Raw genomic sequence first — 72,089 nt, forward strand, 5'->3', positions numbered from 1 at the left:
GTGCTGCAAAGGACCTGATGAAATGAAAATGTGAACAACTTTGGCACAGGGCAAAAAAATAAATTAAAAAATAGATTAGACTCAATCACTAAGGAAAAAGCCACTGCTTTCTATAGTGTCAAAATTATTTTTAACAGCATTTTAAAGCTACACTAGCCTTTCGTAATTGCCACAAATATTTTCTTAAGAAAATACCTAAGTAGTGAATGCACTTTTAAGTCTTAAACCCGCAGTGGCTGGTGACATCACATCATAGTGGTGCTTCACATGCAGATGATATAATTGTCTCCCAGCTGGCTGAGTGTGTGTTTGTATGGAGGCACCACCATGGCTTCCAGTACCTTAGTCTAGTGCCTGGGAGTAGCTTGCTCATCTCATGGGTGGCAGTAGGAGGCGGCATCTTAACCTCATTGACTTTCCTTCCAATACACCCTGCAGATGCAGTGAGGGAGCATATTCACATATACTTTGGCTGCAGCTGCTGGCAAGCAGCTTGCTCCAAGGTGCACTGAAGTCAACAGGGTTAAGCTTCAGGAGCAAAAGGAGAAAGTAAGAGTATGGTCAGCGTGAGTCACAGCAGCAGAGGCTCTCCTTTTGCAGGTCAGAAACGCTCAATCACCGACTCTGAAGCAGAATTCAACTCCATCTAAACACCACAACTTTCCTCCCTCCCTCAACACTTTCTGCTGCCGTGGTGCTCTGCTGCTGCCTGTGCATTTCTGCCTGCCATCATGATTCCACTTACTTCCACTGATAGGATCACCTTTGCAACTCATGCAACATACGCTTGGTGAATAAAATGCACCAATAAGCCAGCAGCTGTCAGAAACCATGACTTATAGCATTAAACAGCATCAGTTTGGTTTGGCTGTCACTCTGCAATATCTACATAGCACAGCATCACTTGATACTAAGAATGAGCTGGCCCCAGCTCCTATCCCAGCAAACCTTTACAGGAAAGTAGAAATCCTCGCCAACTGACTTGTGCAATGAAGTGATAGTGCAGAACACCCAGGGTACAGGGAAGGGGGCTGGCAGCAGGTACATTGGTGTGTTTAGGGCTCTATCTGTCTAGAGATCAGTGCCCTTCTGAGCCTGCTTTCACTCAAAGAGCTAGGCAAAACACAGCGTGAAGAAAGGAGCCAGCAACAACTCTTAAGTCTGGATGACAACAAGAGAAACATCACTGAATATCTCACAACAAAGTTGTGCCAGATTTGCCTCACCTGTAGCCACTTGTACCACTGTATCACATCTGGATTTCCAGAAGTGGTAAGCGAGACTTTGAGTTGGTATCTTAATGCTCCCTTCCTTACAAAATTCTGTTTAAGAACAAGCATCGTATCACTTGCTTGTCCAATCTCCAAGTGTATTTTATGTCTTTCATAGTAAACTAGCAGAATAGGGTAGAAGGTGATAAGCTGATTACTAAACTCAAAGCAACTAACAGTGGGAGTTCTTCAAGCAAAATGATAACAAAATCCATCATATATTCAAACTATTGCCCCCCAAAAGATGATGGAGTAAACTTTTCATCTTTTCTAAATATCTGATTACTATAAATGCAATCAGATATGCTATTTAGCAGATGAAAGATCTCTCATCCTCCCATGCTCTTTTTCAATGCTAATTTATCTTCCTTTCCCTGACTATGCTTTGTGGAAGAGGGATCGGTTGCTGCTTTGGGATCCTTGGGCACAAGAGAAAGAGCCTATGACTTAGCAATCCTCTAGCACTATCAGGAAGGGTCAGCCCTACAGTCACCAGAAATATAAGGCCTGTGGCCCCCTGGCACACAAGCTGAGTGTGGTTTGAAATGGGCCGTGGGGGGTAGAGACATCAAGGGTGCCAGCTCTGCTACCCCTCTGGGTCAGAACAGAACCAAATGGGCTTGGAAATGTGTTGTCCTGCACACAGGCACTCAGTGCTTTCAGTCGATTGGAGCTGGGCTCTCTCGGAACCTCTGGAGGTCCTTCCTGTAAGGGTTTTCTCTGTATGTGAATTCCTCTAGCAGAAACTTTTGCCCAAGCTGAAGATTTTAAATAAAATTGGAAAAACACCTGTGAAAAGTGTTTCTGAAACCTCTGTTGGTGGACAGCCACCCTGGAAAGCTTGTTCCTCAAACGAGGAAAGAAAAACAGCCCCCATGACAGTATGAAATCAAAGCACTTTGAGCAACAGCAGCAAATGCTGACAAGAAACTGCTCTCAACCAAACTCCAGGCTGAATATTACAAGCAGAAATTAGGCAGCTAACACTTTGGCATGACCAATCGATTTAAGAAAATCAACACTCTGCTGACATGTAAGTCATGAAACAGGAGCAAAATAATCAAATCAATGACTTCTTTCGCTGTATGATATTCAGCGCAACTAAAACCCACCCATCACTTGCTTAGGCCACCAATACAGTAAAATTTCCATGTTCTGTCACTGGCCTGCCTGTGGAAGCAAGCTCCTAATTTAATTATTGCATACCCTCTGCTCTTATTGCAGAGCTATTTCCTTTTACATTTGCTCTGATCTAAGACACGCCATTTCCTGGACTGAAGATAAAAGAAACAACATTGAAATACCCCCAGTAGTAACCCTCTAAAAATAAAAGTCTGGGAATTAACAGCAGATGCATAGGTATCTCTGGAGATCACAGGAGCAACCCGGAATTTCCCACTGTACAATTGTATGAATATTTGCCTTCTCGTATCTTTCCAGTTGAGAATGAGGCAGCCAAGTAACGGGATTTGAATGCATATTGGCTTGCTGCCTCTGCTGTTTTGATTTGCAGAGTGGCCAAGCAGAACACAATTAGTGGTTATTGACACCTTTACAGGAAGCACTCATAAGGGAAATGGGAAATTGAAAATGTCCTTTAAAAGATGGAAGCAAAATACTGTATCAAAGCTTGCTGGTAAATAAGACGAGCCCAGAAAAGTGCTCAGTCAGAATATTTGTATTTCTGTATCATTTAGGAAAATCCTATTATGGCTTTAGCCACAGAGACATCCCTGGTGTGCAAGATAGAGGCAGTTCATAAAATACATAGCATTTTCAGCTTGAAAATAGGGCAACCTATTGCTTTCTGTAGATGGCTATGTTACACCCCAGTTCCCATCAATAGAACATAATCTCATTGCAGCAGGCAATACTCAATATCAATGAAACACTGGTATTGTAGGTATTTGCAGACTGCCAGTACCTAAAGGACAGAAAGACTTTGTGTTTTTACAAGGGCCAATATCTCTGCAACACATTTATGAAACAAGGCAGCACACCAAGGAGGCAAACGAGTTACATGCATGTGTCCACAGAGCTGTCTGCAGGCGTTTCCTTGTTCTTTCTCCCCTCTCTCTCTTTTCTGATACTTTGCACCGTCCCTACCTTACACTCTCTAAGTTTCACTAGCAATGTCAGTTATGCAATTAGTCCCCTGCCAATTAATGCCAAATTAGATGCCTGCTGTCAGTGCTCCCTAGCACTGACGGAGTGTATGGTAATAATCTGTAACCAGGATAATGCTCTAAGGAGTCTGCATTGTTCTCTGGAAAGGAAAAAAAAAAAAAAAAGGGGGGAGAAGAAAGAAAAAGAGAAAGAAAAAGTATGTTGCACGTTCACTTAAGCCATCAGCAGTCAGTGCAAAAATAAAATAAGTTTTGTTGTGCAGTTATCCCAATGATTAAAATATAATAGGCTAATGAGATTACAAAGCTGATTGTGAACAAGACCAATTGTGTTAATTGGAGACTCCTGAATGGCAATTTGAGCTGCTGCCGCTGCTGAGTTTTGAAATATAATCAGTTTTACTAATTTTATCTGATTTCTTAATGAAGCTTGCCTTGAGCAATTGTTCTATGTGTTCTTTAGCAAACAGCGTGTGTCATAACTGCTGACATTAATCTTGATTACTTTAGTTAAAATAAATAGTTATACTTGGGCGGCTTTCAGAAAATACATCAGAGCAAATGTAATGTTGGGAAGAGATGGGGGTTTACTTATATTTGTTGTTTTTTCTATATTGTATTTGCAAAGTCCCAACTGTGAAACATCTTTCTTGTGTGACCGGATCCCTTTCAGGCTCCCCTGTCTTTTGCCCACCCTTCAGAAGGCATTTTTGCCTTCCACAGAAGGAGGGATAAAGACAGTATCATTATTACAGAAAAATCTTTATGAAGAGGAAAAAAAACCACACCACCAACAAAACCCATCTCAGAAAAAAAATACTACAAAGTGCTTTTTCATGCATGAATCTCAAAGTTGGCACACACATTCTCACCACCTCATGCTCCAGCTGCCAGTACTAACACTCAAGCCTTATAGAAATGCTCTCTCTCATATAGCTTATTTATTTTTATGGAGGATTAATATACTTAGGATGGCTCTTTGGAGCTTTCATAGTGCATTTGATGGGATGCTGTACCATATTGCTGCTTACAAAGGGACACATAAACATTAACAAAAATAAACAGTAGAAAAGGGGAAATGGGAATCTAAGTGCAGTCTGAATTAATGGTAAACATAGCTAGAGATTGTTCATATTTCAGAACTCCTATTCTATTATGGCCTTGCCTTTACAAGGATAATCCCTTCATAATTAAGATAATGGCTAACTAGCCTGATAGGTATTATACATCTTTTTGAGCCAATACGCCTACATGACAACATAATTTGCATGTACTTATTGCTGGACTATAAAATCTGTGGATTTTATATGTAGTTGCATTGATTAGGTACTTGGATGATAAATAGAAACCATTTTGGGAAAGATGATATAAGACATATTAAACATTTATTTCACCCTCTCTTTATAGCCAGCACTGGTTTGGTAAATTAAAAGTGTTTAGTCTGGCCTGGATAGTAATCTATGTCCAATTAGGACCTAAATATGTGCAATAGACTAGCTTTTAATCCATATGCATGTAGCAATTTCTTTAGTTATGGGTTTTTAGAAAGAGTGGCCAAGTTTTTTATCTAAGACACAGTATTCTGGAACAGAGGAAGGTCACGAGCAGCAGTGCAAGCACAGAGAGAAGCCTCAACACAGCACTCCTGAGGGCTGCGCTGAGTATCAAATAGTGGCATTTTCTACTCACAGATACAATGGGGAAAGAAGGAAAGTCTGGATTTCCTACTCAGAATCTGCCTTCTCAGTGCTTGAATGCACTACTGCTTGAAACACTGCAGTGAGATGTCAGCTTTTTATGGGCAGCTCTGACTTTTATGGAGGAGCTGACGCCTGACATATGGTGTTTTCACTCCCTGTCCCTGAAAAGTATTGCCTTTTATTTAAAATTCCTTTCTGTCCTGCTTAAAAATCGAGCTCGAAATTTTGGGGAGAAAACACCCCAAACATAAGATGTTTCCACAACAACCCTTCTTTGAAATAATCATAATTCACAACCATGATTCATAACTGTTATTCAGACCCTCACCTCGAACGGCAGTGTCCCCATTAGCCTGGGTCCCTCAGATGTCAAACAACCTTTTTCAGACACGTTTTAAGTCTCCAGTGAGTAGGCTTGTGGCTTCTTCAGAAGATCTGCTTCACTCAGTGAGTAAAAAACATGTGAAATTGAATTTTTGTGTTTTCACTTCTTCTTAATAAATATAAAAATTTATACTTAATGAGAATCTACTTTTACCCCTCTCTGCCTTCCTTAATGAGAGCTAATTGAATAGAACAATCTTCATTTGGCAGGACACATCACGAGGGCTTGTCTATACTTAGAAATTTACTGAGATAACTAATCTAAAATGGTTGAGAAATATCCCTACAGCTTTCTGCCCAAATAGCTGTTCCAGAGCAATTATTTCAAATGAGCTATTTTTGTAAATTTTCAAGTGTATACAAGTCTCAAATCTAATATCTAGCTGGCATTACATACCCAGCTAGTTTTTATGGATCAACTTACTTGATCTGGTGAGTAAGTCACACTGTAGTAGCAAAAAATATACTAACGCTGGCTCTGATTTGCCTTTATGCTAATGCATGACACTTTAAAAAAAGAGCATTAATGCCAATGATAATTTGGCTATATATGACCTGGATATCAATTCCACACTACCAGCTGCAAATTCCTAGCCCCAAATACTTTTAAAGGTACCATACAGGCTACTTTGTAATAAAATTTTTCACCTTTTCACTTCCCATTAGGACTGAATAATTTATTTCTCAAGTGCTTTCCCTGTAATTTGCAGACAGCTAGGCTGCTGTAACTTTCAAAGGTACATTAGTGTGTGATAAGCCCTATTCTGGGTCCTTGCTGTGCTCAGTGCAAGAATGGCCACCAAGTTTCAAAGCTGACAAGTATTTCTTTGGGGTCTGGCAGCACACCAAAACGGCTGCCTCCGCTAAAACAGCCTGGTTTCAGCAGACATGGGTTGATCCTTTCTTTTTATGCGCGAGAACCATTTCCCTCAGCATGACCACTGCTTTAATCTTGTATTTTAAACATAAACAGAATGACAGATTTTACAGTATAATCTGGTAGGCACAGCAGCCTTTTAGAAGGATGAATCATTAACCTAGAAGCTATGTTTAAGTAAAAAGGACAGACAACAAGAAAGGCGGGAGAGATTGGTTTTGTTCATGATTTAACACACAACTGTGATCCATCCGCCTCTAAAATGCATTGCTGGAAAAGAAATAAACCTCACTATAAGCAGGGCAGGAAAAAGTGGCAATACAAAAGAGCTTGAGGAGCACAGGGAGAGAGAGGAAGGAAAAATGAATTTTAAATTTTTCTTTCCTGCTGCATTTTTTAAACGTAACACATACTTTTATGGTGGTAATGTTCTTGTTGCCGTACTGGTGTAAAGAGACAGCAGAGAAGGCAGGCATGTTGAGAAAGGCAATGCCTCTCATTAGACCAACTGATACAAGTGGAATAAAACAGAGGAGAGGAAATACAGATGTATTGTTTTGCCTTGTATTCAAGTCAAGCAGTTTAAAAGAAACTTCCATTCTATTGCAACACTAGGTCACTTTTGTTTAGAGGATAACTAGATTGCAATAAACGTTGATATATTAATCAATTTGCAGAGGGAGAGCTGCTGGGACAGTTTCTCATTTATACTACTGTCCCTTTTGTATCAGGCATGGCAGATTAAATGTAATTTACACCCTTGTTTAAGTTTATTTTACATTGCTATGTTATTAGTGTAAATAAGAATCAGACCCTCTGCTCTTAAACTACTCCCAAAGGTGGCTTAAATAATAGAGACCCAAATGTGAAACCGATACTACTAATTCATTATCTTCTTTGTCTTAACAGAATAAATTTTGCTCTCATTTATATAAATGTATGTGTAAATGTACTGACATCACAGGTACATAGGCGGAGCAGGAGAGTCTGTGCTAGCATTGCTATAATTACAGCATTTATTCTTGTTCATCATGTGTACACATGTAGCTTTCCTTCTTGATTATAAGGAGGATGTTAGATTGAGCCATTATTAACTTTAATGTTTTGTTTGTGGGTTGCATTTTCAAATTTGACCCCTTAGGAAGACATCATGGAAAAAAATAAGCCTTTAAACTTGTGGTTAGTGTTGGTACGGTCTTGAGAAATATATTTTCCGATGTATGACTTAAATCCTTTGTGTAACTTGAACTTGTGCTGCCCAATTGTTCACTGCAGTTGGTGTTCCCAAATGCATATGCAACCCATGTGATCAGCAGGTTTTTTTCAGCCATTTCCTGGGAATTGTTTTATACACCTGAGTCACCAGAAATGACTGAACTAAATCAAAGTAGGGCGAAAGTGAGGTCATCCAGTTGGATGGGTGGCTGTTATCATGTGTCCTAATATACTTTGGTGATGCAGTGATAGGCCGTGTTACTGTGACAAGATGCATCAAAAGGAAATGAGGCATGTCTGAAGGCAGTTCATGCCACCAGGAAAGCTTAGGTATGGCCAAGTGCATGCTTGTACATGGAGCTATCTGAGGAGACATCCATGGCCATCTATAAATGGCATCCTGCTGACCTGCCTGTGATGGAGGACATCATCAGCTGGGTTTCTCGTTTGCTTGAGGGAATGAGCAGTAACTCTTTTTTCTATTCTTCATTCAAACTAAGGCATTTGTAAACAAGAAGCAAACTCATACCAGATGGGATCTTACTTTTTATAATGCAAAGACAAAACTGTTATTTAATCCTTCCAAACAGATTTACTATGTCAGGCATCTCTTCTGTTGCTAATAGTAGGAACTCAAGAATTTGGGGGTTTCCTCCCCTCATCCCAGAATGCAGAGTGACTTATCTCCCAGTTCTTATAACTCCTTTTACACCCACAAAGCTGAAGCTACAGATGAATCAATCATGTGCTGGGCATTAGAAGCCTCTCACAGAAGACATGCATGCCTCTACCTTCCTCTCCTCCTTCAAGCCACCTCTACACATAAGAAAAAAGGTCGCACTACGATCCCTTCCTTTAATTCTTCACAGGTATTTTTTTTTAATGCTGTCACACCTGCACTTCTGAGATGCTTTACTAACCTTTTTCTTTTTACCCTTAATTTCTCAAGCATATCTGCTGAAAACAGACAGTTGTTAATTTTCCAGGCAATATTTACTTATGTCATATAGACTACATTCAGATTTCTCTTTCAAGAAGAAAACATTGCCTCAAACCGCGCATACATGTAGGTAAGGCACCTTTGCTATATTTAGATTATTTTTTTTATAGCTGGGATTTACATCTTCCTGTATTGTTTTTATACTGCTGTTTCTTTTTATTAGGGTTTTTTAACATATTTTTCTTGCATGGCTATGGCTTTCTCTGTAAGCCTTGAAAATATAAGTGAAGCTTTTCATACAACAAATAAGAATTATCTGATTTCAGAAAACGAAAGGACAAAAAAAAAAAACCCAAAAGATTAAGGTGGGGTTAAAGGCTACAATTTGCCTATAAATGCAGTCTAGCACTTACACAGGCACGTAGTTTTAACTATATGAATATTCCCGCTGAAATCTAGGACAGGGAACTGTATTTAGAACAGGTTTTAAACACTCTTCTGACCAACTGGGGTTGTAACAAGTTTTGCGTTCAAGCATAACACTATTAACAACCACGAGGAAGGAAAAAAAAAAAAAAAAAAAAAAAAAAAAAAGAAAAGTAGGCTAAAGTGTTATCCCGGGTTGCCTGTCGAGTGATTTTATTCCTGATGCCTTCCCTTAGCTGGACAAATAGTAGTGCCACAGGAGCTCACTGGGCATCCCGAGGTTGTGGGACAGCCACTTCTGAACATGAGAGCAAAGGCTGCTCTGCCTTAGCTCACTGCGTGGACAGGACCTGAAGCGCTAGAAAACAGACGGAGATGTTAGACCTCGGTAATTCAGGTTTGTGGGAGAGTGCAGTCACTCTCAGTCGGGCTGCTTTTTTACCTTCCTTCTCCAGAATTGAATCAAAACTGACAGAGTAAGGAGAAGATTAACACATTTGGAGTTTGGGAGCAGAAAGACTGACTCATTCTTGTTTATAATTCTTGCCTGGTTTGTGATTTGGAACAGAAGAAAAGTATCCAGCTACATTTTTCAAGCACATGCCAAGCATGAAGCGTTGCCGGGCTTCAACCTTCCTCGTGACATCATCTGAAAGGCTACATAACTCCCTGCAGAAAAATATTGACAGAGATCATAGCAGCTTGCTTCAGCAGCAGAAATCTTTTTGCTGTCCTCTACACACTTGCATTTGGGGGAGGGTTTATGATTATTATCTAACTGGGGGTATGGAAAAGTTCAAAGGCAGTTTGTAAATGAACAGGGAGGATAGCTGGGTAGAGACATTAAAACAAAGGTGTGATCTAGTGGCAAAATAAAAAGCAAGAGCTTTCTCTAGGCTCCAGGTCCCAAAGTCCTTAATCTTTCTACCAGAAGAATTTGCGATCTTGTGGAAAACTAACAAAAAATAAAGAGATCTCTTTCCTTCTCCCAATAACCAGTGATCATAAACGATCTGTCAAAAATAGCATCTCAGCGCTGCACAGATCTACTTGATCCCTGTGTGTTGAAAAATATTTATATATTTCACCACTGCTAACCTAGTTCAGATAGTTTGTGGACCTAGCTTGATTATTTTCACCTTGTGGAACAACAAAGTTGTTAATTTAATTCTAATTCAAACTTTTGCCTTACTGCTAATGCACATATTGGGAGAACACCTTTTAGCTTTCAGATTTCAAACCAAATGTAATAATTGTCATGTCTTCCTGAGAGGGAAAAGCTGAATCCACATATTTCCTACGTTATTTCTTCTGTGTAATTTCTTTTGATTTAAAGAAAGATTGCAGTAAGAGAAACTAATGCAAATTCTGTTGTCTTTTGACAAATAGAGTAATCTTGTATTTTCAGACTACAACTTCCAGACCTGAAGACTTCAAGCATTAGAAAAAAACTTGTATTTTTATTACTGTGCCTTGTCTTGTCTCTATCCTTTTAGTTCTTCAACGCCACATGGTTTTAAACAGTGCTAGTCTCAATCTGAGGTTTTTAAAACAAGTCAAAACATCAATCTTGTGGCATCACTAGTAAAGAAATATAAACTCAAGTCTGCATTTTTTACATCAGTTTGCAACTTCTGGCTGCAGAAATTTTCTTTTCAGGAAGCTGCTGGTTTTGGCTGGGATAGAGTTAATTTTATTCATAGTAGCTAGTGTGGGGTTATGGCTTGGATTTGTGCTGAAAAGTGTGTTGATAACACAGGGATGTTTTAGTTATTGCAGAGCAGCTTGCACAGCATCACAGCCTTTTCTGCTTCTCACTTCACTCCACCAGCGAGCAGGCTGGGGGAGCACAAGAAGTTCAGAGGGGACACAGCTGGGACACCTGAGAGCTGACCCCAACTGACCAAAGGAAATTTCACAATCACAGAACAGTCAGGGTTGGAAGGGACCTCTGGAGAGCATCTACCCAACCCCTGCTAAAGGGGGTCTGCTCAGGGTCTCCCAGGGCAGGCTGCACAGAGCTGCGTCCAGGCGGGTGTGGGATGTCTCCATAGCAGGAAACCCCACAGCCTCTCTGGGCAGCCTGTCCCACGGCTCTGGTACCCTCTAGGTAGAGAACTTTTCCCACATATTCAGATGGAACTTCTCGTGTTGCAGTTTGTGCCCGTTGCCCCTGTCCTGTCGCTGGGTACCACTGAAAGAAGCCCAGTCCCATCCTCTTGGTACTCGGTCTTAAAATATTTGTAGAGGTATTTGTAGACATATTTGTAGATAAGATCCCCTCTCAGTCTTCTCTTCTCCAGGCTGAACAGGCCCAGCTCTCCCAGCCTTTCCTCATCAGGGAGATGCTCCAGCCCCCTCACCATCTTCATAGCCCTATTCCATACCATATGATGTCATGGCCAGCATATAAAGCTGGGGGAGAAGAAGGAATGGGGGGACACAGATTCAGAGTGATGGGGTTTGTCTTCCCAAGTAGCCGTTAGGCGTGATGGAGCCCGGCTTCCCTGGGGATGGCTGAACACCCACCTGCCCATGGGCAGTGGTGGATTAATACCTTGTCCTGCTTTGCTTGTGTGCAGCTTTTGCTTTATGATTTAAACAGTCTTTATCTCAACCCACGAGTTTGCTCACTTCTACCCTTCCAATTCTGTGCCCCATCCCACCGGGGGGGAGCAAGTGGCTGCGTGGGGCTTAGCTGTCAGCTGAGGTTAAACCACGACAGGGAATTACAATTTTTTTTCTTTAATTTCAAAGTATTCAGTTAGTTCTTTCTAATGGATACTGCAATCAACATTAGAAACCAACTGGAAGTAAAATAAAGAGCTTGGGTTTGTCTTTCAATGATTATGCATATAGTAGATAAAAAAGGTTGAGCTCTACCACTTTGAAAGCCTTGATGGAGATTATGAACAGAAACAGTTGGTTTAACTATATCATTATACTGTTTCTTTTATTTAATATGCTTGATTGAAATGAAAAAAATCTGGTTTAAGTACATAAATTTCTCCTCCTGTACATCTATTAATTTTAAGATAGATTTACATACCTAGTAAGAACTATTATAAATTGTTTTTCCCTGCAGTTGTAGAGATGTTGTGAGTTCCACAAAAACAGTTTTTATCACAAACATCAAAGAAAAACTAGTATGCACCTAATGAAAAAGAGGTACAGCACTCACTGTATTCTAATATTATGTGAAGTTAAAAAATGAGAAATTTATACTGTATTAAACTAAAAAGCTGGCTAATTGAATGGGCAAAGATACAAAATATCCTTCTGATCAGCAACAAATACATGAAGCAGGCAGCTTACTTCCTAGGATGTGTTTAGCCACGTATTTTACAGCTTACCAACCAAAAGCTTCCCGAGAAAGGGAAAGCTTTCTAAACTGTACCAGAAAAGGACAAATGCTAACAAAAGTCACAGATAACTTAAACCAAGTTAACCTCATTGGTTAAAACAAAGAATTTAAATGCTCGAGAATTAAATCAAATCAATGAAAGCTTTGGGTTTCTACACACATTTCACACGTATCACAGTGAGACCCTGGCACATGCCTGCCACACCAACAGTGGTCATCCATGCCTGTTGTTGCTTTGGAGCTCTCTTCTGGTAATCTGCTTCGACAGGTTCCCCTGCCAACAGGATGGTTTAGCTCTGGGCCACAGCTGGATTTTACCCATAATGTTTAAGGGATGCGCAATCCCAGAGGTTTGAAAAATGTGTCGTACCTAAATGCTTGCCAAGTTGCTACTAGTAGTTCGTGAGCCACTCTGGGATGGTATGTGGCACAGGCCTGGGAGCAGCACTGCTACCATGGCTGCTGGTACCCAGAGGATGCCAGCTCCGCATGACAGTGACCTGCCTCCTGCCCTCAGAGCAGAGCAAGGTGGCAACTTCATTTTCTCCCAGGGTCTGCAGTGACCAGTCTTATAAAGATGACCGTGAACTTCAGGTTCAGAGCTGTCAGCTGGACCTCTCATGCTCCTTGCAACAAGGAGGTCCCTGCCCATTCCTGCCCAGGATCTCCTCATAACTGGATGGGGATGGCAGTCAGTATTACAAACAACCACCAACAGGCTTTTGCTTTGACAATAACTCTCAGCAATATTTACCCTTTCTCCAATACTTCTTTCTCACAGGGAGTGGCCTGCAATGGCTACATCAAGGTTTGTTTGGAGATAAGAGTGTCCCCTGATCTCCTGCCCCTCTTCTGTTTCAAGCCAGCCACTGTGCTGCAAGTTGAATTTCTCTAGCAAAGAGTATGACCCACCAGTAATAAAGTTTACCATGTGGTAGTTCTGGGGGAGATAAAGAGACAATTTCTTTGATCTCTAAATGTGTAACCTGCAATGTGGTGATGGTGAGTCATTTGGCATTTCCTTTTTACTAGAAACCCACCAGTTCCAACTTTTAACTCATTGTCTGTCTTGCTAGGATTGAAACCTGAGCAAGTGAAACACAGTTCAGAGCTCACAAAAGCCTCCAGTCAAGGGGCAGGCTTGATAGCTGGTCGCACAAGAGAAGAAATCTATCTGGTTTTATTTCTGGTAAAAGAAGTCATTTTTTGAGAAATTGGATCTATAAAACTGCAGGGCATGATACAACGGTAATAAATGCATAGAAGCTTTCATATTTATTAATTGCACATATTATAAGATAGAAACCAGCCAGAGTAGTTTTCTAAATCGGGATCAGAATTTTTTAAAGCAGCAGCTCTTTTAGCTGCAGCTACTCATACAAAACCCACCAGTGAGGTTTCTGAGTATCGGGAGACTGAGTACTGAATTAGTATTCGAGAAAAGGCAAACAAGACTATCATGTGAAGTGCACAGCTCCTTAAAATTACCTTGTTCATATGTCCCAAGATGGACATTAAAAACAAAAACAAAGCAAGAAGTGACACTTTCTAAAGTCTTGCCCCAAACCAGTCAATAAAAAGCAACTTCTAGAGATCACTTTCTCAGAAATTATTTGCAAGCTTCCATTTAGTGTTCTGAAACATGAATGGTAAGTGGCAAGAAACTGCTGTTATTTCCAGCTTAGAAAGCAGAAATTCAGGCACAGAAATTTTATGTAATTTCTTCAGAACTCACAGAGGACTTGGGAATACAACCCCTGTCTTTAGCCTCAAGATCCTTCATCCATTCTCCAGAAATGGGAGACGTTACTGTAATGACTGTATCGTTTTCCTTTCAGTGGGGGGTGAGTTTCCTACCACCCTATTTTCTTGATATTGAATCTTTGATCTTTCTTGTCAAACTGCCTCTTGGGGCTGTCAACAGGGCATTTAAAAAACAAAATGTGTAAAGGAAAAGCTATGCCACATAGCAGGTATGAAACAATTCTAAGGATTGGTGCAAATATTAAAACATGCCTCCTACATTTAACCTGGCATTTTTCTGCTACACTGGCCAGTGGCATTTCATTGTTTCCTACAAAACTACAAAGGGATACTTACATTTTTCCTTTTGCTTTTATTCCAATAATTAGTCACGACTGACATTTAAAAGCATGCAGGGTGAGACACCCCCATGCATTTTCTTTTGACATTCCTCGAATTAGGCTCAGTGCTAAATGAAAACATTTTCCTGCTCTCTTCCTCTACATTTTTAAATGAATGTCATCCAAATGGTATTGCCATTCAAATGCTACAGTGAAATTCCTTGCATGCTGATAGTGCAGCGTGGGAATCTCTAAAATTGTCCCCCGTAGGTTCGAATTCAGCCCCTGAAGGTTCACTTGAGCTTAATTTCACTAATCACACGGGGACAGTTATTTTTTGCTCTCGCTCAGCTTCTCTTTCACATGCGAGCACACACACCATACACACACACACACTCACGCTGCATCCCTCCCGTTCTGTTGCACTTAAGTCCAGATTAGCTCTGACCATCCCTGCACGCACGCGGAGAGCGACACAACACCGCGGTGCCTAAGACCATAGGTGGGTCGTTTGCTTCAAGCCAATTTATTCACATTTGCAATGGTAAGATTGATTTTTATCCTGCATTTCTGAGTTTATTTAACTGATTTCAGAAACTGCCACAGAGGTGGGGGCAGAGATCGTCTTCAAGGTTGCTGTCATCTGGAATTTTATGTCCTTCATTTTCTTTCACTCTGTATGCCTGTCACATCGGCTTAACTGTGAGTAGCGTACTAGCCAGTACCTCTGGCATACTGTATATTAATAGAATATTGATATAGCCCAAATACTGTTGTGGGATTCATCATTTGGTAAATCCTCTGCCGTCTGCAGTTTTACAGAGCCGTTTAATTAGCAATTTTACAACCTCCTATTCTCTCATTAAATTAATTAATAATTAAGTTCAAATATAGGCATCTTTAATGTCATAATTATATTTCAGTTTTATGGTCACCAGAGTTTAGCTCATTAGGCAAGGTAGTCATAAACCATAGCTCTATTTAGGGGCTGAGGCACTGATGCACAGGTAGTCTGCTTCTGCTTGGTATTTTTATCCTTCTCGTTTTCTCCTCTTCTCCCACCCCCCCACCCCCCACTTCTCCAGCTCCCCTCCCTCTCATTGCTCTCTCTGCTAGCACTAGCTTTTTTTTCCTGTAGCAGCTCTTTCTCATTCATAGGTAAGGTTTAAAAAATCCCTGACACACACCCCCACAGCCCCCCCCCCCCCCCCCAATTACTCTCTCTGGAGCAGCACAGTGACTCTGGAGCAGCACAGTGATGCTGGCCTGTCATGGGTCCTGCTTCCTTGCAAGCCTCAGGGACCACCACCTTCAGCCCTGGGCACCCAGCAGTGGCAAATTTTCTGTAGCGTCGTATTGGTGTCGTTGTACTCCTGTTTGACTGTGTGATTTACCAAGGCATGGGACTTAGTAATGGCATTTCACACAATATGATATGTTGTGCGTTGTTTTATACGTAGTGGATTTATTTCAGTCATTATCACTGATTAAACCAGCTTAGTTGAAAAGACAAAGCAAAACTTGGCTTTGAAATTGTTCTTATTTAATTTTGTTTGTGCTCACATAACCCAGGACAGCACTAATTATCTCTTTAGTGTAGCTCATATTTCTAATGTAATTCATATGTAAATTGTAATTTAATTCATATGGGAATGTTTGTGTTCCTTGCATATTCTCAGTAAAGAGCACAAACAGTGAATTAAAACTGTTTGGAAATGAAAACTTCATGTTGCCTTTTTTGAACTGTCTTTGATTTGTTTTGGCTTGTTGTTTCTCTAATGAATTGTGATTCAATTGGATGTCTAAGGCCAATGTATTCAGTCTCCTCTCTCTGTATTTAGGCAGCTTGCTCACTGGCCTGCTTTTCCTCCTGGGTTTGGAAGGTGGGGGGGAGCTTTCTGCATGCTTGGTACCTTCGGAAAAAAAATCATCATGTGATGACTGTTATTAAGAACAAATAATTACGGGGCACATTTGTATGACTACAGAGCCTACAAGCACTGCCTGGCACTATTTGTGCCACTTTGCTCCTCAAACAGAACCACGAGAGCACAGCACGGCTTTATTTCTGGCTCAGCATATCTGATAACATTAAATTAAAATTTTAAGCCCAACCCAGATTTTCCATCCAATAACTTTCACATTTTTATTGCCTTTTAAAACCATCAAACCGCTTAATGCAATGTTACTGCCATCTCTAAAAACTGCTGTTGCCCACAGTGGAGTGGTCTTTTGACAGGGCAAGTCAAAACTTCTGAGTTGTATGAGTAAAGTTTGTATGAGTAGGCCAGCAAAAGTTGTTCCCAGGCTGCTGAATTTTCAGGACAGGTTTGCTGGCTGTACGTGGGAATAACGCAGAGGTACGCCCTAACACCAAAAGCAGAACTAAAAGTCACAGCAAATGCAACAACCTGGGTGTCACCAGGAGGGTGAGCTTGGAAGCACGCGAAGTTACGGGCAGCAGGTGTGAAGTGCTATCAGCTAGTGCAGCAGACAAGGTGAAGCGAAAGACCTGAAGGAAACAGGAAGGGTAAAAAGTTCAAATGGAGGAATAATTAAACCTGAAGAGCTGGCAAGTTACTGAACGATGACATCAGCTACAGCTTTCTCTGCTGGAATGGCTTTTCACATTTTCAAACTGCACGCACAATATTGGGGAGATAATGAATGTCTATTTCTCATCCTGACGAAGAAGATCTTTGCTCATCCCACGCCAAATGAAGCCACCTGTGCTGTAACGGCCGAGGCCAGGCCCAGAGCCACTGCTTTACCCCAGTGAACCACCACCTGACCTGCCAGTGGCCACAGATTTGGTGCCACCCCCACGTGCAGACATGGTGCAGAGGACTCATGACGTGATGGTCCGGGAAGCCCCTTCCCATAGATAATTGCGTCTCAGGCTGGTATGCAAAGCCCTCAGGGGAAAAATCCTGAACCCCCAGACATCCTCTCTGTTGCTCCTGGGTGTTGCTGTGGCCAGAAGAGAGGTAGGGCTTTGAGGACTGATATTTGTGTGTTAGTCCCTGCTGCTGTAATGCCGAGCTCTGGGACAGGTGGCCCTGCTCTCGGGTAGGAAAAGTGGCAATTTCCAAGAAAAGAGGCAGAGGCATCACACCCCTCCGCCGACCTCCCCATCATGAAAAGCCCTCTCTATTTTATGGCAATTTTGTCTTTCTTGGGCTTTGGGGACCCCCTGCAAATAAGCTCAGCTCAGGAAGGCGCAGCATTAGGGCACTCTTTAGTGGAGCTGAGCAGAGGGAGGACAACATGGGCAAGAGGGAGCACTGGTCAGTTTGTCTGTGATCACACAGCCCCCCCGCAGCCAGGTACCCTCCAGGGAGGGATGCTGCCACATCTAGGGCACGCGTTTGAAACACACGTGTACACACACACACACACACGCACACATGCATGCACACTCCCTGTGACGACACAAGAGCTGTCCGAAACTATTTTCAATAATTGATTTGCTGTTTAATTGAACATCATGACTGACTAACATAGCTCATTACTTTACTCATTAGTTAATTATCGGAGAAAGTAGGACAAGTCAATAAAATGGAAGGCTGTAAATTCCAATACTAATTAGCACCATTTCCTCAGAGACATATTTAAGGGCAGATTGGCTACCCGAATGTCCCCGGACCTTGTAGATGAAGGGAAAGGGTAGACTTACCATAAATCTAGATTACCGGCAAGCAAGGCTCGTCAGCAGTAAGTAGTCAAGTACACAGGTGCTGAGCTACTGCCAGGCACCCTGTTTGAACTGGAATATTGGAACGCAAGCAGCACAGAAATTCCTATTTTTAAAAGAAAAGAGGGGGGGCAGGGGGAGTGCTCACACACCAGAGAGTATCCATATTTAAAATAAATTATGCAAACTGAACTACTTCTGCAGAGCACATTTGCTTTCCTAAGATCTCTTTCACAGTCTCTCTCACACGCATTCACTTCATCCTCTCTCTTTTTGGCAGTCCAAATCCTAGTCAAAACATCACTGCATCCCTTCTGGAGTGGACACATTTGTAATGTGACGGTTCTAAATTATGTCTCTTATTTCATGTTTTTGAAAAATAAACTATTCCAGTAACTGAAATTATATTCTCCTTTTATTGCTATTATTTTTTGTATTATCTTTAATTTAAAATAAGTCTGAAACACCGTCAGAGGCAGAATTCAATGTGTCCAGCAGAGCTTTAATTGAGCCAAAAAGTGATTTACACAAATAAAGACAGTCTCAAAGACTGGGAGAAAATGAGGCAAAGAGTGTATATATGTATATGCATGTTTGTATTCATGGTATATATTTTATATATACATGAGCTTATATTATTTAAGTATATATACACACATGTATAGAAGTATATGTATGTGTGTATGTACATAAAAAACATGCAAGCACATACATAAAGCACACACATACACAGCTACTGAAATATGCCTATATAGGGTTCTTGTTGCTCTTTAGGAGGAAATCAGCAAATTCCTTGAGTTCTGCAGTTTAAAAGCCCCCAGGTCTTACTGGCTGCTTTTTAAAAACCAACACAAGAGGACACACACTATGAAAAGGTTCTGTTGACATACTGGTACATTGTTCAACAGTTTGTCTAAATTAATTATAAAAAACTTCCCATCAGTGGTCTTCCTCTCAACAAACTCCCACTTTTGAAGAACTAGTCTCCAGGTAGGTGAATGAAAACGAAGACCACAAGCATTACCTGGGCTCAGCTAAAGCGAAGAAATCACCCTAAGAATAGCCCTGTCTGGAGCTTTAAATATTTAGCAATTCTAAAAATATATTAACAGATTAATGTAAAAAAAAAAATGCTAACAAATGTCTATTACTTGACTTACTATATTTTCTGCCTGCGGTTCTGATTCTTAAGCCACAAATTGTGATTTATTTTCAAATGTTTTAAAAACGTACCTTGCCAAATTGTTCTAAAGATTGCATGGATTTTTTTAATCAGCAGTTTTGAGAATCTGGCCTCTGGTGCTAATAAAGCAAGACTGAAATTTAGGGCAGAAGGGGAAATGTGGTTGTTTTGCTTAATAAAAAGCTCCTGGTAGAAATAATGCAAGGAAAATTCTCTAATGATTTTAGTAAAAGGTAAAAAAATAAAAAGTGGTATATTATGTACATTTGGGAGGGGATATTTGTTTGGGATGTTCTCTTCACATTAGCAAAGGAACAAAAAAAAATACTCATCATGTAAAATTGGTCTTCTATAGAACAGAGAGGAAAAGGTTTCCCCAGTTAGATGTTCACTCAGTGTAAGCTAGGGCACAAGGTATATACGAACGCTCAAGCACCACATACTTGCTAGCAAGTTGGAAGTTATAAAAGAGAACATTCTGAAAAGCAGGAGGTGTGCTCTCTGCCTTGTTTCCAGAGAGTGCCAAGCACTTTTTGACACAGAGATATTTTTTTTATGATTCTGGTGGGTCACACAGGATCCCTAGCTACGCTTGAACACCTTGGCTACAGAGCATAGGGAAAAAACCCCAAACTGCACAGCCAGCATGCTCAGCCTGCAGAAGGGCTCGGTGTACATGCTAGGGATGGAAGCGAGAAGTTTGGGAGAGGACCCAGCCTCAAGCTTTGAGTCCTGCTTTAGAGCCACAAATGGCTCTAAAGCGTACACTGAGGTTTAACATACGCAACGCTTACATCTTACACTGCTGTTTCATACCTACACAATGTAAGGTAATTCTCACTTGCATTTTTAACTCCTTGTCTGTACCTACTATCAAATACTCCAAAACTGGAGGCAGAAGTTGATTACCAAGTGCAATACCTAAAGTACTCCGTGCCAGCTGATGGTAAATGCGCAGACTGGAAGTGCTGTGGTGAATTTGCAGTGGTCCTCTTTTTGAGATGGGGCCCCCAGGCCCCTGCAGCCTTTAATCAGCTGTAACTGGAGTGAAGCTGTCAGCTCCTGCTTGTATTCTGTCAGCTTCCGTACCACTTAGAGCATCCCTGACAAATGCACAATGCATATTGAACAGTCAATCTGTGAGCAAGCTTTTGATTTCGGAAGAAACTTTCTAAGATTCTACAGGGGAAAACTTGTAAATTATTAAGGAAGAAAATTGTGAAAAACATCTTTTAGTCACACTCCTTTGTTTATGGAGAAACCCAGATGTTGCTTTTTCTTTAGTAGGACGATGAATTGGCTCAGTCCAAGGTAAAATCTCAGGCAGTGTAAGACAGAGCAAGGGCTACTGTATGACAAGGACACCTCTGCCAGCCAAACTGTGCTCACTGTATCATATGTCAGCCTGGTGTCATTAGTAGTATTGTCATATAAATTATTCATACTGAAATATTTGTTCAGTTCTGGTGTGTTCATAAGTTTCCCATTAGGAATTCCAGTTTAAAGAACTTTTCCAGCTGCATAAACTTCCCTACATACCTTTCCCCCCACTCACCTACCTCTGGTGTTGCTTCAACAACATCAGGTGTAAGCGTGACTGCCTGGGATGAGTGACTTTGAGCAAAGCTGTTCCTATATTTCTAAAATACTAAATACCTTTCAAAACAATGCAACCCCCTCATCCACACCCAAGAATTCCTTCCTATGTGTAAATCGTTTGAAGATTTTTTTCCTTATCCATTTCCTTCCCAGCACATGGTGATTTTTTTTTCTTTTTTTTTTCTTTATGGACAGTTTATAGGCTAAACCTATTATTCGCTAATTAAAGGTCCTTCCTCCTCCCCTTGGGAGCTTAAAAATTCTAATATTATTTCTTCACAGAGCTCAGTCCTACAATATCCCTGCTGTAAATGCAGCTAAATCTTAGCTAACGGTGACAAAAATAAGGCCGTGGCACGTCTGAGCAGACTGGAAGAAGGGACGGACACAGCCTCTTTGCAAGTCAAAGCATTCCATAGCATTCCGTTTCCCCACAGTCCCCCGGGTAATGTCATTGCAAGAGGGAAATTATTGTAACATTACAACACTGAGCTCCAATAACCACACTGATCCCTGGGGACTCTGCCATTTGCCGTCCCACAACACAGAAAATTCCCTGAATAGGCTCCTTCCCTAACCCCATTAAAAACAGAGATTTCCCAAGGAGAGGACAGAAACCTCCTTGAGGTTGCTCTAAGAGATAGAGTCCTCATAAGACAGTATTTGGAGGCCTTCTACGCCATTTCTGTAAAATGGGAACGAAAACACTCTGGACTCCTAAAAGTGCCACATGAAGATCATGGCAACCTCATCCAGACAGAAATTAGGAAATGAATTCTAAATTAATTAGAAATTAAATTAAGCATTAGAGTAATTAATATTTATGTGGCACCAATATGTAACTATTTATTACTAGTAGTATTACTGTTGTTGGTGTCACTTTTACTATTTTAATTATTTTTTCATTACTGTAGCACTTCGAAGCCCCTGCCACAGTTGAGACCGATGTTGCATCAGCCAACAGACCAAATTGTTGTCCCTTCCCTAAAGGACTGAGGAGCAATGGAAGCAGTTCTGGTCCTACCAATGCAGAAAGTTGCCTAGTGAAATATGGAAGATTATTTAAAGGAAAAACGTATTAATTCATATTGCTTTCAGTGGGAGTTAGGTGCCTAACAAATATTAAAATCCAGTCCCGGATTAGGCAACCACAGCTAGAAAGAGTATTTACGGGCAGACTCAGCAAACTGAAGCACAAGGCACAGCTTTAAGAAAAAAAAGCAGCGACAAACTTTTGCAGACTTTAAAGTGGGAATGTTTCCAGTCGTATTTAAAAAGAGAAAAAGTTTCACACAAAGCCAGGCCTACCCATTTTGCAGAAGTTCAAGAAGCGAGCAGCGTGCCAAAGAGTCCAAAATGAAGCCACCCATCTCCATTACACATTAAGAGGCAGGCAAATGAGGAAAGAAATAAATATTTGTGCATATACTTGAAAAACCCTTCTTTCCTGCAGTTAACATTCATCACATTCTCACTGCCTCTCCCAGTCAATCCTCTCCTTCAATTAACCAATAAGTCAATTTGTTCCTTCTCCATCAGAAAAATCCCCCTCTCAGCAAAAAATGCATCACTTCACTATCAGATCAATTCGCCCTTCCTTCTCACAGCTCAATCGATATACTCCTCCTCTGCATCTGCTAAACAACAGGTCAGCTGAAGGAAACCTGCCTAGGAAGCTTCTCTCCTTTTATTTGGCATACTACGTGTGTACAAGTGCCTCGCCGGGCACCTCCTGAGTACGCAGACGTGGCAAATATTTGAAACAATACTGTCGAGAATCGTATTTTAAGACAACAAAAAATTTGAACTGAGCTTTCATTTCCAATAACATGTTCAAATAACTGCTGTTCAAATAACCAGTGGAATTAGATGTTAAACCAGTAGCGCATGCAACATTTCACTATATAAAAACAAACAAAAAGTTGAGGCTGCAAGGACAGACTGCACCTTTTTTAGACAAAGTACAGCTTCAACAAAACATTCTATTCCACTGAACTGTTCTGATAAAAGTAACAAGTGCCCATACACAAAGCTCTAGGCATCCTTACATTGCAAATGGAGAATGTAAAAAAAAAAAAAATAAATAAAAAAAAAATTACTGAAATCAAGAATTACTCTAAGCCAGGGACTTTTCGTTCAACTTTACCATAAACCATCAATAAAATTCAGTGCATTCAAGACGTCTTTGCAAATCAAAAACGTAATGAAATATGGTATTAGAAAAGCACAAGCTTATCTAAGAGGTTGTATCTTCTGTATGATACACATGTACAGATACAAACCCAGAGACTCCTTCAGCACAGGCAGGCATCCAGCTCTGGATGAAATACCGTTACCGTGTAACTAGACAAAGTGGCAATGCCCGGCAGATTCAGGCACAAAGTGAAAAATCTGAGGAGTTTGGATTATATAAAATAATGCAATTTAGCCAAATTGGTTACGATGCCAATATCAGTACTCACAGCAAAGAAAGGGCAAGAAACTCACTTCCACCAGAAACCACAGGCAAACTACAATAAGCAACAAGCACTCCATCCAGTGATTAGAAATAAATGTGAGATTGTGTTTTGGGGGGGTTCTCCACCATTTAGAAGTGTGAAGACTTAGAAGTGTGAAGACTTAAAAGTATGAAGTGCTAAAAGCAACAGGACTTCATGCAATTTTTTAAAAAAGTACTGCTGAGTGTCTTTTCACTTTAGTTTTGTTTTTGGGTTTTTTTTACCAATTCAGTAGTTTGCTTTCTATAGCAGTGAGACTGGATGTGGATGGAGTACATTTTTTACTTCCAGCTGTTTATCAAACTAAAAGTGAAAGCTACCCTTTTTTTCCTCTGTGATCTCTTAAGATTTGTGATTATTTTCATAACTAGAGCACTACTTGAATATTCATGGATAAAAGTCCATGTAATAGTAATGAGTTTACCATTCTCATTCGCTAGCCTGTTTCTTAGTCGGTTTTACCATCAATTGATAATCCCAACACAGCAGTCCAAATTAGTCTTGGGAAAAAGTTTTGGCTGAATGTTTTATTTAGGGAAGAATGTAAATTTGGGCCAAGCCAAACTATTCTAAACTTGTGCTGGATTTTGTTAGTAGGTCACCTGAAACAAAAAAGAAAGAAATTCACAGAAGTCAGACTTCCCCTTTCCCTTCCTTCACAACCATGTTTCCAGTTGCTGTCTCAAATTGATGCTTTCTGTTCCAGGGAGAACGAGGTCTCAGTTTAACCCACTTAAATACTTTCTGTGCAACCGCAACTTTAGGCACCAAAATTTCCCTCTAAACACCCAGGGAGCTGTAGTCTCCTATGGGAGCCCAGCTGTTTTTGAGTGCCTTGCAACTGGGCACGTCGCTTGCGTCAAAGAGCTCCCGGCACAAGGGCTCCTCCCTGCAAGGATGCTGCATCTTGGCTCAGGCAGCAACAGTGCTGCCGCAGTGAGCTGGGACCTCGCACCGGACCGCCAATTTAACTCTCCGCAGGAGAAAAGAGCCAGAGGTTGAGGTTGTAAAAGATGCTACAAGATGTACAACATTAGAAACCTTTTCAACAGAAAAGCTAGAATAAGATGCAGCTTCTTTCAGACAAAAACGTCTTCACCTTTGAGACATTTAGGCCTGCATGTATAACATATACATACGTATTTCACATTATAAATGTCATACTGTGAACATGTACATATGCATTGCTGATCATTTCTGATACAGCCTCTTTTGAGACCATCCCACAGAAGCTGAGACTTTGCCAGCGTCAGCACTGCAGTTCAGTTTACCACTGATTTTCTAGGCACAGCAAGTGGAGGTGTTTTTAAGACTGAAAGCTCTGTGCAATCTCTCCAGCCTGACCTTCCATAATATAGACATGAGTTTACTTTGGATCGCAGCTGATTGTACGTGCCTTAAGACTCCAGCATACGGAAATAATCTTGCTTTACTCTGTTGAGCTGCCCTGGGCTGGATAAACACAGTTTTCAGTGTTACCTCAGGGCTGTAAGAGCTGCATGGCGGGGAGGGAGGGGAGGACTAACCTGTGTGCAAGATTATGGAGGGGAGAGAAGAGTGCAGGACATAGGCGGTGCCTACCACACTCTTTGTGATCATCACCCAACAGGTCTTCCTTAACCTGAGAGTACGGGGAGAAAAAGGAGAGGATGCAAGATCTTTTTTTGGCCAAGCAATTTACTTCCACATTGTGTGGTAACAGCAAACAATACCCGTACATCACTTGACCAGAAAGACATTTTCATGCTGTTTCCCTTGAAATCCATATTTTTGTTAACCACAGGGCTTACGGCTTCGCTCCCCTTCCCTGCACCCCCTTCCCTCCCAGCCCCTGGTAGCAGGGAAGGGGTCGGGGCAGCCCGCTCCTGGCCCCAGGGAGGAGGTGGCAGAAGGCTGCCTGTATTTGCCTTGGCCACTTCCCCATGTAATCTGGGTAATAGTGTGGCTAATCGGCAATGCGGAGGAGCCCCCCATGCTGCGATTCACAATGCCGACCCATTCATATTTCATACAATAGGGTATTTAAGTCATCCCATGCCTTGCCGAGGAGATTGTGCTCCCTTTGTTCCAATGTTTTGGGCAGGGGTCTCCTGCCCTACCCCCTCTTTCACACCAGCATATGTCCCAGCTCTTGCCTGCTGCAGCTGGACAAGGGCTGTTGTTTTTGTTTTCTCCTTCGAAACCAATGAATTGACTATGGTGGTGTGAAATGTGGGGTAAAACAGTCCTCCTATGTATGCATACATTAGCCATTTGCTACATTACAACTTCACAGCAAGGTGACCGAGGAGGCAACAGTGTTCGTGCTCTTCCATTTCGAATGGGCAATCTGTTGAGCACAAAAGGAAATAATAAATAAAAGACTGACTGCACGTATTGTTTCAAAAATGGCTTGCCATGCTATATCAAAGTGACATAAAAGTGCCTCTACCCCAATGTACTGCAACCATAAAGATCAAAACCTGGCCTGTAACAGAAAATTACAGGGTTCACATGTATGGATATTGAATATTAAATTCAGACCACATTCCTGCAATAAAGATTGCTATTGCATATTCACCTTTACTTGCTACCCCTCTCACATTTGGGATGTACTAAACTCAACAGACTCACAGAAGCAATAGGATCTGACCTCATCTTTGTACAAACCAAAACCAAAAATCCCTGCAGTTCAGGATTTACCCCTCATAGGGTGTACTGATCCGTGGATCGGAATTGGCACAGAGGTTTTGCCTTCCTTTGCTAGACTGGACTATCAGCTCTCTTCCAGCCCAAGCTTGCAATAAGTCACATCTCTCCAAAAACTCTTTTGTAGCTTGTACAAAACAAGTCTTGTGGCTCCATTTCTCTCCTGAGGTATAAAGAAATGACACATCACAGGAACTCCCTCAAAATTAATATTACAAGCTAAGTTAAAGTCTGGAACAGAAATACCTTTTTCATTTTTAAGAATAACCCTAAATGCATTATAATGTAATTCAGCTAATTAAAAAGATAGATGTGTTTAATGACAAGCTAGAAAATGTCATTCATTCCTGGTTCAGGTTCATGTTACTCCACGGATGTCACTCCTGACTTTTCTCTTAGAAATGCCTGAGCCGTGTTCTTTGGCTTCAGTTCAGCATTTGGAAGTTCACACCTGTGCTCTGTATTACAATCAACTTTCATTTTTGCTCCTAAAATTGGGGGAAAAAAGGCTTGAGCCTCCGTCTTGAGAGCCAATTTTCCAAAGAAAGCTAAACTTTCTATGAAGAGTTAATTAATTAGAACACGTGCAATATTTTACAGACTTATAAATAGTACTGTTTTGTATAAAGTGTGCAAAAGGAAAAATTTGTACAGCATGCTCATCTAGCTATTTGTGTGCTAACTGTGAAACTAGAAGCCAGGAAATAAAAAATCTTTAGGGGAACAGAGGGCACAACACAGATGTATTTAAAATTTCATTTTGATGATCAAAGAAGTTACAATATCTTCTTTCAACAGCTAACTTTCTGATGTCAATATTTTGAAGCCTCTACTCCACCCCACCCACCCCCTTCTCAAAATCACAGAATAAGAAAACCAAAAAAAGCTTCCCAAGGCTGATCTTTGAGGGCTACTGGCACTCTTGTGTGCAGTAGCAAATGATCGATCTGTACCTCTCCCACTGAAGTAAAGCAGATTTTGTTGAAAATGCTATCAGTAGAATTTATACCACTTGAAAATGATCCTAATACAGCTAAATTTGTAAATGGTTACCTCCCCCAGCACCCAAACAGCAGGGACGCAGCTACAGCAATATAAATGTGCTAATCCCAGCACAATGTATTCCCACATCTCCCTGTATCAAATCATTCTAAAGGGTTTTCAATATACAAGTTAATTAGCTACAATGAAGCAGCAGAGTAACATCTAATGAAGACCGGGGCTTAAAATACCAGAAGTGGCCTGTTGTACCCTTTCCCCTCTCTTTAATATTGACATACTTGTCTGAAATAGGTTACAGATATAGTTCAAATGTTATTTAACAAGGTATAGAAGGCACTTAAAGAACACAATTGTTTTGACTATATTGGAAACACACTGGACATATTTAAATTTGCATATTCAACAATATCTACAAGAATACCACTTCTGTATTAGCACCTCAACATGCTACTGCCATACAGTATCTATCTATAAATATACAGATATACACTTGTAATGCTGAGCAAGAAGATGGTACCATCTTGTTACTGAATGTATAACATTATATTCTAATTACATAGTTTCTCATTGCTTAAAACGATCAGTGCATGGGGAAGTAGTTATGTATATTCTTCTCAAAAAAATAAATCTCTCTGAAATGAATTGCACAATGTTAAAATGATGCAAGCAATCAACGTCTGCAAAACACAACTTGAAGAAAGAAGACAAAAAACAACACAGGAGAGTAAACTTAATTACCTAAGAAATATATGCTACTTTCAGAAACAGGGAGCTGCCACGGTTGCATGTTTCAGATTTAACTAAGGAATGAAAAGCCCTAATTAATTAAACTAAATTCCTGATCCTGACTGGATGTGGGAGTCAATGAGACTTTACCCATGCGAACCTCATTGCTGGAGTGGGACTGAACTCTTCCTTTTGCTGTCTATCAAGGAGGAAGCTCATCTTGTAATCCCACCACTTCATTAGCACCTTTCCAGAACATTATCTTTGCCCTAATCCTCCTGTCACTTTAGGGATTCAGGGTCATTAGAGCACTTGAAGGGTCGATGTTATTGTCGAGGAGGTGTGAATTGATCACTAAGATGACAACTGGTGACAAGTGTACTTTATTAGTCTGCTACTTTGCCTCTTAATTGCTACTGATTAGCCTGTCTGTTAGAAAGGAAATTTGGGCTCCTTCTGCCCTTGCCAAAGATTACACTGCTTCCCTAACAGGACCATCCAAACAACTTTCCCCCCCTGCCCCCTGCAGTGAGCCCATTTAGACATAGTATATTCTCCCAACTCAATGCAACTATTCACTTGAGTAAAATCAACAAAGTAGGGCCCGTTAACTCTCCCATTACATTTAGTGTAGCTTTTAATGGATAGGAGAATTTCTCTGTTAAAAACTAAAATATTTCCAATTGTTTCTTTTTCTTCCCAAAGGCACGAATAGGATCATCTTTTTTTTCCAAAAATCCCATTTTAGACATGGCCATGCTTACTATTTGAATGGATTTCCCAGAGGATGTGCTGGCTCTTGAAATATCATATTGCACTTAAACTACACGTTAAGACAAAGCAGAAAAAAAAAAAAATAAACCATGCGTCTTGCCAGAGTTCACATGCTTCAAGATTTAATTGCTGTTGACCACAAGAATTGAATATTGAGTCATACAGGGCACATTGGCCAGCAGCGAAGAAGTCCACTCTAGTATTTAGTTTTACAGAGCTTGCTGCTTAAAAAGAGGAAGAAACGAGAAGAAAAAAAAAAAGAGAGAAAAAAACTTTTTTTTTTTTATAACTAGATAGCTAGGATAGTAGAAAAATCTTAGTGTACTGTAAATGTAGGGTCATAGTTGCTTGACAGTGACAATCTTTGCATTGCTAGTGGGTTTTTTTTTATACCAGGTTAAACATATCTATAAGGGATCGTGCTTAGCAGCAAGATAATACGGATGCAGATCTCTGTAAGCTGTCTGTTCACTTTTATCAACTGTGATTCAAGAATAACAAGGACAACAAAAAGAAAACAACTCCCAGATCTCCTGTTCCTACTCCAAAACGCACATAAAAATGAGTCTGTGGATTACACTCCCTTCCAAAAGCAAGTGCTAAACCTAAACCGGCACATATTAAGAGCTTTAACAAATACCTAATCTTGAATTGTGCACTGGAGACATTACAGTATGACTCTAGCTGCTGAGGATGAGTATTTGACCTTCCTGGAGTCACCTGAAGTGTTCAAGGTTATTTTACAGAATCGGTATTACACATCCTAATTTTCAAGGATGACACATTTCCCATGAAGAAAAGCTGATGCGTAAAGTTCCGTGATTGGCTCTTTGAATTTAACTGTGGTCAAAAGAAAACTTCAAACAGCTTGTGCAATAACCTGATCCCTCCCCTCCTCTTTTAACCATGCCTACATATAACATCTGCACAGGCATTTTGTTTGATTAAAAAAGCTTGAAGATGATGGGAACCTTTAATTATTTTTTTATTTGATTTCACTAGGGAAAAATAGCAAATACTTATGGTATTAGTTGTCCAAGAGTATGATTGCTTTTTATAGATAGTTGTACGTGCATAGTCCTGTTCAAGAAAAACAAAGGTTCTTTCACTTTACCTCCACAGGTTAACACAAAGCACACATCTGCTCCTGCCTGGAGTCTTGTTTGGTCTTCTGGTATCACTGTCTTCTGCAAAAAGGAATCCTACTCATTATTTGGATGGAAGTCTCAGTAGATCGTATTTTAAACTGTAGCTACTCTAACTTCACAAGTTCAGGTTTTAAAGCATATTAATTTAATTAAGCCAAGGCCCATGCGTGGTCAATGCAATTTCAGGCTGAGTGACACACCTCAGTTTTGATTAACCAGGACCTAAACAGCTTGGCTTGCCTGAAACAAATTGGCCTGTGTGGAAATAATACTCTTACTGACTACAAGAGGTACTGTGTTGATGGGCAAGATAGCTGGGAGACAGAAGGTATCTGGGAAGTAAACGGGAGCAGGTGAGCACCATCGAGGTCACTTCTGAAACAAATGTCTATGCTTGCTTTACACTGTCTAACAAATGTACCCTTAGGAAATAACCGTTATCTGGCAGTATTTCTGGGAACAATAATTCCTGGACATTCATGCTACAAGAGGGTTACTAAGAAACAAGATACTGCAACGGCATCAAGACAAACTGGTGCAGTGAGATGTGGCTGAGGTGTTTCCTTACCATTGTCACTCTGATGATTCAAAATGTGGCTCCCACAGAATGTAATTGTCTTCCTGCAACAGACAACTAGTGAGCAGCCCCTCCGGGAAGGAGACTGGCTGACTAGCCATGATCTACTCATTATGATTTAGGTAAATCATAAGGTCAGGTAGATTTTTGGCTAAAAAAAAATATTTCAGGCAAATGATCCCTGCTTGTCTGGACCACCTTTCCAATGATTTGAGATCTTTCTATTTTACATTAGAAAACACGGACTTTCCTGTTGGACAGCCTTTAAGTGTTAGTAGAAGTGTGTCAGACAGCAAATCGTGTGGTCAAATCATTTCATACTGTTGAGCTCTTTTCTCCAGGACTACTCACAGATCAGAAAGGTACTGTCCTCTTGTTGAAGTTTCAACTACATTAAAATACAAGAAGATCACCTATCTTACAAAAAATAATTCTCAGCAGGTCCAAAAATTCACAGGAACAGCTTTCAGGAAATTCCTGGAAAAGAAGGTAGTGTTTACGTGAGATGGGAAACAGCAGCTCAGAAGAAAGGACACAAAACAGCTTGGGGAGGAGAACCTTAGTGGACTGCAGTGGCTAACTGCTACCTCAGTGGCACGGACAGGACAACACCATGGAGAAGCAAACAGGTGGTATCACCTCTACATCTGGTAAAGAGAATATTGCTACTGAAATACACTGATGTCCATACTTAAAAGATGGAGTAGATAATTTGAAATATTTAAGAGAAGGATCACAAAATTAAAGGGCTGAAAAGTATGACCAAAAAAAAAAAAAAAAAAGGGAGAAGACTGTAAAATTCTTTTACAGAAAATAGTGTCAAAAGGGAAACTAGGACCTCCTGGCTAAAAGCTGGGAATAGTCATGCTCTGAGCTGAAAGAGGGCATATATTTTTCAGCACAGGGAGGGTATACACATTCCTTTGCAGCAACTGGGCAGAGATTGTTCAATAACAGCTCCATCCTCACAGGCAGAGCTGAACAGTTTTCTCAGAGACTTGCTCTTTTCAAGCAGAGCATCAGCAGATTATAAGGCACCAGAGTCAGCTCCAGAGTGGAACTTCCTGAACTTCCTGTGGCAGAGGCTGTATCTGACGGCAGCAGTGATGAGTTCTAGACTTAGCATCTCTATAGAAGTATCCCAGACCCTACCAATTTCCTCTCACTGCCTGAGTAATTCCAGGGTTTCTTCCCTCCCATAGCCTTGGCTTCCCAACCTCTTGCACTTGTGTATAACACCCAGGCATAATGCACCTACTACACACCCAAGGCCCTCTCACAAACAGCCTTAGTAAACAAGCCTAAGGATGCCATAGCACATGATCACAAAGAAATTAAGGTCGTCTTTTACTAAAAAATATGCTGATACTATGTATTGGTGTTAGCAGGACTTTCGGTTCAAGAGATAGCTGTTTGGATAGGCAAGGCTCATGAAGTCCTGGTCAGATTGATAGCTTAGCTCAGAACTCTGGCATTTGGATTAAAGCAGTATAGAAATGAATCATATATTTGACATTTAAAACACTTTCAAAGGGAACCTTTTCCACTGCCTGTAGTTTCTTAAATCATAGCAGAAAGAACTGCCATGGCAGAACGGTGTGAGAAATTACTGTCCAACTGCTTCTCTGTTTTCCCACATTACGACTGAAGACATTAGTCCCTGAATCATTTTACATCCTGGCATTATGTGCAACAACACTGTGCGTAATAAACAGACGATGCAACAGAAAAAAAAATTTGAAAATTCATTTCTCCTTTCCTTGAACAACATCTAGAATATAAATGTGGTTTGTGGCAGCTCCAGCTGAAAGAAAAGAAAGGGCTGCTTTCGGAGGGCTAGCATGACTAAAAACTTTGGATTTATACAGCCAGACTCCCATTTCCTACGCGACCTTGGCAAAGTCACTTATTGTAACATTTTCAGAAATGGATGCTATTTCCTCGGGCTTTCATTCTACTTCTCATCTCCAGAGTATCTGACTGTTTTGCATGTACAACCAATAGCAAAAGTAAATGTCTCAAGGGATTTCATGGAATCTCTTGATCTCGATCCTTTCGGGGCTTCAGAGCTGTTTGATGTAACATATACATGGCATGATTTGTTAGCTTCTTCCAGGACTTCCCGCTCAACACTTCAGTTTTTACAGAAAGTCTTTATGGACTGCCAGAGTTTTTCAAGCCCTGTTTGAGATGGCTAAGTCATCCAGATGAAGTCGGTGGGAGGTACAGTAGTTCCAAAATATTAGATCTTTTTCCAAGTTAATTTCTTCCCATGCACATGAAATGATATGTTTAATAACTGAGGGACACAAAACAGAGAAGTGGGTGTTTCATCTCTCCCTTATTTCTTTGCCCTCAAATTGGGGGTTAAGCTATTACAGAATGGTTGAGGGAGAAGAAGTAATGAGACAACCACTGAACAAGCTGAAGACCTCCATACTTGGTGGAAGTTCAGTAATATGGTTTATACATATGCTTTTTAGACATAGTGCTTTGTATATTTGCTAGCAACTTCATTGGTTTATAAGAAACATCCTCTTGAACCCGGATATTCAGATTAAGTTAGTAATTGCAATCTCACTCTGCCGCAGCATAAATAAATAGTACATACTTTAGGACTGAAAGAATCAATCCAGGAAGGACGGACTACATCAGACTATAAATACAAACAGAACAAAGCTCTGCTGATCTGTTAGATCAGTTATTGTAGGAGATTCAAGTACACTGCGTACTTCCTCTTTACCTTCACCAGTCTCTCTCCTGCTCAGGTTTGGCCTGAGATGGGCTACCAACCTTCACAATCATCAGAAATCTCATTCTGGTGAATATTCAGGCAAATCTGGCAGAGCATGGGAAGCTGAGTGCTCTAATAGGGCTGGAAAAAATCAGACACTCTGTTGGCGTTTGTACCACCAGCCTTAGATATTCTTTAATTTTTATTGTAGGATGATTTTAGTGATGCTGTCTTATGGTTCTCACTGAATTTTTCCATGTATATGTTCTACATTTTACTGTGCCCATAGGAAATGTCATTTCTCATTGCCATGGCTTAGATTTTTATTTCCACTTTCCTCCTTTCAGTTGTGTGCATATGAAGTTTTCACTGGCTAACATTTCTTCTCCTCTTCTTTCTTTTTTAAGAGTGTTTGTAAGCATGTTATCACTTAAAACGTGCTATATATTTCTTAATAGATGTTCCATTAAGTCAAAACTATGCCAAGGTGAAAATATCCCTTGCTTTACATGCCAGATCATAAAAACAGCTTAGCTTTTCTTAAAATTCTGGACATAAGGTTTGCATATAAAAAATGAAAATGCTAACGAACCTATGATGAACCTATTCTTCAGTTCTTTTGGACAGCTCTAACGGCCATCAGCAGGACAGCAGACAATGGTGTCTGCTGCTCTTACCAGCAAAACCTACAGAGGGACAATAACCAGAAAAGAAAGGAAATTGCATGTATTTTTTTCAGTAATTAAATCAAAATGGAGTGAAAATCTTCTGACAGGTGACCATAATATTGCATACCTGTTAGTGGAATACTGATAAATAGCTGTGTCAGTCAGTGTGTGTGCACTGATTGCCTTTTACAGTAGCAAAATCCAGTTGTAGCAAGATTAGCCAATAAAAAGTAATGAAAGCTGATGAGTAAACTATGATATAGGTATGAAATACATAAAAGTACTAAACGGGGGGGGGGGGGGGGGGGGGGGAGGGAAGAAAAGGCAACACCTGGAAAACAACAAAAACCTGTAAAACCAAGATCTGAATAGGATCAGACAAATTAGCTGTGGCGTTCACTTCAGATTTCCTCAAAACATAATGAAAGATATCATTGTTTGTAAAATCAAAAAGGGACTTGGCTCCAATAGCTTTCTTAACTGCTACTTTGTAGTGTTTTGGAAACAAAGAAACTGCAGTACACTGACTGTTTGAGCTAAATGAGAACATCTAACACCTCAGTAAATACTTGAAAGAGTGCATTACTCTAATATCTGTAAATCAGGGCACTTCAAATTAAACCCATGTTCATTAAAAAGCTTGCTGATTTTATGTTTTTGTTATCATTCTGATACAAGTCTGAGAACAAAAGTGCTTAACAATTCCAGTCAAATAGGATAAGGGCATTAATTCTTGTTTGGATGCAAGAGCAACATAAATCATCTGTTCCAAGCTAACAATTTAAAGAGTGCACAGCACGTTACGTTAAATAAAGTATTAACACTGAGTTAAGAACACCTATTAAGGGACTTTGAGAGTTCTGGCTCACATTACCTTACACCAGTTTTGAAATAACCTTATTCCAGGTTTTTAATCCCATAATTATTCCACAACAGTATTGTCAGAAAACTCCCCTGCTTCTAACAATTTATAGCTATAAGACATTATGTGAACCACTTCAGTTAAATTCTTGTACTTCATCATATTATCAGCCTGGCCCACATTAGTGACTTATCTTTTAAGCTTTAAGATAAATAATTTTGTAACTGCAAGATGATTAAATGAAGTGTATTTGATAATCTAAATTTCAATCTTTTTCAAAACTGCTAAATACTGAAGAAGAAATCAAATTTCATGTGTGCATGCACGTATATGCACATACACACACACACTTATATTTCACTTATGACTGGCCTTCACTCAGTCATTTAGCAGAATGATTTCTTCCCAATCACTTTCAAAGTTTATAGGTCAACTATCTGAGTTTCCTCTTTCAGGGCCTCAGTTTTCTTTCCAAGATGTTTTCTCTTGGTTTATGACAATTTCAATGGATGTATTAGATCCACCGGTGTGCATATACTTGTATTAGATATTGCCACAGAATTAATTTAATGCCTGAGATGCTGAGAGGAGAGTGTAAGAATTCCTGGCAGAAAAAAGGAATGGTGGGTGGCGCATCCATGGCCTCAGGCATTAGTTTGTGTGCCTGGTCAGGCAGGCCATACCCATCACTTGTTTGAAGCAGGAGAGACACTTCTACCCTAAGTACCTGTTCCGAGACATTTTGCACAGCCTCCATTAATGTAGTTACATCTTCCTCAGCGACACCCGTCTTTGAATCAAATAGGTGGGAACTGTGGTGTGTGGAGTGTCTAGGGGCAATATGGCAACTATGTATGCTTATACAAATACGTATCCACAGAGAAAGAGCTCTCCAGTGTTAAGAATTATTGGTGTTTAGCTAGAAATCAGATAAAATTTAGAACATTTTTCTAATGAAAAAAAGTTCAGATGATCTGAAATCAGCACTATGTAACAAACCTAACCAAAATACCTTCATGTTACTGTAGTTGTCAGCGATGGCAATCAATGACCTTGAAATAGCAGGTCTCTCACTGTCCCTACTTTTTGGCCCTTCAGTACAAGAAGGAGAGGGAGAAACTGGAGAAAATCTTGCTGAAGGCAATCTGGATGGGTCCAGGACTGGAGCTGTACATGGATTTTGTACTGGACAACCCCCTCATGTCCCTTCCAGCCTGAATTATTCTATGACTGTTAGTCTTTCTGGTACCTTTCTTAGCTAAAAATTACTTGGAATATAACAGGAATAATATGAAATATAAAAAGGTCCCAAGGATCATCCTCATCTGTTCCACTTTTATCCCCTGCTTGGCCAGACTTTTTGATCTGACATAACTCCATAAATCTTTAAGCTAGCTAAGAAAATAGCACCAAACCCTATTGGATGTAACTACATTTGTCACAGAAATTGATTGGAACAATTGGCTGAATAAATAGATATAGCATATCTTTTAAGTGCCATAAAAGTGATGTGACTGCAGGTAAATCATGTAAATAATTACAACCAGGATTCAGGTTTTCCAATCACTCTTTCACATGCTTTGAATCGCAGGGCCTTCTGGTGACTAATTTGCCACTTTCTATAGAGAAATTAAAGAACAGATTTGCAGTGATGTCCAAGCTGCAAGGTACCAGTGAATGAACAGCAAAAATACTCAAACATGACACTTTTAAGAAACATTGAATTTTGCTTCATCTTTGTTACTTCTCACAAATATTAATGTGACTACGCTGTCAAGAGACTGAATTTTATGTCTGGAGCTGAGATTAATTCATTCATGAAATGAAAACAATTTTGTGAAACAAATAAGCCTTACTTCAGGCAGAAGTGAAAGCAGTTTATAAAACCTTACCCAATCAGTGAAATAAGAAAACTGCATGATTTAGATAACTGCTCTGATTGTATGAACTATTTAATTCTCAAAGGAACATTCCAAGCAGAGAATCTGTGGGAAAATCAAATATGAACACTGTTTACATGACATAATTGACATTTTTTTCATTTGACATTTTAGACAAAAATTCCTTCTTGATAAAAGAAGGCCCGTTCTATTGAAATGGTCCATTGTCAAATTAAAATAAAAGCTAAAATGGTAAAGAAAACTAAATGGAACAAACACAAATTAAAATTTCCCCCCATTTTACTACATACCTCAGTTGGCTTTGGAGCTGGGAAGATTCTGAAAACCTCTGGACATACTTTTAAATACATATAGAGAATTTGTTTTCATAGAAAGTTTTGAACACCTGACTTCCCAGTCAGGCCTACTTTTCACAGAAATGTTTAGGCATCTGAAAATAATGAGATTTGCACTGAAAAGACTAATTACTACTGAGAAAAAAAGGACTACATTTTCTGAAAATAATAAGCTGCTATTACAGATAGGTTATCCAGCTCATGAATTTACCAGAGAGATTCTTTCTCTTGCATCCTGCAATAATTTAATTTTAGATTTTGGACTTCTGATCTTAATATTTTCTTCTTTATATGTATGTATATACATGTGTCTCTGTGGCTTACTCTTATATATATATAAACCAGCTGCACAAACCTGAGACAAACTCCAACAGATAAAACCTCATGTGGCAGTTTTGGCTAACCTTTTCTCTCTCTCCTTTCAGCTTGTTTTATTTCTGATTAACACAATTACTTCTCATTTCACTATAATTATTTTTTACTTTGTGTTTTTAGTAAGACTTTTAGTAAGACTTGAACTCTGCAACAAGCCAAGAGTGTATTGGCACGGGCCAAGACGTTCTCTTGTAAAGGGTATTGTAAAAGAGATGGTTTGGGGAGCAGGAAGGGCAGGGTTTTTTGTAGTTTCACTGTTTCAGCTGAAAGCCACCGTTGTGAAATGTAGCTGAACCTCTACTTTGAAGTGTCCAAGGGAGAACATGCATACTTGCATTTCAGAACCGAGTCTCAGCTTGGCCAAGAAAACCAGAAATGTGCCCCACCACAACTGGTTTTCAGTCCCTCTGAATGGGATCCTCCTCTAGATGTGCTGATAGTCCCAGGTGTGAGCAAATCCATTTGAAAATGTCAGGGGAAGAAAAAGACAAAAAAATGTTTTGCATTTGTTTGGTAATTATTACTTACGGAAACTGGGTTATAATCTAATGTTAATGATTCATAAAGGTTTCAGACACTCAGTTTATATAAACACACAAAGTCTGGAGGGGTACCCAAGTATTGTCAGTCTGGGAAAATGGTGAGGATTCACTTGCTGGGTCACTAGCTCAAGCTTCCAACTGCATTCGTGTCAGGCCCTCAGCTTCTGGATCAAACCAAAGCAAGTTGCCAACAACAACAGACAAGAGAGAACTAGAAGTTTTCCATCCTGAGGAAAAATCTAGTTCAGATGGGTACACCCTGATTTGGACCACAGTTCAGATCTGTTGTTTTGTCTGGTCTCTGCCTTCATGAGACATACAAAGAATTCAGATTCTTACTTACATTTGCCAAAATAATTCTAAAAGCAAATCAAACACCAACAATTTAAAATAAACATAACTGAATCTTGGTCTGAACTGGAAGAAAAAATTGTACAAACCAGCAAAGCCAGCAACAAAGCAGATGGCTACAGTTACTTAGCAGTATAATATCACTGATACTATACTAAGCACACAGGTTATAGAGCTCCTTAGGCTTCCAGAATTTATTCATTTAGACCCACCTGTTCTCTTTTCTTTTTTTTTTTCATGTGCCAAATGCTAGCCCTTGGAGACACAGACCTTCTTTCTTTATACGGACTTTGAGTTCCTAATGCAGCGGAGTCCTACTTCTCAGCTGAATCCTATGTGTCAATTTGAGAGATCAAAACGCTCATACACAATGGAGCTGCAAGGAGACAAATGAAGATGGGTTTTCCAGACTCTTCCAGCCTGGTTTTCTGTTGAGTAGCAGTGGGGCATCAACAAATTTGGCTACAATACAGAGGTAAGAATGCTGCAGTTAAGCTCCCTTTAGGTTTATGGGTTCAAGGGTGCTGTTTAAAACAAATAAGGTGGGAGAGGGGAAGAAAGTAACAGCCAGTTTTGCCAAGGTTTGCTTTTCCCAAGCATGTGCAGTTCTGCCCATCAACAGGCATATCTGTCCTAGTTTCCTTCCATGTCAAATAATGTCATGCAGTGTGCTCAGTATGGGCCAGATGCTAACACAAAAAAGGAGGGGCTGAGGCCTTTCTAAGAGTGTGTTCATTTGAAGAGGTATTTATTCAGTATATTAAATCAGTGTTCCACTGGGGATGGTTCTGTTCTCAGTGTTCCTCTCACTGAACTGATTTGGGATCAATGCCTGATCTTGCGCCTCTCTTGCAGCTTGCCTTCAGAGTCTTCTCCTTAAGGAAATCATGCATGGAAATTCCTTTTTACGAGCTTTTACTGAAACCACAAGTCTGTATCTGAAATATATACTACTGCAAAATTTTGCCCAAAGCTTTGTCTTGGCTATATAAAGAAATTATAGGTGTGGACCAATTTTTGAATTAGCATGAAAACTGCTTTTATGTGCATATGAGAAAGGCCTTTGAAACATCTTGCCAAAGGCTTTTTTGTCTTCTGGTTGTTATAAGAAAACATGGTTGCCCAAAAGAAAAAACCTGATCATGGTTCCACCTTAATCAGATTCACAATCGTGTCCTAATGCAATTTGTCCTAATCCATTTCTAGGGAAGACAACCATTTATGATTTGGAAAGACATGTGGGAATAAATGTGGCTATATGGAAAACCCCTGAGTTCTTTATGTACTATATTTTACCAGTTCATAAAAAAAACTAATTACATTTTAGAGAAGGCATTATAGATGCGATGTATATTCTAATACAAAACCCCTCTGCCCAGGTGTCCTACAATCAAACTGTGCTCAGTTTGCAGTATCACGGTGTATTTTATATCTCTGTGGCTGGTTTTAGAATAATGATGCCATGCTTAACACATTTTAATACTGATCACACATTTCTGCACATGGCTGCAAATGCTGCTATGCTTATTTTGTTTGGTGCAAGAATACCTTCTGCTTAGTACGGCAGCAAATTACCCTTGCAGCAAAATAGTTAATTACTTGGTGCCCATGGAATAAATTAATTAATACTTGTGCAAATATCTGTATACTCATCCATACAGAAAACCCTATATAGTTATCTCATTAAAATGACGTGCTCCAGAGAATGAAGACAGTTCAGCGTGTTCAGGAATCTGCTTTGACATCTCTACCTCACCCTGTGCACATGCAGGTTGGAAAGTGAAGGGTGGGATGGGAAAGGGTGCACGAAAATGCCTAAGACTTACCTTTATCCATATGAGTTATCCCATTGGAATTGTGTGAATAAAGTTAACCATAAGTGTTTTGAGGACCAGGTTCCTAAAATAATACAGTGGAGTTCCAAATGTAAAACAGTTGAGGTTTATTTGCACTGAAATTCTTTCATGTGTTATTTCCCTCCATACACACACATTAAATATTATAAATGTTATTGTTAGGAAAAATTTTGCTATAAACATTACTGACTATAATGAATGGCATAAAACTGGGGCAGGTCAGCAGTGTAAATAATCAGAGTCTTCTTATTTACCCATTTGTAATAATTAGAAGATCACGTAACTCATGAAATCATAATTATCCAACATTTCATCCTTTGTTTTTTACTTGAAAAGTTTGGGAGAGAATGTTTTTCTTTTTCCCGCTCGCATCTGTGGATGATCATTTGCTCTTTAGGTGGTGAAAACTGAGGTCCTAATTCAAAGCTTATCATCTGCCCCATCCTTTTTATCAGGCAATTGGTTTCACGTATGGGAAAAGTTGCTGCTGCTGAAGAAACAATGGTTTTGCATGCACCCAGTAAAGGGATTTATTTTTATTTGTTTGCCTTATGAAAAAAAGAGCTCCACTGAAGTAAAAGTTTTGTTTTATACAGGACTACAAAATAGAAAAAATTGGCCCTGTTCCGAACTGGAACAAAACCAGTGCAGTTGCCTCGGAAGGAAAATTCCATTACTTGTTCAAAACACGTTGATCTTATTTCATGCAGCTATAATATAAAATAAGACAAACAGGAAGAAAATAAAGTGAAAGGCTGTAGAAAATTAAAAATTTGTTTGAATTCCAAAATATCAGAGCAATGTTTCAATATGAAATTATTTTTTAAGATTTTCTGAAACAAAGAGATATTGCAAAGGATTTTAATCTTTATAAATTTGCATATTTCAAAAGTAAAGTTTCCTCAAAGTGTCTTAAAAAAACAATGGAAAATTAAGTGCTTCTTCATAAGAAAGTATGTTTTTTCCTTCCTTTTTTAATTATTTACTTTTAAACACACAGAAGTGCAATACCCCCACTTGTTCTAATGATTCTCTACGTAGCGCACCATATGACTGAAAAAGAATTGATTTACCCCTTGAAATCTTCTAGTTACTGTCAGAATTAATTTTGATATTCAGAAAACTTCATGCCATAGCAGCAGCATCGACAATCAAAGACTCGAAAAAACTTTTGGGGTCAAAAAGGAGCATTGTACGAACAACTTTAAAAGTGGCTTTTAATGAGAAGAACCAAGGTTAGATGCCTCCTGATTCATAAGCAGAACTTGAAGTAATTCAACTGAGTGAAGTTTAGTTTCCAAGAAAATACAAAGTATCCATCACTTTTACAGTTGAATAGAAAGTGAGACAATACATTTTTGTTTTCGTGCACTGCATGAGCACATCTCCAAACTGAACACCTAATTAATGCATGAACCAAACACTGCAGCAACTCAGTCCATCTCATTTCAAGTTACTACACACACACAAAACAGAACCGTTCTTTGATTTTTGTTGTTGTTATCGTTTTGTTGTGGGGGTTCATTTTTTATGGGGTTTTGGGCTTTTGCTATATTAGAGCTTGCTTTTTATTGGAAAAATCATTTCTCCCCACTTACTTGGTTTCAATGTTTGTCATATGATTCTTATGCACATATTGCATCACATGTAGGCCTGGCCACCATCATTGGTCCAGACAATACCGCTTGAGCAAACTTTGCAGTCATATGACAAAAAGAAACTTTTTAGTGTTGAAGAATATTGGAACTAGTACAGAATTGATGTGTTTTGAGATGAAAGGCAATCAGCATTCAAAAGTGACAAATCTAACCAGGTGTGACAATGAACATGCTCAGCTTGAGACATTTTAGAAAGAATGGTTGCCATAGAATGGACATTCAGCACTTTCTTAAATTTTACCTTCTTTACACTGGATTTCCAAAAATAGAGGTACTAAAAATCTATTTTTTCATTTAATTTTAGTTTTATTAAATTTGAAAGTTGCAGACATAGCTTTTGCAAGCTCAGCATGCTCAATATGTAACTTTGAGTACCTTTAACAAGACAAGACTGATTTTCCTGTTGGGAAGATTAATTTTTCATTGCTGTTGTTGTATAAGTATAGGCCTGTTTTCTTTTGTAATAAATAAAGCTGAAGTCAACACATGTAACCACCAGTATAATACGTGCATGTTGTGAAACTTGTCCTGACTCAAATCTGTTTAATGGTTTTCCACTGAAAATTCAACATCTGCCAACACCACACAAATCTTGATAACTGATGTCATCATGAACCCATTAAGCCTTAGTTTTTAACATGTTAGGAAAACAAAGGGTTTATGGAAGACTGCTAACAGAGGGCTAAATCCTGGAGCCCTTATTCAACAGTAGGAATTGTTCCTTAAGTAAGGTGTGAGTAAGAACATCTTAAGCCTGGCAAAATGTAAGCAAGCTCTTGTTCCACATTAAATTTAATTAGCCAAGCCATTCATTAAAATGACACCGTAAGATATGAAACCTGTCACTGAAATCACCTTTTGTCACTGAGGCTGATTTGGAAATGCATGTCCTGCCACACCAGCTACTAGCTTTGATGTGTCACAGCTGTGATACTGCAGCAAGGAAAAGCCATTTAAATAGAGGGGGAGCTCCAGAGGAGTCAGGCATTTTCCCCTAAGGATCTGAAACTTCTCAGCAGAGGCCATCCAGAGATACATACTGAATAAAAACGTCCTCATACTAAAATCTCATAACATGCCTGCAGGATCCCTGTAGCTGTAGCTAGAGGAAAAAGCTGTGCAGTGTTGAAACAATAAGGAGCATCCATCCAGATAAAGGAGGAATCCCATGTTATCTCTAACATCCATACACCTGCAAAACTGATAATGCTTATCCAGCAGTTTGTTTCCTGGGCACAGAGGTGGTTAATCAAAGTTACAGCATAAGACCTGTGGGGGAGGGAAAGTCATTTAATTAATGTGCCAGATATCCTTGCCAAAGCTTTTGCCAAGATTAGGTTCAGATTGCAAAGAAATCTCCAAGAGAAGGGTAATTCTCAACACCTGCGGGCACTTTTATTAGCTGCTTGCACAGAATAGAAAACCTTATGTTAAGGTATTTGTCTCCACTCTACCAAACTGACCTCACATGCTTTTATCTGGCCATAACCATAAGCAGATTTTAAAGCAGGCTGCAGAAGAGATTGCTAATGGGCAAGTGCTCTGTGGCAAATCCACTTGAATAAAGTAACCTGTGGATGGAAGCAATCATATAAAGCTGTTCAAAAGGGACGCCGTCAAAATTCACTGTCAAGGGTAGATTCAGGTGCATGGAGGAGGAAGAAAGTGAAAGACATCACTAGGATCTTTAACACATCCAGAAGAGGCATCCACCTAAAGCAGCATTATGCCAGACCCAGGTCCAGGCCACCAGGGCAGAACCTTGGCTGCCTCTAAATTTTTCCCCCTTGAAAAAACTTCAGCAGTGTTCTGGGGGTTTTTTGTTTGGTTGGTTGCTGTTTTGGGGGTGGTTTTGGTTTGTTTTTGGTTTTCTTTCCAGAGGCAGCAGATTCTACAGCACTCTGCAGAATGAGGTTCAAAAGTTGAATGCATAGCCACAATGCTTTTAAGGAAACAAAACCTCAGTAAACACCTGATGTGTTTGGAAACATATTACAATAAATCTAGGAAATTGTTATGTTTTGGTACTGCATAATGTAACTCCTCGTTAAAAGAGTGAATTGAAGGTTCGTTTATCTGTATTTTGTTGTGAAATAACTTGTTTGCATCTGAAATGAACAGTTACAACTGTCTAGTGGAGACTTGTGGAACTGTTACTCACCCTTGATCCAACAGTATGCACTTTTAGCATATATAAACACATACACATGTGCAACCCGATTTCCACAACCATTTGCAGTAGTGAAACATGAATTCTCAAATGTTCATCATTCCACGCACTTTAAACAGTCTCTCTTTAATCTGTTTTACCCATTTAAATAGTAGCTTTCAGGAGTTCAGAAAATTCCTACCTCTTTTCTAGTTAGAACAATAGCAAAAAGGCTCTGATTTCCATTTTGCTAACAGTAATGAAATAAAATTACTAGTAATTATAAAATATATCAACATCCACGACTTTGGAAAATATAGTAAAACACAGATTTTTCAAGAAATAGTCTTGAAATGTTGCCCTGGTGTTATTGTTCTCTTTGCATTTTCTTGCTTCTCTCCTAGCTGCAACGGAACTCTTTTAAACAGAACGTTAATGACAACTCACAGCTCAGTAATTTCATGTCAGATTCTTCCTCTTCAGTTATGCTAACTAGCATCTTACTCTGCAACAGCCTAAGTCACTAAATGAGTGATGATGACAATGAATAAATGACCAGAAACATCAGGGAAGCTGCCGTAAATCTAAACCTTAACTCATCTGTCCTTCCATTTTTTTCCCAGGAAACATCACAAAAACAGTGAATCACCCTAAATATTGATTATCCTTTACATCAGGTAGGGTAATTTATGGCACTTGCCACTTACTGTGCTGGCAATGTTGCATGCTATAAAGAGCTGCATGAGGTAAGGAGACCAGAGCTGTGACAGAGCCCTGCCACTTGCCATCATTTGCAAGGGAATTGCAGAATCAAAGCCTGATGTCACGACCCTAAAATTCGGGAAGCAAAGCCCTCCCACAGCCTCTGAGAATACTGCAACTGATCTAATAGCTCACACACCAAAGTAACTCCTGAGCAAATCCATCAGTTCAGAGCTGATGTCGCTTCTTAACTTTCAGAAAGCTGAATATAGCCATAATTACAACTAACTTTGCACACTTTATACATTATAAATCTATAGCTATGATTAGCTTTTAGAAAACAGATAATCAAAAAAAAAAAAAAAAAAGCAAATGTATTAGGATATTCCTAAAGGTATTCATGCTTGTCCATGAAGATAAAATTGATATTAGGGCTTTTACACTGTAATTCCTAATTTTCTGAGTCGCAAGAAAAAGAGCAATCCAGCACTTTCTGTATATTGGTCCTCTCCGCACTCCAAATTCAAGGTGATGGCCTTCTCCTGACATTATGTTACGACTTACAATCATTTTAAACCTATCCCTAGGAATTTACTTTGAAAACAATTTGGAGTGTATATATGGAAGAGCCATCTTTTAGAAGACTGATCCTAATACTTAACCCACCTTTTTCAGTACAATAAAGATCAAAGGCAGCTGTGCAGATATCCTCGTTAGCATTGCTGATACAGGTTTATCTGGGTAATACCTAACTATTCAACTTGCTACGAACAAAGGAATAAGAAATGATGCAGACTTCTGTAAAACATAACACACTTGTGTTCTGCAGAATTTGCTCGGGCCCCAGCCCCACAGAGTGCATACATCAGAGTTTTACACCTGACTAGTTCCACCAGTTGAGAGAGGGTTACTCATGCATATCATGTTAAACGTGAAAATAAGTGCCTGTAGGATTTTAAGGAGCAACACAGGCACTGAAAAGACAGCATAATCTTGATGGGCAAATAACAAACATGTTCCTCCATGAAAAAAGACAGAAAGTGAGCCTGCCGTAATAGCTTCATCAGTGCAAATTTGGCAAACACAGCACCATGGCGCTGACTGCAATTTTTCCACTATAAGCCTGACCTGTAACTTATTAACCTACCACTAAAACAGTATTCACCTCATGTTCAGTTCTTCAAAATACTCAAAGGAAAAAGAAATTGGAATCAATTTTTATTCCTCTCCCCTGAAAAACGGGTAAGGCATGCCATATTTGTAAAATTTCATAAACACTAGAAAAGACTGTAAAAGAATCTATGATGTGTTCATACAGCACTCAGAATGGCTTTCACAATTTTTTGTCCACATTAATGTCATTAGACTGTAACTCTTCTCTGATATTGCATTGCTCTCAAACAAAAATAAACAAACCCTCCTGTAACACCAAAATTGCAAAGGTCCAAGACCAATGATAAACCTGCTTCTTCTTTATTTCCCTGGGTACTTGCCGCCTGCCCCATGGCTAACACTGTACTCCGTAACCCTTCTGGGTATTTCTGCAAACCCCACAATGCCACCAAAATGACTTCTAAATCTTTTTCTAGAGCCTGAGTTCATGAATGACTGTTAGTTTAGGAAGTATTAATGGGAGCCATTTCATCAAATACAAACATTGCTTTCTCTTTCATGGGATTGTGCAGAATTTAAGACAACCTAAAACTGAGCCCACGGTTGTTGTTTTTGCGTAGGTTTATCAGAGTCTGTCTAATTGAAGACAGGTCCATAAATAAAACATCAGGCCATTTTTTTCCCTGTTATTATCCTCATTAGGATAAGATTAGATCACACAAAGGTTATAGTATGTGAAAAATTGTGGAGCATTAGATTAGACCACTCTAACAGGAATAAAACCAGTACTCCCCAGATTCCTTCAGGAAACTCAGATGAGTGGCTCACTCAGAAATTTCCAAGCCACTGTCTAAATAACTTCTCTCCAGCTTCCATAAATAAGTATAAGTTTGTAATTTGCTGAAAGATTTTAGTGATTTCCTTCTCTTAGTTATTGCATAAAGCTCCTAACTAAAGCACTGCAACTTCTAGAGAAAGGAGCATAGGTCCCTGCAACCTTAGAAACACAAGATTGTTTTTACTTTCTTTCATAAAAGGGTTTTTGTATCTTGATTCACCCTATCTCATTATTTACTTTTATTTTAAGGTCATTGAATTTTCAGGTTGCCCCTTGACAGTAGCAAAAGTCACCCGTAAGTTACCAATGCACACAGACTAACCAACCTATTACTTTTTCCCTGCTCTGAAAATTGTCTAGTTAATAGATAACCATTAAACTCAGAGATTCATAGCTTTTACTTTGGTGTTTTCTGTTTCTATTTCAGACCAGAGAAGACCTCGTTTGCCATAAAGCTTGCCTGATTTCTTCCAGCCATATTAGCTGATTAAAAAAAGAAAGGACTTCTTACAGTCCTGGGCAGTACTCTGCAAGTCATCTTGAAGATCAGAAAGGCTGTGGAGCTTTCTGGGAAGAATCTTTCTTTTGTTTTTATTTCTGCACTCCAAGCCATGTAATTAATACTGCACAAGCACAGATACGTGTAACTCTTACAAGTGACTATTTATCAGAATTGATGCCAAAAATGCAACCTATTGTGATTTGTGTTTTTAAGCTGCATAGCAGAGACTGATCAGCATTGCATCAGCAGTCTAGAGGCAAACTCCTGTGCTTATACAGGCAAATTACAGGTCTGGATGAACACCAAGAGCAAGCTCTTCATTCCTTCAGCATTTTCTGTACTGCCAGGTCTGGTTCTATAAAATATGACCTTCAAATGGAGGAGGGTCCTAATCCTAATTCTGAGTTACATGTGCCTAATTTCAAAGCTTTATGCTTGGGCACTAGCCACAGTGAGACAGATACTGCGTGTTGCTCACTCTTCCTCCTTTTCACACACTTTTCTTGCCAAGGTGCAGTTGTAGAAAACAGCTTTAGAAAGCAGTAGTTTGAGATACTGTATCCCTGTTTCCCCCAGTAAAGTATAGCCACACAGACATTTCAAAGAGTGTAATTTCTTTTTGTCTTTCCTCTTCTTAGAAATGATGGTTTATAATGGGTTAAAAATCTGCTGCTAAGCACTGGCCATTTTAAGGTGTATTCTTCTCCCCTGCTGATTTGCCCTCTGACCTTCTGGGGGCCAGGGCGGCTGCAGACTTCATTTTTACTCTATTTCCTGGTCTCTCTCCTGGCTGTGCATTCAATGTTTCCACAGCAGATTAATGACAGCTAATAATATCTGATATATCTGGACATTGCCACATAATGAGTTGCAGTCCCACTGGGTGCCCAAAGTGTCACTACTAACAAATTCACCAGAGCTGCACATAATTAGCATGTAAAGGGAGTGATCATGCAGTAAATCTGGAGGGGAAGATGGATAGCTCATGAGGAGAAAATACAAGGAAAAAATACTGTTCTTAACACTCATTGGTAAATGTATGTTTCTTGCCATGAATATTTTCTTGATAACAAACTGTGGACAGGTTACCTTTACAGTAACATTATTCCTTCCACGGCTGATAGGCAGAATTTCATTATGCCACTGCTAATGTTACAATATTTCTGCAAAATGTCACCATATGTAAATTAGAAGAGGTTAGGGTTTCCATCTTAGTTTTCTTTCAGGATGCACTGTCCCTTTCTGCTATGGCCTAATCCCCCCTCTTACTAGTTTACAGACATACTAACATTGACTCAACCCTGCAAAATAAAATCGGCACTGGAGGAAGGCTCTTACTTCTCCAATAGCTAAATATGAATGAAGAAACTCAGGACATGACAGAGGGAGCAAAGATACGAGAGTAGAAATTAGCTTACTTGATGAGGTTTTACCCGAAGTATAACCTTCCTTGACGCATTAGAAAATACCCAATAAAGAAAAATGGGATGCACAGACAGTGTGAGTTACCTGACCTGACCTGAACACAGGTCTCCACCTTGTGACCACCTGGCTGCCCATCACAAGCTAAGTGCTGCCTGCAGTCTGGATCTGTGCAGGCAAAGAGGCTTTCCCAGGAGAAGGAGGTTGACAAGGAGTAGATGAATTATCCTGATGGGCTGCATTCAGCCTGAAGAGCCCTAAACAAGGCAGCTCTGCTCTAGTTTAAGTCATTCATTCCTCCTCATTAGAAACCATTGCTCACCAATGCTAAAGACTTCATTTGGTTTGAGGTTGTGTCACTTACACGCTTTTTGCTGCTTTGACATCTGGGTGGGAACACTTGTATTTATGTGACTCCAGCTCTGAGGTTTATTTGGGCAATTGGCCAAAACATGGTTAATTCAAAGTGTAAGGGCTTTTTTGAAATAATAATAATAATAATAATAATAATAATTATTATTATTATTATTATTATTATTATTATTATTATTATTATTTTGCTGAACAGAGAGGCCTTTGGCCCTGAAGGCTTCAAGCCTTTAAACTGTTCTTCATAAGGCACTTCAGTCATTTGGGGGGGGAGTTAACAAGGAAGCCTCACTTCAAGAAACAAACCCAAATTCCAACAAATAAACAAAAAATTATCTACAACACATACACTTTCCCATGATAAATAATTATTTAGAGATGTGAAAAATTCATAAGGGCTTATTCTGTTCTCTGTAGCTGCCTTCTGCAGAGAGCGAGCTTGGCCAGGAGAGCCTTGTGATCCTCAGGCTAAGCAAGCCTGAGGCTGACTCAGAACCCATTTTATATTGAAGGCAGAAATTGCACAGAGCTCAGGTACCAGCTCCTGTTTGAGATGCTGATGAGCACTATCAATAACACTCAGCACTGTAAGTGTGAACTGCTACTCAGCAGTACAGGGAAGCACCCTGGAAATTACTGTAGCTGCTCCTGTCCACTACTGCATTCCTGTTTCTGTCATTAGCTAAGTGGTCATGAGACTCACAGATTAGCTCATAAACTCTGAAAATTTCTGTATTCACAGCTCATACTGAATTTCATGCTGACTCGTGTTCTGTTGGAGAATCACCTTTTAGAGCCATGCGACTTAGCTTTTATCTTTTTTTTTAAAAAAAAAGAAAGTTTCCAAACTGAATGTTGCACAGAGAAGTATAAACCACAGAGGCTTAAAACCAGCACAGTTAATTAAGAAGTGAGCATGTCTTTTAAAAGTCCCTCCGCTTTTGCACCTTAGAAAGGGCAATCCTACTGGTTTGGGTTTTTTTGAGGGAGGGAGGGGAGGAAAACCAACCCAGACATTAAAAATCATTAAACTCTTCCTGACAAATAACAACTTTAATTTTGAACCCCTTGTTTTACTGCCTTCTCTCTGCAATCCATATGGTAACTCTCAGCACAATTACTCATTTCAAGATTCACCTTTTCACATAATTTCCTTGTATACAAAAAGGTCCAAATGAAAACAAAAACAAAAACCAAACAACAGGAAGGCTTATATTGTTTATCTTGTTTTTGATGAAAGAGCAAAGCTCACAGACTATCCAGCTCCCACAGGGGCCTTTTTTTATGCAATCTTAATGATAATTAACTGACAGTGATTGATGACCAGTACTGAGGTAATAGAAGATATAACTCCACCAGTCTATCCAATTCACTTTTCTATTTTTTTATAAGTTCTTGTTTATTTCTGAATATTATCAAATCAATTATTTGTCCAATTTGAATTTCACATTTAAAGATCGTCGGAAACACATTTGCCCAGTTGTTCTATCACCTTGCTGACTGGGATTTCATATCCTCAAATTTCATTCTGTGTCAAGTTTCGGGAAGGCAACTACTTTTGCATTAGAAATACAAGAAAACACTCACATTTCCATATGATTTGTAGGTAAAAGTATTTCTACTGGAAAACAGGCCCCAGAGCACTAAGGCCATACAGAATTTTTTGATATGTCCACATGGAATTTTGTTGAAGGGAACATGAGTCTTTTTTAGCTTAATTTCAAAATATTGTTGTTAGCATTGTAGACATCTCCAGGGGTATTTTTTATATGCAATGAACTGTTTTATTACAAAATCACCTTTGCTGAAAAACTCCCAGTCTCACATCCAACTTTGGTCTTGTTGAATCTCACAGCATCTCATACATTGTCCAGAATGGCTACATGAAATGACTACATTTTATGCTTTATTCTTCAAATCTACAGTTCTAAATAATTGTCGGCATTGTGCTGGTTGTGTCAGCCTTAAAATTTTGTATATATATCAACTGTTTTAAAAGCTTTTTGAAGAGGTCTATTGCTTTACCAGGAAAATGGTCCAATTTGAAATGTGTATGTTACACAGAAGACCTCATGTGTTAAATTTCTTCATCTGACAGGTGAATTCTCTCCAGTATTTTATCACTTGTTACATTTAAATGATACTATTTTAACTGCTTTTCTGAAAGACTCTTTCTTTCTTTTATTGGTTGAAAGAAGAATAAGTTCTTTTTAGACATGCAGTGTTCCCTTAACAGCTTCACTGCCCTTTCAGTGTGTCATTACATATAACAAAATGTACACACAATGCATCCCTTGGGAGCTGAAGCTTACCACGGTGCAGTACTTTCAAAGTGAGTGTTTTATACCATTTGGCACCCTGAGGATGTGTGAGGTGACACCACTGATCTCTCAGGAGAGACATTCCTGATTTCTTACAGGTCTCGCTGATGAAGAAATTAGTCACTAATTATATTTTGTAAATTCTAGCAGCCTTTTCTTTCCCTTGCCCACCCCCTCACCCCCCCATAAGACAGAGAATGTGGTAAAACTGCATCTGCCTGGGCCTCAAAGCATGTTCAGGTTTTGCCTACCTTTATGCCCTCCTTGATGAGAGCAACAAAGGAGGATCCTTCAGCAAGTCAGATGCTGCTAAGCCCCAACTACTAGGTAAGACTCCCATGGAGGTCTATCAACAAGTCTCAATCATCCATACAGGTTATTGCTCAGGGACAAGGGACATCACTTTCCACCCAGAGGCTGCCTGCTGCCACTGAAGCATCTTTTTCCAATACAATCAGTGATCATTTGGCACACAGGGGACTTCCAGAGTTATGGCCGATAAACCCTCCCCACTATGAGAACAACAGAAAGTGGCCATGAATCATGCATTTTCAAGCACTAGAGAAGATGGGCGACGCATAAATACCTCCTTACTTAAATGATTTCCGAGGAATGCTTTCCATAAGGATAGGCTGGGAAATGCTGGTCTGTGTGCAAAACAACATACCCCTGCCTCCCACAGGAATGACATGGTCCCACTGCTTCACAGACAACTACAAATGGAAATAAAACAATTGCAAGAAAACTGAAGGTGATCTTTTTTGTCTTCAACTGAAGGAACAAAGCAGCAACAACAAATATTTTGTGTCAGAAGAAGCCTTCCAAGTGATCTGAAATTAAATGCCTCCTCACATACTGCAAATAAAGCAGAGGACGTGATGCACGGAAGTTGTGACACAGGAGCTGGGAAAGGCATTTTTATCTCTCACCCTACTAACTGGCACGTGGATGCAAATTCATCTTCTTGCTGAATGAGTTTGAACCAAATGCCCCCTGCCCTCCTCAGGATTGCCCTGCCTGGCCACCGGGCAATCATGTATTTCTGTCTCTGTGTACAAGGTCAGGGGAAGGGAGAGCATTCTTAATTTCTTCTATGGAAGCACTGCCATGCATTGCCATGGAGAGCACAGCAGCCAGTCATTTGCAGTCCTGTCTTGCCACTGGGCCAAATTCAACTTTTTTAAAGAATCAGAAGCAGCACTAATAGGAGAGGCTGAAGGACTCTGCACCACTTCCCTCAAGTTAAAATACAGCAATTCTGACATTCTCAGGGTAAACGGGTGACTTGACTTGAAAACCCATCAGGTAAAGGTAGGAAAGGAACTGAGTTCTTCCAAGTCCTAACCTCTATGATGCTGGAAAGGTTGAGAGGCCAGGGCAGCTTCACCCTCTGCATTACCAAAGTTTAGTCTTAATTTCTTTCATCAGAGAAAATTACTCATGAGCATGTGTTACTCATGAATGTAACACAAATCAGTGCTTTTCAGTAGGCTTGCTTCTAACCTTATGTACATGCATCTATCATATCTGTACAAGTAATATCAGGAATATATAGTAATGAAAATAATCATCTGATTATAAATCATCTGGTATCTGAAACAACCGTAGGTATCTTCATGACAAGCAGGAATTATACATTGCATACAAGACTTACTGAGATAATGATAATTTTATATTCTATGGTGCTTGCTGTGTGCAAAATAACACCCGAGATCATTTAAGTTCTAACGCCACAGTGTAAAAGACATCCTTAATTTTATGCTGGTGGCCCACTATAAAACAAAATAATAGCTAGACTGACCTTCCAGGTCCCCTGTTTTGGGCTATCGCTTGCTTTCAGCAAGGCACAGCTACAGATTTGTGAACTTCTCCTGCTGATGGAACCACCTTTGTGTTTTGATACTTCTGCTGCTTCCAGTGGAGTCAGTTGCCAAAGTGCTTCTTAGCTGGAGACTGGATTTACAAAAGACTTTGATCAAAATACCTTTGGTGGGCTTCAGGACAGAATCTAATTTACCTATACAAATAGTGATTCTGCTGCAAAATCTAGATACCATCCTATACCACAGAATTATGGCTGCTCTCTTTACTGTCTAAATCAAGCTTTTGCTTTTCTGTTCAATTCTTAGGTCTACAGAGCGAGGAAAGATGAAAGAGAAAGGACTTAATCTCATTGTCTCTTGTATGTTGTTAATTTAGAGGAATATGTTTGAAAGTAGAAGCAGGCAGCAAAATACGCTGGAAGCAACAGCGTCCACATGCACTGAAGAACAATGTGAAAATGATAGCAGTAAGTTATATACTCTAGTCCCTAGGCTTAGACTTCCATGTCTGAAGATTTGGACCAGGCCTGTTCTCCTGGTTCCTGTTGCATCTGCATTCCACACAAGCGATGGAAATCCAACATGCCAGCTACACATAAGCTGGAGGAGACCAAGAACTTTGTTGTGACCCCCTGTTTGATTTCAGGAACTGAGGTTTTACAGATAAAAAGTAGGGGAATATATTCCTCCACCTACGTGTACTTCCATGTGGTTCCATGAAAATGAAATGTTCCAGAAAAATTAACAACATAGTAACACCATATCACTGTCTCTGGAAGGTTTCTTTTCAAACCAGAAGTATTTCTCTAAAAATATTTCCTCCTCTTCAAATTTTAAATACACCTGGAAAAGTGCTCTCCCATTGGAACCAGGATGCTCACAGGATCATACAAATGTTTGCTCCAATTAATGGGAACGGAGTTTATTTCTAGAGAAAGGTCTACCTCCCTTTGGCCCACTGAGTTTCAGATGAGGTTTTCTAATGCAGCTTGAGGGCTGTTATCAGGCAAGCAACCAGCCTCTTTCAGAGTGGACAAATTAACTGATTAAAAGCCCTGCTAGTGTCATGACTCCATATACACAATTCTATTCTTATGGGGTATACTGCTTGCCAAAATAATATCTAGTTAGGTCCAGATGTTCAGGCTTCCCTGTTTTACCCATTTGTACAGGCACCCATTAATTCTGAGCCAATGTTACCCTGCCAACACGTTATATAGGGGGACTGGAAGAATGGAAAACAGCCTCTACTAAACTTGGTGATTCATCTAAACAAGTTTTGTTTCAGTAAAGCAAAATTTGTACCAGTCTGCTTCCCAATTACCTCAGACAAATCTGCAATGATTTGTAATTACATTATTATTTTAAATTAATCTATCTGTGAATTACAGTTGCCTTTTGTTTATTCACTTGTTTAGACTGGTCTACAAAAATGAGCAAAGCGTTCAGCCATTTATAATAAAAGCAAAATGACTAAAAAGACCTACATTTTTTTTTAGTTTGCATTAATGAGTTCATCCCAAAATATATATGCAATAATATATGAAATTAAGTTACAAATGTAGGGATGTGCTCTGAATCACCATGAAAATCTGCATGCAAATGCATAATAATCACAAATCTACATTATTACAATATTAAAAAATACCTACAATTAAATTATCATGTGGAAATAATCATAATGTTATTGGAAACTCAATTATTGTGGCAACCCTTGTCGGGGAATTAGCAGGCTATGGCAAAGGCAAGTCAGACCTGAATTCATCAAATATATATTATCACAATATTACATGTTCACTTCGATTCCATGCAAAGACAAACATCCTCACTCACTAGTATCTGCTCAATGCATTTGTATTATTCATGAACAACTCTGTGATCTATTATACATACAAAACTGATTGTATGCTGCTTGCCGGAGGCTACAATGCAGAGACACAGAATTAATTTTATTATATACACATGCATGATAATTGTGTAGAATTCGGTCAAATATCAAACTCTGCTCCTGTGCTCCATTATTTTACTTTCCAAAAAGAGGTCTAAGGTCAGCAGCAATTTCTCTTTGGCGACACTGAAACTCTTTGTCATTTAGAGTAGAAAGTTCCTGGGTACTAATGAGCCTGGAGCTGTGATGAATGGTCACACATTCCCTTTCCTTTCCAACCCCCACCCATCAAAGGGAAAATGTAACTTTTATTGAGATTCTCAAGAATTCCATGCCTCTCTTGCACACAGAAGTCACTTTGGGCTGTGGACTTAGAGACTTGATTTGTCAGAGATGGAGACAACTTTTTTGTTTGTTTTGGAGACTTGTCTAAAACTGTGCGAGAAGATGTTCAATACAATTAAGGAAACTTGTTTGCAGCAGTAGTTTTGTTCCTGTAGGAACTGTTGTTATTTTCAAGGTGTTTAAGTAAACCCTCCAGAAGTGTTTTCACAGGGCCTTCTTCCTTGCTACAAATTTTCATTAAAAGCAAACAACTCCCACTTTCTTCAATAGCACAAGGGACTGATAGGAAAGCCTTTTTCTTCTTCTCCCAAATCTTCCAAAGGTTTTGCCAATAAGACAAAGATTAGCACCATCCAAGACATTTGGATGTTTGTAATGTTTGAAGACACAGGGAGATAGAAATGCATCAAACCTGAGATGGGACTTGAATAACGTGCACCACCACAAAGTCCTGGTCCAGGTTCAAATGTCATTGAAATTCAGTAGGACACCTGACTTCAACGTGTTTCAGTTTAGACAAAGTCCAGGTCTAGGGGAGTAAGCAGTATGTGCAACTTCTGCCAAAAGTTGACTACTGTCATTCAGCTTCAGAGATGGGTATCAACTCCCATCTACTGTAGTTACACAATCCCTTTAGCACGCATCTAGCCCAATGATCCTTGTTTCAGGAATGAGAAAAAGAAAAAGGTCATCTTTAATTGAAAAAAAAAAAAACAACAACAACCTGTCCAGTGTGCCGTTCTCCACGCTGCATTAAAAACCAAACCCTGAAACATCTTTCTTTGTAGTTCTGTTCACTCCCCCTCTCCATCTACCATCCAGGCTTTTGGCTATCACACTCATCTGATTCTATGAGCTTTAAAACTGAGGAATACTTACTCCTTGCCTGGCACACCAGGAGCAGGGTCTCATTCAAGCACATCCCAAACCTGCTCTTGCAGTACCACGCTGCTTTCAACAGTCATAAGCAAAAGGTGCACTCCAATGCATTTATATTCTAGATTCATAACATTTACAGAAACAAACTGTAACAAGGACTCTAAAGGGTCTCTCTAAGTCTGATCATGAGCTAGGGGAGATTTAAACCTCCTCATCTTTAAATTTATCTTTTGTATGCTTATGTCATGCCCAGAGTCTATAATTTTCATAGCTCTGAGAACAGTGCAGGGTGATCCACATTTAACAGTGTATGGCTCGCAAGTTTACCACAATATCATAAATATACTATAAATTGATAAAATCATCACTGTCCTAATTAAGGAACATGATGGACAGAGAAGAAAATATCAGGAAGGAGGAAGTGAACAAATCCCCCACATAACATGTGGCTCCATCATAAGAGGTAACAAGTAAACATGTTAAGCTGGATGTTTATCTTGGTTGACTCATAGCCATCAACAACAGAAACAGCAAAAAAACAGCTCTGACCAGTCTCCAGGGCAGTAGTTGAGCCAAATGAAATGCTGAAGGTGCTGAAGAATAGCTCTAGCATTAAAGATCATCTCAGTAATCCACTGTACTACTTAATTGTTTATAACTCCATTCTGTTCTTAAAGATTTGTGGTTTTAGGTAGGCATAAGCTACATCTTTTTTGGTGAAAGCAACAACTCCATGAGAGACAGCAGCTTTTAAACATTTCACTCCTCCATGGTAAACCCATGGTCATTTCCTGCCATTTCAGGCTGGCTAGGAAGTTAGGTGAGCAGCAGGACCTTAAAGCTCAGGCAGCATCTTTTAACTTCAACTTTTGCTGTAAAAGTATGTAACATTAAGCTGCCAGGTCACAGAGAAAGCTCTGGAAGGCAGCAAGATAATGGGGACAAGGGCCTCACCCAAACTACTTATTTTTTCATCATTACTTAAGACCTGTGAGTTCTTATGTACATATATGAAATTTCAGTAATTCAAGCTTGTACCTCTCGCTAGCACTAAACTCATGCAGTTTGAGTTCAGATAAATATACAGATTTTAAGAAATTTAGTTGAACCTCATCCATATTACTAAACCTCTAACCACATGAGGAGAGCAAAGAATTTGAGAGCACACACTTTATTAAACCTGAGATTGTTGCTGTATCTGGTATGCCTGAACACACCTCCATGGGTTACCCATGGCATCCTGGCACCTTCCCACTGGCCTTCAACTGCTAAAACATACAAGGAAAAAAACACACCTGCTAAGCCACATTTTCCAAGCTTGTAAAATAAACTAATTTAAAAATTGTGTAGCTTTCAACTGGTTTGCCCAACTCCAGTTATTAGTAGCCACACTAGAACCACCAGCTAAACAGCAAATTGTTGTAAAGACCGATGTTACTTCCTCAGTTAACATTTATTTTGCATGTATCCATAAAAGCGCTACAAGGAAAGAGCATGCACACACACAACAAGTCCTGGCTTCATTTTCCTGCCAGCTATCAGACAGCATTGCTTATGCACAAATCTTTTGGCATTTAATATTCACAGTGCAGAAGCATCTACTGATCCCAGATAGGATGTAGAAATTTTATGAGAGGTGTTGTACAAAACAAAGATTGTCACAGTTCTGCCACAAAGCACTTACAGTTGCACAGGTTGACAACTCAACTATTGCTGCACTGTATATCATGTGAGAAGTACTTTTTAATATTATTCTAGTTACCCTTAAATGCAAATATGACACTACAGGTAGCTCTATGCAGTAATGGAGGGTGTTCCACTTCTTGCAACAAATGCAGGACAACACTTAGCAGCTACTGAGGCAAAACAGCTACTTTGTCTTAGCAGATTTTATATATATATATAGCTATACATATATGTTTGTGCATATATTTTATTTCAGTGGAAAATTCAATGACATGATAGTATTAGAATTATCTGCTAAATTAGATTCAGCTTGACTTTTTCGAACAAAAAGTTGGCCAAAATTAATAAAACTATATATTTTTACTGCCTTCCTAATGGGAAAAATTTGACATTTGATTTCAAAATTAAGTAATATTTTTGAGATGTGTCTCTTCTCCAACACTTCTTTCCCCAAGAGAGTGGACGTAATAGCGGTTTGCTTGCATTTGGTTTAACACAACACTTGCTCTCATTCTTAACAAATGACAAAAAGGCTTTTCTAGTTCATGAAGTAATAAAAAAAAAAAAAAGAAAAAAAAATCAAATATTTGCATAGCCTTATTGGCCATGATCAACCTTCCTTCTTGGGAGGCATATTAAGACAGAAGAAGTTACCTTTGAGGTGAGTTTAGTATTTAAGCATTCTTTGGGAAACCTGCATTGCTGCCAGAGAACAGCTTTCCCAAGGCTAAGCAGAGAGATGCATGGGATCAAAGCTCTGGAGTAATGTCTCCCAGTCACATGCGATCCCCAGCTCTCTTCTGCAGCCCACTAAAGGCCCCTGGCAACCTGAATCCCCCAAATGAGGCAGTAGAGGATGCTTCTTCAAATATCTCCTTGATGCCAAGGATGTTTCTATGGTAATTCTGCATTCGAAGTTACAGGCTTGTGCTGTGTGAGAGGCTACACCAGGGCCCAAGGAGATGAATGAACCTATCTAAGGTTGTGCATACCCAGGGGGCTTCCATAATTTTGGGTGCGCAGAAATACAAAGACAGAATAATGACAATGTTGTGCTGCACTTCAATTGTTGAATTACTTCAATACCTTGCTCACAGATGTGTGCATGTGAATCTAATCAACCAAACTCCTTGCAGATAGCAGAGATTATTTTGAGAGATTATTCCTGCTTCTGCTACAGAAAAAGAAGCACTAGTCTTTCACAGCCTCTTGTATACAGGGAGGTGCGTGTGCGTGTGTACACGAACACCCCCCCATACACATAAAAAAAAGCTGAGGATAAAAAGTTTCCTATATATATTGCACATTATTCTCAGAAAGCTATGGCCTCTAATAACAGACTCACTTTTTTATGCAGAGCATACCAAATACCTGTTTGATTGTTAATCTGCCTAAACATTGATAATAAAAACACAACAGGGGAAAAGGAAAGGTGGCATGATCAGAAATAAATATCTGAAAAAAAGAAGAGATTTTTCCATATCACTTTAAATCCTAGAAAAGGAAGCTTTTCAGTCTTGTCTCTTCTTGAATCATTTTTCACTTCAGAACCTATTCAACTATTCAATCTGCTGTTCAATAACAGGGATTTACATTGCCTTTAATCGCATACAAAAAAGTTGCATCTTTTTCCTTTCATTTTCCCAGTGTGTTTGTTGCATACTGACATCAAATTCCCTGCAGGCATCCTAACCTTGCAATTGGAGAAACAGTGCTCTAGGGTTTTCCACGTGTCTAATACACCTGGATAAAAAGTGTTAATTGTCACCAACTTCCATTAAATGACAACAGTAAGGCACAAAATATGCTTGATTTGCAGACACTAGTGCCACTGGGAGTTAGCAGAAGACTAGTAATTGTGCAGACCTCAAACATTCCCCTGGCACTGCCAGTCTGGGTTTCCAATGCAACACCAGATTACAAAGCCTTTGTTTTTAGCTTGTTTTCCTGCAGAAATAAGGTTTAGGCAGTTGCACCGTCTCCCCATGCATGTGTCTGACTGTCCTTCAGTCAATACTGCCTTCCCACAATAATTTCTGGTCAACCGGAATTAATTTTATAGGAAGGAAGAGGTTGCAAAAGTACAGTGGCATTAGCAGTTTTGTGATAAAGTAGGTAGATATAATCAAGCCTGTGGTTAAGTGTTTCAAGCATCCAGGCTTTCTAGATTCAGGTATTCTTGCAGACAAATGAACCACAATTTTGCTCAAGTTTTGTTAGCACTGAAAGTAGAGGGAAGATATGCCATATCACATGTTCAGCAGGCAACAACTCTTGCATCGGACCATCTTTACAGATCAGGTGTCAGACTCGGTTCCCAGTTTGTGGGGTTTTTTTCTATTTACAAGCCTGTATGCCAAAAATCCTATTTCAGCTTGAGGCTTTGACTGCGTCAGGAGTCAGCTTCTTGCACAGGTACAATCTTGCTCCACTTTCCTCCAGATAAATTCAGGGGCCAACACTTTACCTTCCCCTTTCTTCTTGCTCTGCTGCTGCCGTTTCCTCACTACTCTCAGCACACATGGGCACGTACTCTTGGGTACGAGGACACCACCCCTATAGCATGCAAGCTTAATGATGGCTCTGGTGGCATTACAAAGCTCATTTCTGCATGCAGCAACACGATTATGGCGAAGGTGAGGGCGAGGTTGAGCGAATGTGTTTCAACACTTCTTTCTTGGTATTTATTACTGTGCCGTAGCATTCCTGCAATCTGGCCTGCTGCTGCTCCAGCTGCTTATGCAAGCTCCTGATTGAGCGCAACAGCAAAAGCCGTCGGTACATAGCTAGCTGGAGACGGTACTTCTCCTTTTCCTCCTTTTTCTTATTTTCTAAGGTCTCCATTACTTTTGCAGTCTTTGCCCAAATCACCCGGCCCAGACTGCAAGGGGCTGTACCGCCCTTGGCGCCGCTCCCTGCATGCTGCATGTGGCAGCCCCTGGGGTCAGTCCCGGGCAGGACAGTGAGAGTCTGCAGGGTCTCACTGGCCCTGCTGGGCACCTTTGGGACCTGCAGCACCTCTGAATTCAGGTCACCATTGCAGCAGGGGCTTCTGGAGCACAGGGAGGCAATGCCCACCAGCTGCTGGTTACAGACCGTTGCAGGGTATGACGAGTCACCTAACAATGCATTTACAGCTGCTGGATGATGCTCAGCCAACTCAGAGGCTGTCTTCTGTGCCTGGCCACTGCTAACCACCTCTGGGCCAGTCAGGGCTTTTGTCTGGGCCAGAGCATTGCTGGAAAGGGTGGACAGTTTTTCTGGCACTGCTGAGCTCCCCTTGTCTTCGTTAAGGCTGGCTAAGGAAGGGCTGGCAGAACAACCAGGGGATGCCACTACAGCATCACGATTCAGAAATGGGTCTTCATTATCGCTGTTATTTTGGATGTCCTCTTCATCTCTTGGTATTACACCTACTGTCTCAGCCATTTATTGCATGAGCTACAGAAACTTTCTGTGGACAAAGTGGAAGCAAGAGGATTTCATTTCCACATACACACACAGAGAAGACCAGTGCAGAGTGACATTTGAAGAAAGAACCTCTCTTTATATTTAAGCAATGGACCTATTACATTTCTAATAAAGCACAACCCTTGGGTCACTTCAGGCCATTTCTTGTGATTTGCATTAGATGTTCTTCGAGACACAACATTAATCCAATAATAATTAAAATGATATACTGTACTATTAACATTCTCAAATCTTTAAAGGCAAGTGATCTATCCCTGCAGCACTGGCTGTGCTGACTAATTAAACAGAATACAGTTGTAAATGGGCATTGTAAGCACTTCTCCCGTTTAAGAACACAGCTGTAACAAGTGTAGTTTGTAGAGACGGGTAAGTTATCAGGATTGATCAGCTTTAAAGGGAGGTGGATGTACCACAAACAGCAGGTTGCATTTAAATGCCCTCTCCAAGATTAATCTGTTTGCTAGCAGTTTGCTTACAAGGTTGCTTCTCCCCCTCCTATTAATTCTAACAGTAAAGCTATATTAGCACCACACTAGCCATAGACAGGAAAAAGAAACCAAACACTTACCGAGGTTACTGGGGGAAAAGAAAAGAGTTACAGTGCACTGTGTCTGTGTATCATGTTTTCCTGAATGTGAGTCAGCACAATCTGGAACAGAAACATCACGGTGCCAGAGCAGGAGCAGCAACAGCATTATGCTGTTCCACCCAGCAACAACACAGTCAGTCCCAATCACAGAGGAGTGCAAGGCTGGTTTCTCCCCCACCCCCCTGCCACCCCCAAAACGGATATTCCTCCCTGGCATCCAGATTTTATGTCATCTTTGAGCACCAAAATGAAAATCAGGGTTGGATAATATTTCTTTTCCCACCTCAAAAACAAACATACCTGATTCACTTATTCTACAGGGGGACAATACCTACAGCCCTTCCCATCCGGCCAGTCAGCCAGGAGGTAACCCAGCACCAAAAAGAGGGTGAAGCATTCTTGACTCCAATGTACACATTTTCCTTCAGAGAAAATAAGCTTAGATAAACTTCAGATGTATGAACAAGTTAAACCCAAAAATGAAGGAAGCATTCAGCACCAACTGAATGTGAAACATAAAGGCAGATAGAGGCTGTAGATTTAAGTGTTTAATGTACACACTTGTTTAATTATGCTGGCCTAAACTTTAAGCTCTACATCCAACTCAGGTATCCCATAGAACAATAAACTTTATCTGCACCTTTGATGTTCAGAAGAGCTACCTTCAGCATCCTCTCTCGCTTGTGATGCCAAGAATAAAATTCACAAATCATCTATCTGCATCTACTTCAGTCAATTTACCATAGGGCTTCAGTTGCCCCAAGACTTTTTCTACTATGTTCTACTAATATAAATAGAAGTAAGAACCAATCCAAAATACTACCTAGAATCTCCCTGGAGGTGGAAAAGAATGAAGGTAGATCCTTATCTCCACTTCTGCATGTGCTGCAATACAGATAATAATTTCTTATGTTGCATCTGTACTGATTATCCTTTTTTCTGATGAATCTGTTAGGATATACTTCCAAACTTGAACATACAAAGGCCAGTTAATGTAAATTCAGATTTGTACTCTGAGGTCCAACTTGAATGCATTTTTTGGAGCAAGAGATATTTTGCACTGAATTGGTAAAATAAACCAAACCTGTTGTGTTTATGTGTCAGATCATGCTGCAGATCATATAATTAATACTAGAAAGAGATTAATATCCAGTGAGTTGACAAAACTCTGCAAGTTTTTATCTTGGGGTTTCCCATTTATCTGAATCACAAGTTACAGTCATTGAAGAGTATGGAATTCAGATAACAGGGATTCAGATAACAGGGATTTTATTCTATTACACACTGGAAACATTCGTCTTAATACAGCATTATGTAAAGAGTCTTCTAGTTTCAGCTGCTCTCCTCCCCAAAGCACTTCAGGCACATCTTCCCACTACAGATAGGACAGGGGCTGGGTGCTAGGCAGCACAAAGTCTCCAGCTGTGTCAGTACTTTTATATCAGCAATAGTATTCTGTTCCTCACTTATACCTTTGTAGCAATCTGCTGCAAAATATCTATTTTCTAATAGTCTAACAGGGCATGAAGAGTTTTGGGTTTGGGTTTTTTGTGGGTTGTTTTCTTGCTTGGTTTTGTTTGTTTTGTTTTTTTTCAAATCTCTTTGCAGCTTTGATTTTTTCAGCAAAACTTTACAGTCGCTGTCATTTGAAGGGATGGGGAGGGGGGCAAAAAGAATAATTTTGCACACAAAATGAGTTTAATCAGAAATAATATTACATGTTTTATAGGTGTGGATCTGGATAGAATAAATAGCATCTGATACAATGAGCTAAACAATAAAACTACAATCAAAACTCATTGAGCTAGATGGCTTTTCATAGAATATTACGACTTCAGCTGTAATCTATGAAGTTTAATAGCAAAAAATATTCAGTCCATTGGACTTAGAGGTTCAGCAAAATAGAAATACTGTAAAAGATACATATTTATTATTGCTGAAATGCAAGTGGCATTTATGGCTAGGGCTGCATGCATGTTTCTGTTATTATCCTCCCTTCTGTTGTTCAAAGTTTCCTAAAACCTCACCTAGAGCATCAGATGGAAATTTTCTAGATTCAGTTTCTGCCTGAAGGTGAATATATACTGAACACTTCAGCCAAAAAGATTGAGACGCTCAAGCACAAGAACAGTCTTACAGCTGGGGAGACTTACGGAAACCTTTCAGGAGAAAGGCCTGTTGCGTAACTGACAGCCAGGGAACAAGACCACAGCACCTTTCAAATGGAAACATGTAAATTCTTGTTCTGAGATGATACAACTATCCGACCCTTCCTTTCCCCCCAAGACTGTTACCTCGACAAAGTGACTCCTACAGTTTAGCTCCCTTTTATTTGCAATTCAGCAGTTTAATAAAGAGACCTGAAATGACCTTATGATAGTTTCTTCTGTGAGATGCATGCTGTGCCATTTCCCTGATGAAGAAACACTTTGATAAGAGTTTCTGTCCCCCTGAGAACCTGTTGCAGGTGAACTCTGTTCAATGCCTCTTGCTCACTCCTGGACTTGTTCTTCTATTTGTGGGAGCCTTTCCAGGTAGAAGCTGCTTCAGATTTCATGATGAATACATCTGTCAGACCAACACACTGAGAATTTCAGGTAGGTAAAATGAAAGCAAGGACACTTCCAGCTGAGGTTCATTGCATCACAGGTCAATGTGACTGCAGCAGTTTCTAGGTGTAGAACCCAGGGAGCCATCTTCAAGCTGTCAGGTTTGCATGCCCCCGCAAGGTCTGTGCCAGCAGAGGTTTTAAACCATCACATTCCTTCAAATATTAGCTACAAGAGGTACTTGGCAACCTACAGGCTCATATCTGTAAGCATGTGCTGAAATACTCTGTGCTTGCAGGCTTATGGAATGAGGGCTTAGCTATCACGGTTGTGTCTCGCATGGTAGCAGGAAAGAAATGGTCATGGGGGAGTCCCTGCAGATAGTTATGACAACTATTTCTCCCTTCTCTTCCAATTATAATGCCATTCTTGAGCATGGACAGATGTGAGGACAGGAAGGTGCTTGGTCCTGTTTTTTTTATTAAGTACAAATGTTTTACTGAAGTTCAAAGCATAACAGCCCAACACATTTGCAAACAGCGTCAGAAGGTGATAAGCGTTGGCAAAGATATGCCATTATAAGACCATGGCCTGGGAAGCTATGTTGTTTTGTATTTGAGTTTGGGGAGTACTTCTAACAAAGTAGTAAAAAATATCCTATTACACAGTAGTGTAATTCCATATTTTATATTAATTGCTCTTAAAAATCAAAAGACATATTCTGTCTGTTAATGTACACACTCACATGGCCTCCTATGAAATCAATGAGATCCACATGTGTGCATCTGAGGCCTAAATTTTTCCCCAAAGATTCTTTAAAATCTTTTTACAGCCTAGTAAGTCATAGAATAAAGTCGTATGTTTCCTTTCTTCTGCCTCCATACCCAAAACAGACACAAGTTATTACAGGCTGCTCTGCATTATGCTGGATGGTAAAGGTACCCTGAGGGGCCACTGGCCAGCCAGGGATTGCCATCGTTCTGTTCTCACACTCGTGCACACCTAGACATTTCTGCAATCCTTTTACACCAGCACAGAAATAAGAAATGGAGCCCAGCTCCATGTGCAGCCCACTGATGATATCAAGAAGTGCTCCAGGTATTTCAGTGGCAGGGAAAAGTGCAACAGGACATCTCAATGGCTTTCAGACCGAGGGTAATTAGGAACATGTACAGAGCTGCAGCACAATCATGTGTGCAGATAACCTGGAAGCTTTTAAGAGAAAGCAGAGTGGATATGTGATTTTACCAGTGGGGAAAGGTTCAATGGCTTCAAACATGAAAATCCAGGGATTCCAGCAGACCATCTTTATATTAAGGGTAAAAAATTTTGAAAAAGTCTGCTATAACCAGCAAAAATTAGCAGGCTTGCTGCCAGTTTCAACAGAACGGCCTGTCAGAGGTGCAAATCTCTGAAGAAGTAGCACAGACTGTACTCAGACTAAGGTTGAGTTTGCAGGCTTCAAAATCTCAAAACTGCAGGTACCAAAGCAACCCAACACTAGGAAAAGCTTGATGACAGCTCTCACTGCAATATTTCAGCAACTCTACCCCTAACCCTGCTTGGGCTTAAATATTCCCAGGGACACAAAATGAAAAATATATTTGTATGGCTTTATAAGACATTTTAAGAGTGGAATGTTTTGATTTTTCCTCAAGGCAGCAGCTGTTCTCCCTACCATCTATGTGGAAAACATTAGCCTATGATTTGAATCACCTTTCACTGAGTCAAAGAATAATGGCATCGTTGCCTAAACCAGTTTATAGTCAAGTCCACATTCCTGCCACCCAATCCACAGAGCCGTGTTTTTATGCTGAAACAGCCACAAAGAACTTTCTAAAAATCTTGTTGGGAACTCAGGGACCTACTTAAGTAGATAGCACAGTAAGCAATTAAGATTGGCACAGAGGCCAGGGTGGAAATGGACAACCCACGGGTACACCTAGCTGTGCTTTTGTTTGATTTTCTCCCATCTGGGCAGACTGATCTCTATTGGGCAGAACCAACTGGCATCAAATGGTCTGGCACATCTAAATGTGGAGCAAACTCTTTGCATTTGTAGAGCGGGTTAAGAATGCCTTGCAATTGACAAATAAAGGAGGAAGGCTTGCATGACAAGGGCATCTGCAGCATATGCTCTACAAACTAGAGGGGGGGCAAATAGAAATCTTTATGGTGACAAAAAGCCTTGAGAACTGCCCTTTTACCCCATTTACTGTATCTTCTTCTAATGGAGAATACACTTGTTTATAACTCATTACAATTGTACTGAAAAGGAAAATCTGATTATACACTGACAAACTGACGGATAGCAAAATGTAGCTTCCCTTTGGTGTTCAGAAAATTCTAAAATATCAAAGGTTTGATTATTTTTTCCCCTAATGAAGAAAAAATTGTGTTTCATTGTGGCAAAATTAAAGGTGACCTTCAATGTGATGTTCCTGCCTATATTTTTTTAATCTTAATTTTGCAGGATGCCTATCATTTTGTTCATCAAAAAAAAATGTGGAAGGGGGAGAGAAAAAAATGCAAAAGAATTTAAAGTAGGAAGATCAGGTAACCTGAGATGCTATTACAATCTGCCTATGGAGAACAGACTAAAAAATCCTTCCTGCAGAAAAGACGATACTTGAAATATATTTGAATAACCTCCAGTATTAAAAGATTTAAAAGTATTGCTCATATATTGCAAGAACTCCATGCCTGGCAGGTAAATACTGAATTACCCAACCCCGCTGTTAGATTTCAGATGTGAAAATGAGTATGTAGACAATTCACGTGTCTAGTTACAATTCACATCCGGTATGCATTGAGAGAAAAGTCCTTTCTACTAAGGAATATGTAAACAGACTATGTAATTTTTGATAATTAATGCTTGTGTTTGCTTTCATTTTGACACTTGATCATAACTGACAAACCAGTGGCTAGGAAAGAAAACTTTAAGCTGCAAGAATAATAAACAGATCACTGAGAGAGAGGGGGTGGGGGGTGGGGAACCAAACAAAAACCCATACATGGGAAAAAAAAACTTCAGGAAGTGGGACTAAGCCACAAATAGATAGACAAGTAATTGTTTGGTGTTTCATCACAGCTTTAAATGAACTCACAGACCTTTCCAGAAGCCAAGTGCATTTTTTTTTAAAGTAACAACATTAAATGCTTTAAAAAGGGTTTAAAAATGCATTTTCTGCCTTAGCTGTTTAAACCAGAATGCTATAAGGTGAGAATATTAAGAGAATTACATTTAATATAAAAACTTCTGTTAAGAAACAGTTTCAGAACAAGTAGATTAAAAAAATATAAATAAAAATGTATGTATTGATGCTGTTTGAGCCTAACCATTTCTATGAATCCTGAATTGACTCATGAGGAGCTTAACTCTACAGTTCAGTATCAAGCACTGAAAGACTGCCTCTAAAAACATCTTCTCAAACATTCTGCTTTCTCATTCAATAAGTCTTGGTGCACAGCCCACTGTGATGTCACCTACCTACCAAACCTTGCATAGGGCCCAAAGCAATCCAGCTTTACTCGTAGTGTCTACATTGGCTCACCTGCCATATGTGTTGTCCACACAACCTTCCCCAAACTCACCTGAGCTGAGAAGGTGGTCAGGCTTCCTCACTCCTTAACGCCTTTGAAGCTGTTAATGTGGCTGAGATGGATGAGAACAAGTAGGACACAAGCCTGTCAGCAGAAAACGTGATCTCAGCAGTATGTAGTGTAATTGATCTAAATCTCAGCTACAGCAGTTCACAGACTCCAACAGGGAGGGAAGGTATATGGACCACAGGGTTTGTTGTACTTGATGGTATTCTTACTATGCAACGTAGGCATTGCTCAGCAACAGGGATTTTTGCAGCCTGCTGCCAGTGGTTAGCACAGATAATTCTTTCACACCAGCAGTTTCATTTTTACATCCAGAGGCTCTTTGCTGAGTGTCTGTCAAAGTCCAATTCATTACCTGCAGAATTATCAGCTAAAACCCTATCACTTTCCTCTAAGTAAAATTTTTAAGAGATCAGACAGCAACAGAGAAAAGATAGCCATACACAATTAATGAAAGATAAGCCTCCAAATGTTTGGAAGTTTATTTTACAGATGTGTATCTACAGATACTTATTTCTTAAAGGAAGAAGAGATACAGAGTCCAACTTTCACTTGATTGAATAGAGGACAGCCTAAGAAAGAAGAATCTGAGATAGCAATTCAACTGAAGTCTCAGGCTGAAAAGAAGAAATAATGCATCCTTCCCAGAAACCGCAAGCATAGTTATGTTCTGGATGTCAAAATTAGGTAATGCTTCCTTGTATCACTTAAGTTCCCTGTAGCTCTGCCTGCTTGAACCCCTTTGAACCTGCCTGAGCCCCAGGCAAAGGTCTTGCTAGAACCCCATTGGCACATATAGTCCCAAATCCTCCTTGTACCCAGAAGGCACTAGCAAGCTGTTATTAACTCCAGTGACACCAGTCCACAATTTTATCCTGTCATGCTTACAGTGCCTCCTTGAGATCTACCTGAAGAGCATTAAAAGAACACAGAGCAACTATCAGTGTATTATTTGCCACCTTGCAAGATTTATCCCCATTCTTTCTAAAACTTTCACCAACGCACCACCAGCACCACCTTACTGACTCCTGAAGAGATCCCAACGCTTAGTGGAGGTACTGTACTAATTAAGATTTTGAGAGCAGTAAGCAAAACCATCTTGTTTGACCTCACACTTGGCAAATTATTCACAGTTCCCTTCACAAGATTGTCTTGATAACAACCATTGCCAGTAGGGATCTGAGACAGTGAGTGCAGCAAACAAACAAACAAATAAATAAATAAATGTCTACATGTGTGAACTGCATTCCTTAGGCAAAAATAATGATGTGAAGGATCTGCTGCTCTCTTATGTATGGCAGTTGTACATACAACAATGTGCAAGAAGCCTTCCAGAGACTTCTGTCATCACTTGGGTAAGCGATAATTCAAATTGCCAGCCTACAGATTTCAGGCAGTTGCATTACTCCCAAGGTTGCTGTTTTGTCATTCTAAAAGGGCGGCACACCTCTGCAGCTTCTTTCAGTATAGGTTAAGGGAATGAGCGTGTATCACATATGCCAGAAGGAGGTGGAATTGGCAAATTAAGGCAATCCAAAACTCTGAGACTAGGGAAAAATAAATCCGTGCAGAAGGACACATAGTACACATATGAACAACACCCACACAGACTATCTGAGGCCTTGCTTTCTTGCTTGGAAGCACAAACTCCTTTCTGAACTCGGCTCATTTTTACCGACAAAGCCACCAAGCTCACTGGACAAAAGTACAAGTAATAAGAGAAGTACAGGGCACCTAACCTAGGGAATTTATCTCATTCTGAAGTGTTTTCAACACAGACAGGAGAAACTGCCACTTGGAACAGGCTTCCTTTAACTTCACTTTCAAGCAACACAACTTTCAGATAACTAAGTCCACCTTAACCATGAGACACATATTACTGAGAGCATCTGAAAGCTCAGCCTTAACACTGTTAGGAGCAGGAACTCTTGGTGGAGAGGGTGATCCTTGAACCGGTATAGCGAAATAGCTTCCAGCAGCCAGGGTTTTAGGGATTTCCTGTGTTTGATGCTGCATCTAGATAGCTGCATTTAGCAGTCGTTGATAGAATTTGCCTAATTCCCTTCTGAAGCCACTTACGCCTTTTGGCTTCTATAACATCCTATGGCAATGAATTCTGCAATCTAATTTTATGTTGCGTGAATAGCATTACTAACAGAGTAAGCCACACCTTTCCAGGGATTCAGTAAAATGCTGACACCATCTTAGTTTTGTCTTGTTTAATCTCATGAATCATAAGCAATACAACAAAGATTTCTACACCTGTCTGCTTTTTTCCCCCAATATTAAAAAGCTCTTTTAAAGCAATGGCCATTAACAGGCAAATGACCTAGCACGCTTTTGAGCAGAAATGTGTATTTCTCACATAGCTCATACTACTATAAACCTAGAGCTGGATGAGGCTACTCAGCAAAGGTGTCAAAAAATGAGGAATATTATTTGCAGAAAGAAATGTGAGGCTGGGAGGGGACAGGGAATCTTCTTAGTCTGGGAACAGCCCAAGTAGGAAGCAGTGGAGTCTCCCTGGAAGAGAAAAGCTAGGAAAAACCAGCAGGAGTTTTAGAGGCAGGGTGAATAAGAAAAAGAGACTGGGAGAAGGTAAAAAGATGACTTTAGATTTCCACAAGAATTAAATTGGAGAAAGGGAGCAGGAGGAACAATGGAGAGGCAGGTTAAAGGATTGTATTCCTGTCATCGCTAGCAGAGAGCAAGTAGGAAATGAGACCTGGACTGCCTCTCTCGCAAGTCTGCTGCCCTAGGCAACTGTTTACTTTGCTTTTGCCCAAGCCAGCGTGAGATGTTATAAAATGAATTTCCAAAATGCTCTGAGTCACCAGAACATGGATGAGATCTGTGGATTCAAGCCACCTTTCAAGATTATGAATCTCTTCTGAATATCCATTATGCCAACAATATATAACAAAATCACTGCTGTAATGTGATGCCCATGTCAACTTTAAGGATGCAGTCTCTGCTCAGATGGCATCAGCAGAGGGACACGTCAGCATGGTGGATTACCAGAGCAAATGCTTTAGCATGCAAAGTGATGCAATGTGTTTTGACAACAATTGTTCCCTTATGTTTGTTTCTGTGTCAGGTTTGACTATCTGCTAGGACAATGCTCAGGCTCCTTTGCATTGTTTTGCAGAAGCTGATTATGTGATCAAATGCTTGAAGCACATAAAATCACTTCCAAGATTCAATGAGATAGACTTACCAGAAAAGTCAGTAGGTGTTTGAGATCATTGACACTAACAGCTAGATCTGGATTTTTCAAAAGAATATGTGCTTTGTTTTGGATTTGGGTTTTTTTCTTGGTAGTGGTTGTTGATTTTTTTTCTAATCCACTATCATATAAACTGCCTAGAAATTCAGCCTTAGCATAATGTTCACATCAAATGAAATTCACCCATTAAGAAAGAACACACAGAGGATCCTCCCTGAAGTGGAAAAAACAGTCTTTGTATAGAGCAGATTAGATACCCTGTGAGCCTTTTTACCCTATGCACATGCCTAGAACACAGCAGACTCCAATGACATAGTAGATCCTTGTACAACTCGGAGGCTCAGTACTGAACTATATCTCTTAGCAGCCCTTTCCCCATCTGTGACACTAAAGTTTTTGCAGTAAAGCCACAGGCCTCTATAGATATGTTGCATATGTGGATAGCTGTAGAAGAAACAGGAAGGGTTACCTGCTTTCATCGCTTTTGTATTGTATTTCCAGCCTACCCTGAAGCACCACACAGTCTCCAAAGTGAGGAAGCATCATTCACATTCAAGAGACAAGGGCAGAAGGCTAAATGACTGTAGCACTTGCCCAAACATCATGATCTCATACAGAGGCTTCACTCTGCTCCCAGTGTTGGGTCTAGCCAGGCACCAGCATCTCACTATAGAGCTTTGCAAGAGCTTCAGGCCCTCAGAGGTATTTAGGCAATGAAACCAATGAGAAGTTGTACCGATACACTTTCAGAAATCTGTCTTTAATTTCATCATCCCATAAATCTCTTTAATGGAGACATCCTTCATCTTTTCTGCTTCACAAGCCAGTTGTGAAGCTTAATTGCACGATGATTATGAAGTCCAGTAAATACAACATATATTAAGATCAGTTAATGAGATTTCTGTCACAAGGAGACTCTATCTTCTGTGAAATATTACTCAGATGTTGAAAAAAGAATATGTTTTTAAAAGAAAAAGACAGACATATTCAATATAAAACAAATCCAGCTTGATTACTTCCTTAAATAATGTTATAAAACTCAGTGATATT

The 72,089-nt window shown here is 39.8% G+C and overlaps 1 protein-coding gene and 1 long non-coding RNA gene across 2 annotated transcripts; one reads left to right on the forward strand and one right to left on the reverse strand.

The window, feature by feature from the left end:
- Positions 1 to 14,782: 14,782 nt before the first annotated feature.
- LOC114014691 (uncharacterized) lies at positions 14,783 to 47,446 on the forward strand. Its single transcript, XR_003558289.2, has 4 exons — positions 14,783 to 14,889; positions 14,982 to 15,089; positions 38,298 to 38,519; positions 46,788 to 47,446. It is a non-coding gene; the product is annotated as an uncharacterized LOC114014691 (long non-coding RNA).
- A 12,649-nt stretch (positions 47,447 to 60,095) lies between these two features.
- LOC114014686 (UPF0500 protein C1orf216 homolog) lies at positions 60,096 to 61,024 on the reverse strand. The gene has a single exon (XM_027799213.2). The coding sequence runs from the start codon at positions 61,022 to 61,024 to the stop codon at positions 60,221 to 60,223; it is 804 nt and encodes a 267-aa protein (XP_027655014.2). The 3' UTR covers positions 60,096 to 60,220.
- Between the last annotated feature and the right edge of the window lie 11,065 nt (positions 61,025 to 72,089).

The sequence above is a fragment of the Falco cherrug genome, chromosome 3 (assembly GCF_023634085.1).
Source record: "Falco cherrug isolate bFalChe1 chromosome 3, bFalChe1.pri, whole genome shotgun sequence".
NCBI classification, from domain to species: Eukaryota; Metazoa; Chordata; class Aves; order Falconiformes; family Falconidae; genus Falco; species Falco cherrug.

What these genes read in the sequence shown, in the direction of transcription:
- LOC114014686 (XM_027799213.2), bottom strand. Translation starts at nt 61,024, where the DNA reads ATGGCTGAGACAGTAGGTGTAATACCAAGAGATGAAGAGGACATCCAA.